At 42.1% G+C, this 71,448-nt stretch overlaps 5 protein-coding genes across 15 annotated transcripts in view; 2 read left to right on the top strand and 3 right to left on the bottom strand.

Moving 5' to 3' along the window:
• LOC110523577 (paired box protein Pax-8) overlaps positions 1–3,244 on the top strand; it is a 13,235-nt gene extending 9,991 nt beyond the window's left edge. For all 6 annotated transcript variants that reach the window (XM_036977226.1, XM_021602384.2, XM_021602386.2 and 3 more), the window contains 2 exons: positions 1,098–1,184; positions 2,120–3,244. In XM_036977226.1, coding sequence (XP_036833121.1) covers positions 1,098–1,184; positions 2,120–2,190 — 158 coding nt within the window. In that variant the 3' untranslated portion in view covers positions 2,191–3,244. The remainder of the gene's footprint in view (positions 1–1,097; positions 1,185–2,119) is intronic.
• Positions 3,245–17,025: 13,781 nt separating this feature from the next.
• On the bottom strand, positions 17,026–30,675 carry LOC110523576 (PH and SEC7 domain-containing protein 4). Of its 5 annotated transcripts, none has more exons than XM_036977220.1 (17): positions 30,604–30,675; positions 29,890–30,030; positions 29,649–29,797; positions 28,401–28,495; positions 25,867–26,558; positions 25,466–25,544; positions 20,873–22,115; positions 20,614–20,694; positions 20,313–20,484; positions 20,090–20,179; positions 19,922–19,965; positions 19,542–19,714; positions 19,273–19,343; positions 18,975–19,120; positions 18,511–18,655; positions 18,104–18,250; positions 17,026–17,988 (listed from the first exon to the last, which is right to left on the bottom strand). In XM_036977220.1, exons 5-17 carry the CDS (start codon positions 26,401–26,403, stop codon positions 17,704–17,706), a joined length of 3,213 nt encoding a protein of 1,070 aa, XP_036833115.1. In that variant the 5' UTR covers positions 26,404–26,558; positions 28,401–28,495; positions 29,649–29,797; positions 29,890–30,030; positions 30,604–30,675; the 3' UTR covers positions 17,026–17,703. The 5 variants fall into 5 exon arrangements, with proteins under 5 accessions (XP_036833115.1, XP_036833116.1, XP_036833117.1 ...); XM_036977221.1 differs by having other exon boundaries at positions 25,867–26,424; XM_036977222.1 differs by lacking the exons at positions 28,401–28,495; positions 29,649–29,797; positions 29,890–30,030; positions 30,604–30,675 and adding an exon at positions 27,802–28,376 and having other exon boundaries at positions 25,867–26,424.
• A 63-nt stretch (positions 30,676–30,738) lies between these two features.
• Positions 30,739–33,575, top strand: LOC110523575 (zinc finger protein 260). Its single transcript, XM_021602382.2, has 2 exons — positions 30,739–31,068; positions 31,324–33,575. Exons 1-2 carry the CDS (start codon positions 30,870–30,872, stop codon positions 32,916–32,918), a joined length of 1,794 nt encoding a protein of 597 aa, XP_021458057.2. The 5' UTR covers positions 30,739–30,869; the 3' UTR covers positions 32,919–33,575.
• Positions 33,576–38,483: 4,908 nt separating this feature from the next.
• On the bottom strand, positions 38,484–64,161 carry LOC110523574 (suppressor APC domain-containing protein 2). 2 transcript variants are annotated; one of them, XM_021602380.2, is made up of 6 exons: positions 62,880–64,161; positions 47,893–48,023; positions 43,139–43,285; positions 42,305–42,409; positions 41,836–41,955; positions 38,484–41,569 (listed from the first exon to the last, which is right to left on the bottom strand). In XM_021602380.2, exons 1-6 carry the CDS (start codon positions 63,688–63,690, stop codon positions 41,441–41,443), a joined length of 1,443 nt encoding a protein of 480 aa, XP_021458055.1. In that variant the 5' UTR covers positions 63,691–64,161; the 3' UTR covers positions 38,484–41,440. The 2 variants fall into 2 exon arrangements, with proteins under 2 accessions (XP_021458055.1, XP_021458056.1); XM_021602381.2 differs by having other exon boundaries at positions 41,836–41,952.
• A 5,349-nt stretch (positions 64,162–69,510) lies between these two features.
• Positions 69,511–71,150, bottom strand: tmem141 (transmembrane protein 141). Its single transcript, XM_021602378.2, has 5 exons — positions 70,963–71,150; positions 70,624–70,690; positions 70,423–70,506; positions 70,163–70,270; positions 69,511–70,003 (listed from the first exon to the last, which is right to left on the bottom strand). The coding sequence occupies exons 1-5, from the start codon at positions 71,014–71,016 to the stop codon at positions 69,936–69,938; spliced, it is 381 nt and encodes a 126-aa protein (XP_021458053.1). The 5' UTR covers positions 71,017–71,150; the 3' UTR covers positions 69,511–69,935.
• Positions 71,151–71,448: the final 298 nt, after the last annotated feature.

The following is a 71,448-nucleotide window of genomic DNA, read 5'->3' as shown; positions in this document are numbered from 1 at the left end:
CAACGTTAAAAAAGCAAGGATGGGAGTGAGAGAGGGAGAGATAAGTGCTGGGAGGGAGGATTGGAGATTAACAGGAAGGCATGGTGGTTAATAAGTAGCCTGCTCGGCTGGTGAACTGCACGGCGGTGCAGCCAGGGCCCAGGGGGTACAGGGAACAGGCTGGGGGTTCCGCCCTGCTGCCCGCACCCCCACGCCGCCCCTCTGACCACACATCGCCATGGGAACCAGGGGCCCCACCAGACGGGGAGAGGGTGGGGGGCCACAGGGTGGCAGAGTGGGCCCGGGTGAGAGGGAGAGAGAGAGGGGGAGAGAGAGCACTGTGGTGTGTGTGTGTGTGTGTGTGTGTGTGTGTGTGTGTGTGTGTGTGTGTGTGTGTGTGTGTGTGTGTGTGTGTGTGTGTGTGTGTGTGTGTGTGTGTGTGTGTGTGTGTGTGTGATGTGCCTTTTTTATTTGAAGTCTGCCCTCCGAAGCGCGAAATGAGAGGGTCTGATTTATTATTTTTCTGGTGGGCTCGCTGTGAGGAAGCGTTCATACACAATTACTCACAGAAAGGGGGGGTCTGGGGGGGAGCGGAGGGATTCAATCCAGCCAACATAATTACCAATTAGATATTGGAATGTAAAAAAAAAGACGAAGAAAAGAGGACAGAGAGAAAGGTAGAAAGGCTAAAGCAGGAAGTGAGGGATAGAGAGGAGAGGAGGCCATTTTGGAGGGACAGGGAGGGGAGGGTTAAATGCTATAGAGAGGATGTGGAGACTAGCCACACGCATCAATGAGTCGAGGGATTTTACCCCCAGCCATTCACCTGGCTCATAGATTAATGGTTTACAAGCTACCCTAACCGTTGGTGAATTATGAGCTAAGTCTCAGCAGATGCTGGCAAGAGGACAAACACCCTCAAATGAAGGCAAAATAAAACTTTGAGGAAGTCGTGTCTTTTTAAGAAATATAATGCATAATACTGTCTAGACTGTAATTTAATTTTGTCTATAGGCTACACATACGTGTGAATTTCTTACTGAATGATGTTGGTTACTGTATATATGTCTCAATGTACATCTGATGCATATGTTGTTTTTTTGTTCCCTGTCCTACAGGTGCAGACTACTCTGGCCAGACCTACACTCACTCCCCCTACACCTCCTACAGTGAAGCTTGGAGATTCACCAACTCCAGCATTTTGGGTGAGTCACAGTCAGTCCGGCACAGTGGTGTTCACCTTTCATAAGTATTAGAAGCATGTACTGTAGTCAGTGTTGTTTGTGTACTGGAACGATGTATGATTCCACACAGGACTGTACTGTTTATAAAGCTGATGTTATGATTGGATCGAACGTGATCTTCATGAACAAATACAAAATGAAGGTCTTCAGAATATAACTCACGGATCAGACTGAATTGTTGTAGATAAAAGTTCCAGCCTCCAATTAAAATGTTTGTTTAAAGCTTCCCTTTGAAATGTTGAATACAAACCATTCATGTCATGTCAAGTTTATACTTTAAACCTTATTCTACTGCTTTGAACCTAAGATACAATTAATGAACCCTGAGTATCAATGGGAAATCCGCAAATACATATCCTCACTCCAATCCAGGAAATCATGTACAGCCAAATGTTTGGTTTCAGTCACGTCACATGTATCATGATTTCCCCTAGTCCCCATGGAAACTAGTCACCCAATTACCAGGAGGTCGGCTTCAAACCACTGCCGCCCATTGGTGTACAGTAACTCTCTTGGAGCTGACTAGCCTGAGAACTCGTGTCACCTTGACCCAGCTGATTTCACCAGTTATTAACGACACAGGGGAAAATAAACAGTATTAATGCTTGTGTGTTGTAAATGCTTAATTCTATGCATAACGCAAAACATTCTTTGATATTTCTTCCATCAAGTAGCAGACCCATCCTTTAAAGAGAGATTGCAAAACAGGCAGCTTTATTCATGGGACAAACTATCCAAGCAGGGCAGATTTCCATCTGAACCATCTGCTATTGTCATGTAGTGGATGGGATAAAGAAAGCCTGCTTTACATTGCATTGTCCCTCCTAACACCATCAAAGCCAAGCTAAAGAACAAAACACAATAGTAAACTCCTTTATCTCTGTCGCCCCCTGCAGGTTCACCCTATTACTATAGCTCGGCCTCCCGCACTGCTCCACCATCCACTGCAGCCTACGACCATCTCTAGCTCCCATGGACCAACCCTCATCAAGAGGACTGGTAATGGGGACCAATAGGCAAATGCAGCAAGGGATAGGAAGCTATGATGAGAATTGGACTGTCTCCCAATAATGGACAGGGAAGTGAAAACATGGAGACTTTGGAGACTTTTAATGGTAACACTGGACCAGCAGTGCTTGAGCATGAACTCATGGACAATACCTTCTCATGGCTAACTAATGAATTATTTATTTGTTTTTAATGACAGCCTCATCCAGGATGACTTTACACGTTTACACATGACATTCTAAACACTGTAATACATTTGGGCAACTGATTTCTATGACTTTTTCAGTGGCAACGCCCTGAATCCTGCATCCTGTATACATCACTCTAAAGCTGTTTCACCAAAGACTTTATTTTTAGCACATTTTACAACTCTGACATGCATTTTTGACTTCATGGTGACATCATAGGATGAATTGTGGTGTCACAGTGCGGTAACTGCTTTTATGTGAAGTTAGGCCTGAATTTGCATCAAGTTTACAACAGTTTTATACAATACACATGTCCCTTTCGCATTCTAGGGTATGTTTTTCAGGATTCTCTGTGTTGAATTCAAAATTCAGCCTATTTGAGCTCATCACCCTGCAAAACCTTCCAGATCTTAAATGTAACACAGTGCCAATAGTCTAAATGAGGAATACAGTCACACATGGTATCATTAACATAGCAAAATGTCCTCATGTCTTTGTCAAAGAAAATGTGCTACCTGAATTGAACTGTCTGGGTTACGCTACTCTTGTTTGGCAATATGTATATATAGTAAATTGCAAACTGCTCTTAAGAAAAAAATGCAACTTTATCATGAGGATGATTTGGGGTGAATATTGTGGGGATTAATGACACATGAAAGATTTGGGGGGTTTTCTTCAATGATATTTCGAGTTTGTTGTAATGCTGATGTTTCGTAAGAACTGTGACTAAACACGTTTTTTCTTATACTGTTATTAATATTATTGAAGATGTAAATACGGAATTTCTAAAGAATTATTTTAATAAAATAAAGCATGACAAAGTGATTCTCTGCCTTACATATTTTTTTGGACATCTTACTAAATCAAGTCAAAACTCCTATTGTGTAATAATCACAAAACTGGAATAGTATGTAGGCTTGTGTCACACAAGCAGAATTTAAAACTTTGGTCCAATTCTGTGGGGTCTAATATCAGTGAAAATCTATAGGTGTAAAATAGTTGAAGGCAGTTTAGCCTACAGTTAAAATAGTTGTTCTGCTATTTTAAAATGATCAACACATTATCCGACCATATCTTACTGCTTCACAGTCACACTGCTGTACTGTGTCCTATTTGTGCTGTTTAATTCTCCACAAAGACAGTAGGCCTACTTTGTTGCCATGGATGTAGGACGTAGGGTTCCCATTGTGCACAATAAATACTGTACATAGTGAATTAAATAGTTATAACAGAATAACTTATCATTGTCATCATCATTATTATTAGTATTAGTTGTAGTAGTAGTAGAAGTAGGGCCTATATGGTTCTACTGCAAAACTCTCAAATGTTACCTATTTTCTGCGACTCAGCAATTTACTGGAAACGTAAGAGGACAAAAGCAATGATCCTGAACACACGCACATCTGTTTAATTTATTATTTTATTTTCTGCATCATGTAGTTTTATTTGCAATTATTTCTCCCCTCTTTGCGGCCTCATTATTATACCGCGGTAACGAGGCCATGGTTCGGCAGTGCCACAGCCCACCTGGACCCACCGTCACAGCAAAGGCCGCAGGACTTGACGGATTGCCTCTCCGCCGTGGATACAGCCAATACGAAATACCAAACCACACCCCACGATGCTGGAGAGTAGACCTATACATAAAGGCTATCTCTGGAAAAAAAATGTATTTTGGTTTCGAAAGGGACCCAATCCCGTTTTGTCTCGAATTGTATTATTTTAATGTTAGACTAGGGATCAATTCGTTACTGGCTTGATTTTCCCCTAGTCCTACTGTTTCATATTCAACTTCATCAATGAGTTTCCGCGCAATTAAGCCTTGAATGTGAGCTGTCGAATGTAATAGGTTACATGCCACATACAGTGCCTTCAGAAGGTATTCATACCTTTTGACTTATTCCACATTTTGTTGTATTACAACCTGAATTCAAAATTGATTAAACATGTATTTTTCCTCACCCACCTACACACATTACCCACAAGCATTTCGCTATACCGGCAATAACATCTGCTAATCATGTGTATGTGACCAATAAAATGTGATTTGATTTGAATGACAAAGTGAAAACATGTTTTATGAAATGTTTGCAATTTTTTGTATTCACACACGAGTCAATAACTTGTAGAAGCACCTTTGGCTGCAATTACAGCTGTGAGTCTTTCCTGGGTAAGTCCACATCTGGATTGTGCAACATTTCGCTTTTATTATTTTTAAAATGTTCAAGCTCTGTCAAATTGGTTGTTGATCATTGCTACACAACCATTTTCAGGTCTTGCCATTGTATTTGAAGTAGAATTAAGTTTAAACTGTAGCTCGGCCACTCAGCAACATTCACTGTCTTCTTGGTAAAAAAAAAAACTCCAGTGTAGATTTAGCCTTGTGTTTTAGGTTATTGTCCTGCTGAAAGGTGAATTCATCTCGGTGTCTGGTGGAAAGAAGACTGAACCAGGTTTTCCTCTGGGGTTTTGCATGTGCTTATCTCCATACGTTTCTTTTTTATTCTGGAAAAATGGAGAGTTGTATTGGATTTGACCCAAACAAAACACTTTGCATCCAGGACTAAAAGTGAATTAGTTTGATTACTTTAGTGCCTTGTTGCAGACAGGATGCATGTTTTGGAATATTTGTATTCTGTACAGGCTTTCTTCTTTCACTATGTCAATTAGGTCAGTATTGTGGAGTAACTACAATGTTGTTGATCCATCCTCAGTTTTCTCCTATCACAGCCATTAAACTACGTAACTTTTAAAGTCACCATTGGCCTCTTTCCTTCCACTCTGGCAACTGAATTAAGAAGGACGCCTGTATCTTTGTAGAGACTAGGTGTATTGATACATCATCCAAAGTGTAACTAATAACTTGCCCAAAGGGATCACATGCTCAAAGGGATCATCAATGTCCGTTTTTTTTTACCCATCTACCAAGAGGTGCCCTTCTTTGCAAAGCATTGGAAACCCTCCCTGGTCTTAGTGGTTGAATCTGTGTTTGAAATGCACTGCTCAACTGAGGGTGGTAGCCTACTTCAGAATAAAGATTCATACATTATAGAATTACAGGCTGAAATAGCATTTTGTTTAGTTTACTGTAGTGTTACCATAGCACATTTTTTGTTATGTAGGCCTAGTGTTGTTTTTTTCTTTTACTATATTAATTTATTTCAATAAATGTGTTGTTTTTCTTATGAACATAGGCCTAGGCTACTGTACGCCCTTCAAAGACTGAGTGTATCATGGCCTTAATTTACCACGAAAAGAACCATCAAAAATCTAATACAACTAAGGCTAAGCTGCCTTTTGAAAAAATGGTTTTAAGCACACAATATCAATGATAACTGGCAAGCAATACAATGTAATCAGGGCAGTACTCAGCAACTGACGAAGATGAGTCATGACATCTCTTTATTTACTGTATACTGTGTCTCTCTCACTCCCCTCTCTCTCCCGCCCTCCCTCACCCCTCCCTCCCTCATTGTATTTACAATGGTGTTTGTTCTTCACTGGTTGCAATTTTTTTGTGTGGCAACAGGTCACAAATCTGGCTGCTGTGATTGCACACTGTGGTATTTCCCCCAATAGATATGGGAGTTTATCGAAATTGGGTTTGTTTTTTAATTCTTTGTGGATCTGTGTAATCTGAGGGAAATACAGTGCCTTGCGAAAGTATTCGGCCCCCTTGAACTTTGCGACCTTTTGCCACATTTCAGGCTTCAAACATAAAGATATAAAACTGTATTTTTTTGTGAAGAATCAACAACAAGTGGGACACAATCATGAAGTGGAACAACATTTATTGGATATTTCAAACTTTTGTAACAAATCAAAAACTGAAAAATTGGGCGTGCAAAATTATTCAGCCCCTTTACTTTCAGTGCAGCAAACTCTCTCCAGAAGTTCAGTGAGGATCTCTGAATGATCCAATGTTGACCTAAATGACTAATGATGATAAATACAATCCACCTGTGTGTAATCAAGTCTCCGTATAAATGCACCTGCACTGTGATAGTCTCAGAGGTCCGTTAAAAGCGCAGAGAGCATCATGAAGAACAAGGAACACACCAGGCAGGTCCGAGATACTGTTGTGAAGAAGTTTAAAGCCGGATTTGGATACAAAATGATTTCCCAAGCTTTAAACATCCCAAGGAGCACTGTGCAAGCAATAATATTGAAATGGAAGGAGTATCAGACCACTGCAAATCTACCAAGACCTGGCCGTCCGTCTAAACTTTCAGCTCATACAAGGAGAAGACTGATCAGAGATGCAGCCAAGAGGCCCATGATCACTCTGGATGAACTGCAGAAATCTACAGCTGAGGTGGGAGACTCTGTCCATAGGACAACAATCAGTTGTATATTGCACAAATCTGGCCTTTATGGAAGAGTGGCAAGAAGAAAGCCATTTCTTAAAGATATCCATAAAAAGTGTCATGTAAAGTTTGCCACAAGCCACCTGGGAGACACACCAAACATGTGGAAGATGGTGGTCTGGTCAGATGAAACCAAAATTGAACTTTTTAGCAACAATGCAAAACATTATGTTTGGCGTAAAAGCAACACAGCTGAACACACCATCCCCACTGTCAAACATGGTGGTGGCAGCATCATGGTTTGGGCCTGCTTTTCTTCAGCAGGGACAAGCATTTCGCTACACTCGCATTAACATCTGCTAACCATGTGTATGTGACAAATAAAATTTGATTTGATTTGACAGGGAAGATGGTTAAAATTGATGGGAAGTTGGATGGAGCCAAATACAGGACCATTCTGGAAGAATGGTGGACCAAGCAAGTTGGTCCTGGGGCTCTGTGGGGTCTGTTTGTGTTTGTGAACAGAGCCCCAGGACCAACTTGCTTAGGGGACTCTTCTCCAAGTTCATCTCTCTGTAGGTGATGGCTTTGTTGTGGAAGGTTTGGGTATCACTTCCTTTTAGGTGGTTGTAGAATTGAATGTCTCTTTTCTGGATTTTGATCATTAGCGAGTATCGGCCTGCATTCTTGGTGTTTTACAATGTACACGGAGGATATTTTTGCAGAATTCTGCATGCTATCTCAATTTGGTGTTTGTCCCATTTTGTGAATTCTTGGTTGGTGATCGGACCTCAGACCTCACAACCACAAAGGGCAATGGGTTCTATAACTGATTCAAGTATTTTTTGCCAGATCCTAATTGGTAAATTGAATTTTATGTTCCTTTTGATGGCATAGAAGGCCCTTCTTGCCTTGTCTCTCAGATCATTCACAGCTTTGTGGAAGTTACCTGTGGCGCTGATGTTAAGGCCGAAGCATGTATAGTTTTTTGTGTGCTCTAGGGCAAAGGTGTCTAGATGGAATTTGTATTTGTGGTTCTGGCAACTGGACCTTTTTTGGAACACCATTGTTTTTGGCTTACTGAGATTAACTGTCAGGGCCCAGGTCTGACAGAACCTGTGCAGAATATCTAAGTGCTGCTGTAGTCCCTCCTTGGTTGGGGACAGAAGCACCAGATCATCAGCAAACAGTATACATTTTACTTCAAATTCTAGTAGGGTGAGGCTGGGTGCTGCAGACTGTTCTAGTGCCCTCACCAATTTGTTGATATATATGTTGAAGAGGGTGGGGCTTAAGCTGCATTCCTGTCTCACCCCATGGCCCTGTGGAAAGAAATGTGTGTTTTTTGCCAATTTTAACTTCGCACTTGTTGTTTGTGTACATGGATTTTATCATGTCCTATGTTTTTTCCCCAACACCACTTTCCATCAATTTGTATAGCAGACCATCATGCCAAATTGAGTCAAAAGCTTTTTTGAAATCAACATAGCATAAGAAGACTTTGCCTTTGTTTTGGTTTGTTTGTCAATTATGGTGTGCAGGGTCTGTCGTATTGTAATTTGGTCAAAAGCCAATTTGACATTTTCTCAGTACATTGTTTTCACTGAGGAAATGTACGTGTCTGCTGTTAATGATAATGTAGAGGATTTTTCCAATGTTGCTGTTGACGCATATCTCATGGTGGTTATTGGGGTCAAATTTGTCTCCACTTTTGTGGATTGGGGTGATCAGTTCTTGGTTCCAAATGTTGGGGAAGATGCCAGAGCTAAGGATCATGTTTAAGTATAGCCAATTGGAATTTGTGGTCTGTATATTTTATAATTTCATTGAGGATACCATCAACACCCCAGGCCTTTTGGATTGGAGGGTTTTTATTTTTTCCTTTAGTAAATTCAATGTAATTGGAAGAATCCAGTGGGTCTAAGATTCTAAGATTTGTATTTGATCATGTATATGTTTTTGCCTTTTGTGTTTTGTTGTAAGGCCAAAAAGATTGGAGAAGTGGTTTACCCATACCCTTCGTTTTTGGATAGATAACCCTTTGTGTTGTTGTTTGTTTAGTGTTTTCCAATTTTCCCAGAAGTGGTTAGAGTCTATGAATTCTTCAATTACATTCAGCTGATTTCTGACGTGCTGTTCCTTCTTTTTCCGTAGTGTATTTCTGTATTGTTTTAGTGATTCACCATGGCTAAGGCGTAGGCTCAGGTTTTCTGTGTCTTTGTGTTTTTGGTTGGAAAGGTTTCTCAATATCTTTCTTAGGTTTTTGTATTCTTCATCAAAACATTTGTCATTGTTGTAAAAAAAAACGGGTTTTCTGTTTGACATTTTTAGACTTGATAGGGAAGCTGAGAGGTCAAATATACTGTTTAGGTTTTCTACTGCCAAGTTTACACTATTACAGTCAAACGTCAAATGTTTTGTCCAGAAAGTAGTCTAAAAGGGATTGAATTTGTTGTTGCCTAATTGTTTTTTGGTAGGTTTTCACACTACTTTCCTTCTATCTATAGCCTTTCTTAATATTATTCAGTCCTTTGGCTTTGATGCCTCATGATTGAGTATTGCTCTGTTCATGTAGACTGTGATTTTGCTGTGATCTGATAGAGGTGTCAGTGGCCTGACTGTGAACGCTCTGAGAGACTCTGGGTAGAGGTCAGTGATAAAGTTGTCTACAGTACTACTACCAAGACATGAGCTAACGTAGGAGTCCCTTCGAAGCCTACCATTGACGATGTACATACCCAGCGTGCAGTTTCTCTCTCTCTCTCTCTCTCTCTCTCTCTCTTCACACCTCTCTATCCTATGTCCAAGCTGCAACCCTCATGCTCACTCCCTTCCTCTACAGTCTGTCCTGTCCTATCCTGTCCTGTCCTGTCCTGTCTTGTCCTGTCTACTTTTGACAATGCTCCCTTCTCCATTGTTGTTGAAGTGGGATGCCACTCTAACAGAACACAGTTTTTCAGTTTCCTTCGCAGGCACACAGAAACACACATCACATCCAGAGACACAGAGGAGCTTTAAAGTATATGTCCCCTCTGTTTTTTTAACAGCAGCAAAATGAGGCAATCCCCCCAAAGCATCAAATTCAAATTCCAAAGCCTCCACATACAGAGCCAGCTGATGGACTGCCAGGGAAATAATAACAGCAACTGTTAAACATTAACAATCCTGCAGCCAAAGAGTCGAAAACAACATAATGCTGCCACAAACAACTACAACACAAATACTTAATCTCTCTCTCTCTCTCTCTCCCTCACACACACACATCCTCCCCATCCCAATCCTGGTTCTGGGCGACAGTGGGCCTATTAGTATTGAGGTTTTGGGCCACAGTGCTTCTAGTAATGAGCCCGGCAGCACAATACAGGCACCCGGCCGGAACAGCTGAGGGGAGACAAAGCCAGCAGGATGGGGAGAGCGCTGGGGGCTTGGGGTAACTACATTTAACACAGAGAGGGACAGAGTGGTGTGTGTGTGTGTGTTTGTGTGGTGCGTGCAGTGCATGTGTGTGGTGCGTGTGTGTGTAGCCATTACTGGGACAAACTAAGAGACAGATAGGGGCCCCTGGAGGAGCTGCTGACAAAAAGGCAGTGCAGAGCGGAGTGTGTGGCAATCAGTGGAATGACGGGTCAGAGTTGTCCCGCGCCAGTCAACTGGAAACTTCACCACTTATCTCTGGGCCTGAGACACTGGTGAACCAACTCAGACTCGCAAATAAGCATTGTGCACAAGACAATATTTGTCTGCCTAAATGAAACACAGGCTGCTGTTGTTTTAAACTGTGAATGGCGAGGCTGCAAGGTTGCGCTGAGGGTCTCTTGTCTGCCGGACGCCTTTGTGAGGACAGGCTTTGTGGCTTGGAGAAAAGCACTTAACCCAGACTGTGTGAGTGAACACATCACCTTAATTTATTGATTTGGATGGCGCTGCGTTCATTAATGTGAGCCCTGTTGGTCTGTTACATAAAGGTTCCCCCTCTTTCAAACCAACGTGAATAATTGGAACTATTTAAAATGAGCTCATTGTCCTGGAATGACATTTTTATACCAATTCTGAATGGTCTTTATGACGTCACCATATTTCCTCTTTGTCAGAATCAACCTAAGAAAAGCTTATGTGATTACCAATCAACATATTTGAATATGAGTTCTACTTTCAATTGTACAGATGTAAACAGTTCTGCTCCCTCAAACATTTATAATAAACACCCTCAGCAACTTTAAGGATCTCATCGGTCCATTAAACCATAGAAGGACATAAAACAATTGCAGTGGTCAAACAGGAAAGAAGTGGCCAAACAGACAGTCTCTGTGAGCCTGTGGTAGGATCGGAGGTGAAAGACAGGTGCCCTCTGTTTGACTGGCCTATTAGCACACAGCCCTGAGGGCAGGAAGCACTATTGACTGGAGACATCAAGAGAAACGCACCTTTCAAAGCACACACCTTCCGGACCCAAACACACACGCACCTATATACACCCACCTGGATAAAATCTGCCAGGTATCAGGTACTGCCCCGAGGGAGAGTCCTGAACTCTGGACATGGGGACAGAGTCAACCAAGACCAACACTGGTATCTCCATCAGACTCTTCAAAACATACTTTCCTCACACTCAACATGTCATTTGCTATAAAGTACTATTGTAGATCTATCATGAATAACACCAAGATTAAACTCCATCACAACTACTGATTAAAGATCAGTCAAGCTTAGATTGAAAAGAAAAACACAGTCAACATATATTCAGTGTTGGTCCTGCCTTCCCAGATGAAGAGCTCTAACGGCAGCATCCTGCTGCCTTTAAACGCTATGTATCGTTATGTTTGTCTGCAGCTAGTGTGTCTGAGAAGCACTGAATCCCTGCCCAGGGAGTGTTGTCACAGGCAGGAGTGTGTGGAAGTGGAGAGGGCAAAGTTAGGTCATGCATTGAAATGCCCTTAAGCCAGGCACTTTACCTTAGCTGTTCCAGTGAGAGACTCCACGGGTACAAAGGCCTTCATTCTAAAGGGTATGGAGGAAAGAGTAGAACATCGAAGTGTTATTCATGTTCGGCCTGGGTCTGCTTAGCATGTAAAATAAATATGTCGGGTCTGTGAGTCTAAAAGGGGAAAAACAACATATAGAGTGTTGTCCAGGAATAAGAAAAGGATAGATGTAGCCAGTACTATTTCTGTACTTCCAGCCTCTGTGCCCTCTCATCTGGTCACCTATGACAGAGACAAAAGAAAACAGGAGGAGAGCAATAGGAAATACGATGGTGAACATGAATCTACTGAAATGAAACAATAAAATGGATCAACAATAGAGTTACTTAAGGAAACAGCATAACTATGAAATTGAGCACCTTTTCTCTTGCTCCTTGTGTGTGTGTGTGTGTTCCAGTCCAGGGGTCGAGACGCGCACTAGAGACTCTCTACCTCAAGTGGAATAGAGGGAGCTGACAGAGTGGTTCAGTGAAGGGGGGACCAGGTTCCAAGTGGAAAAGAGACTCCTGAAAAGATCACAAGGAGAAAGAGAGAATTCAAGAGCTGGACCACAGAGAAAGCCACGCCACGACGCCAGCAGTCAAGAGTGGAGCGACTGAAAGACCAAGAATATAAAAGAGGAGGGGGCGAGGTAGAGGGAGTTAAAAGCTAAATCGAATACAGAGGGGTGCGAGAGCGGGAAATAAAGGGTTAGTGTGGATAAAAGATAAAAAGTAACAAGTAGAGCGTGGGAGGCGTCAGCACCAGATGGACAATGTGTGTCGGGAGGGACATAGTGCAGAGGCAGGAGACAGACGGAGAAAGGGAAGCAAAGGGACACATACAGTGTGTGTGTGTCTATATTAGAGCTTTTGGAATGTTATATGGCGTTCAGAACAGGACGAGTGTTTGTGTGCATGTGTCACACCTTATGCATGGAGGGGCTTATTTTGAGCCTGCTGCCCAATGCAACCGTTGGACAAGCCCCTAATGATCACAACTCTGGCTTGGCCTTTTTAATTACCCAACCAGCCCTGACAGAGCGCCACAAAGCTCTCCAGTCCACAGAATGGGGGAGTAGAAGGCGGAACAAAAACAGGACCTTTCCATCTGAAGTATGGCCCTAACCTCTGCTAATGCAAGCCTGAGTCCTGCCTGCCTCACTGCCATGGCCACTCTTTGTGTGGAGCGGAGCAAGATGGCACTCCAACCCAGCACCACTGCTGCTGTCATGGTCCAGAGGCCATGCATAAAGCCTGGGTCAAGACCCATCCATTGATGAAAGCCAAAGTATGCACTGCAATTTCTTCCCTGCATGCATTAAGAAGAAACCATATGTGAATGTATTAAAGTCCATGGGCCTCATTTATCAATATTGCATAGAAACGATTCTACTTAGAACTGAATTTAGAATGGTCATATGCCTCAAAAGTGTGATTTATCAAACAATCCTACCAGCGTCATATGCACACCAGTAGGAGATAACTATTGATAAATTCCAATTTGTTCTCAGCCTCAGTGCTCTTGCAGTACCTTGGATGTTTGTATTTCGAAACCCTCCTAATTAACCATATATGGTCAAAAGCATCCCTTTAAAGCCTGTAGAGTATATACAATGCCGTACCATGAAATACAATGGCACAACCATGGGGGGGGGGGGGGGGGGGGGGGGGGGGGGGGGATGAAATAGAGGTGCAAGTGTCCGAAATTGAGTGTAACCAAAAGGTGTTATTTGGCTCGCTCAGTTGTGGCTTGACCAGTGAAAATAAAAACATAGCTACAAAGAGAGGACCATCAGGACAAATTAATAGGCAAATGAGTAGCAACACTCCACAGCCATCCATCCTCAACAGCCCCCTCCTTTAGGCCAGCCTGGTCTCATAGACTAGACTTAACATAGTAAATGTAAATCCAGGACACTCAAATTAGTAAAATATGTTATGTTTGGTATGATTACGTAAGACAGATTGTTACTTAAGGCAAAAACTAAAGTATGGTGGTTGGGTGGACATATGACGCAAACGTCTAGCAACCCAAAGGTTGCGAGTTCAAATCTCATAACGTACAACTTTCAAATTGTAGCTAAATAACAACTTTTTAGCTACTTTGCAACTACTTAGCATGTTAGCTAACCCTTCCCCTAACCTTAACCCTTTTAACTAACCCTTCCCATAACCCTGACTCTTTTAGCTAACCTTAACCATAACAGTACCCCTTTAACCTAATTCCAAAAATTAACCATAACCTTAATCTTACCTCTAACCCTAACCCCTAGCCTAGCTAACGCTAGCCAGCTACCTAACGTTACCCACCTAGCTAGAATTCTTAACATATAGCACATTTTGCAAATTCGTAACAATTGTATGTTTTGCAAATTCGTAACATTATACTAATAGTAATTCGTAACATATCACATGAAATGGGTGATCGACATCCACAAATGAATACATACCATATGAAACGTAACATATCGTTCTAAATGGAGAGTATTGGATTTATGTACAGAATAATATGAAATGCTCTAAGACCAGGTTGCAGCTGTAGGTGTATAGGCCAACATTGCTGTTCTGCAGAATGAACGAGTTGTGCGTTCCACCTGGCCACCACATTCAGCAGCAGCTTTTCCGCATCAAATCTTTCTATCACCTGCACATAAAGAGTGGAAGCCTTTCCTTTTCACATAGTTGAAATTGTTTTGGGATGGTGATTTCATGGCGATGTGAGTGCCGTCTATTGCTCTGTTTGTATTTGGGAACCAATTGATGGCATCATGGCAAAGAAACGCATCTTGACTTCAACATGTTGTGTGATTCTGTATGGAAATTGTATGTGTTACTGTTAGTTTTGCTGATGATTGCATCCAAAACATTGGCTCCGAGGGCTGTGAGATGCCAATCGGAAAGCTCCCACTGAAAGCTCTTGCCAAAAACACGAGGGTGGATTTTATTTCTTTAACCTTTATTTAACTAGTCAAGTCAGTTAAGAATAAATTCTTATTTACAATGACGGCCTACCAAAAGGCAAAAGGCCTCCTGCGGGGACGGTGCTGGGGTTAAAAATAAAATAATAGGCCAAAACACATATCACAACAAGAGAGACACTACAACACTACATAAAGAGAGACCTAAGACAACAACATAGCATGGCAGCAACACATGACAACAACATGGTAGCAACACGACATGACAGCGGCACAACATGGTAGCAGCGCAAAACATGGTGTAAACATTATTGGGCAAAGACAACAACATAAAGGGCAAGAAGGTAGACACCAATACATCAGGTGAAGCAGCCACAACTGTCAGTAAGAGTGTCCATGATTGAGTCTTTGAATGAAAAGATGGAGATAAAACTGTCCAGTTTGAGTGTTTTTGCAGCTCGTTCCAGTCATTAGCTGAAGCAAACTGAAAAGAGGAGCGACCCAGGGATGTGTGTGCTCTGGGGACCTTTAACAGAATGTGACTGGCAGAACGAGTGTTGTATGTGGAGGATGAGGGCTGCAGTAGATATCTCAGATAGGGGGGAGTGAGGCCTAAGAGGGTTTTATAAATAAGCACCAACCAGTGGGTCTTGCGACGGCTATACAGAGATGACCAGTTTACAGAGGAGTATAGAGTGCAGTGATGTGTCCTATAAGGAGCTTTGGTGGCAAATCTGATGGCCGAATGGTAAAGGATATCTAGCCGCTTGAGAGCACCCTTACCTGCCGACCTATAAATTACGTCTCCTAGCATGGATAGGGTGGTCATCTGAATCAGGGTTAGTTTGGCAGAAAAGACTTGGATGTGAACCGGAATAGCATGTGTTTGTCTTTTTAAAGTAGGTCTTAAATCCTCAAAAATCCTATAACATTGGTTTTGAGACATGATATCGGATGATCCAATCTGTACTTTCTGCAGAAAAAGTCCCACCTGTCTCTAAAAACGTGCTCTCGGAGAAATGCAGCGTGGGCCAAATCTTCAAACGGAGCAAGCCATTCCTCATTCCATTTCCCATTATCTGTCTTCTATAGTATTTCAACAATAACTTCACTTTCACACGTACCTCTAATTTAACAAATGACTACTTTATATGGATTATCGTAATAAATGCACTGATGTGGTCAAATTATAGGCTACCGCATGTCAAGATATTTTGCATGAATTCACAATGGAAATACTATGAAATCGAACATTTATTTAATTATTACTCTCACAATTTCACACATTTTCAACATACATTTTCCCAATTCTACTCTTGACAAGGAGTTCCCTTATTCCCACCACTGGCCCTGTGCGTATGCATGGTCATGGCTGTGTGTAAATCTACGCACACTCTCAATCAACCAGTCATATTGATAAATCTCACTCTTTGCGTCGAAATAATCCCACCCATGATTTACACCTAGATTTGTGCCTATGCATGATTGATAAATGAGGTCTCATGTGTTTAACAGGTTAACATTGTCCCAGAACAGCAGGATTTTGGATTTCTCCTACTGTTACAATTCATGTACAACAGACCAATAACATGAAGGTTTTCCAAGATGGCGTCTTTTCAGTTTATCAGGCAGACACACCTGGAGCATTGCCATGGCCTGATGCTCCTGCCAATCATTTGCTCAATCAATCATCCACATCTTTAGAGTCTGACTTCATCTTAATAGTCTGTTGTTATTAAAATAAAGGAATAGGAACTATTGTCACAGAAAATACATACACATAAGCATTATCACATTAACCCAGGTCCTGTATCAGCAATATCATAAAATGACATATTTGATGAACCCATGTCTCATAAGAAGGGTCCCTCCTTTATCCTTACCAAGTGACCTGAACAAGAAAAACTCTGGGCCCTAGTAGTTGGTTCCCAATAAAATGATGAATGTATCATTTATTTATGAATGATAAATGTTCCTGTATGTTCCTGTTAAAGCTACCAATCTTGATCCTGAAGAGACCAGCCCAGTGAGACAAGGTTAGCCCCATCTGTATTGTCTGTACCCCTAACTGTGTTCCTTACTGTCACATCACATTCCTGTGTGTCATCCACAACAGTGACATTAAGGAGCAATGTGGGGGTCTTCTGAAACATCCTGTTCTTTATTGAGACACTCCAGGTTGACCGCGGCTGAAGATGTCACTCTGAAAGAGAACAAAACGGCCCAGAACTCCTCCATGTGCCACCAAGAGAGATCAAAAAGTTGTCTTTGTCTGCTATTAATTCCCTTTATGCCATTCCTATTACCACAAGGGGATATGTGACTGGCCGGCTCAATGAATCGGGATGGATAATTGAACTAAACTCAAAAAGGCTAATTGGGATTGAAATAAATTAACTGTCATAATCTTCTCTGTTCTCAGAAAATAATTGTGATACTTATAGTGTAATATTATGGTAGTGTTAGTCTTTCATGGAGATGCAATCCAAATATGTTTATATGAAATGACATAAAAGATACAAGAACTAAAATGAGCATATTGACATAATTTTGATGATTTTTCAAACTGTACATGCCTTCATGTGTAATATGTTGTTGTATAGCACCCTCTTGAGGTTACAATTGCACACTGCATACATAGACCATATGGCGCAGACAAGTAACATTTTGTAACTGCAGAGACACATTTCTAATAGAAATAAACACGAATCTCAACATATCACAGGAAATTCAGAGGGGTAGGTATGTTCATGTGCATTTTAAAGGGAATTAAATCATTCAGAGACAAACATGATCACTCTTCTTGACCTGTCTCAGCAGGGAGCATTGACTTCTGAGGTTTAATTCATTTTGTTCAATAGAAAGTGCACAAATATTAATTAAATACTTTTATGTAAAGCAAATATAACAAAGAAAATGACACAAGCAAGATCCCTGAGATTGATTAATTCTGTTTTGATGACTTTTGCTTTCTTGCTGAAAATGAAAACGAAAAGGACAGTGCTTAGAAGTAACACATTGTGTCTATGTCCTCAAAGGAGCCCTTTAAAAACTCATGGTAAGAGTCATATTTTAATCCCTTTTGGGCACCTTTTCTCATATGTCCCGGTTGCGTCGAGGTATGACGATCTTGCGATAGGTCCGTCTTTCCGAGATGTTGCGTTTGACTTTGACCACGTGGGGCAAGGCCATCTCCACATCCAGGGAGGGGCTGGAGTGGGACTTCTTCAGGGTTCCCTCCTCTCCCTCTTCATCCACTGTGTCCTTACACACAGCTCTGTCAAACAGGCTGAGCTCGCTGGTTCCCACCTCAGTGTCGACTGACTGATTCAAACCCTTCCAGACCTCCAGCATCTGGATGTAGGCCTCGTAGCGACATTTCTGTAGGGAGAGGTGGGGTGAGAGGGACTGTGAGTTAAAGACCAAACAAGAACATACTCACACACACACAAACCCATACCCACACACCACGCAGACTCATCGTCCTCTCACACACCTCATGCTGCAGGTACTCCTCTCTGACACGGTGTTCCTCCAGCTCCTTGGCCTTGGCCCTGCGGCTCTCAGGGAGACTCTGCTGCAGGTAGGCCAGGTCCTCCTGGAAGGACAGCAGCATGCGAGCATGGGACTGCAGCTGTCTCTCCTGCAGGGGGCAGCAGAGAGCCAGGCTCAGTGAACAGGCTCACAACACACTAGGTACAAGGTGTCCCTAACCACAGATATAGGATCAGATGAACCGACTTGCCTCAGCACAACTATAGTACATAACAGTCACAACGTACTACTAGACCACTAAATATCACAATTTACAAAGATGAAAACAATGCATTAGATTGGAAAACAAAGAGACAGGGACTATGGGGAGTAAACCAAGAGTGTGAAAGTGTGTGGTGAGTACAGTACCAGTGTGTGAGCAGACTGGGAGGCAGGCAGGATGGGTCTGCAGAACCTCCTCTGAGAGCCCACGGCAGCAGGGAAGGGAGGAGAAGAGTGCAGGGCTGACACCAGGTTAATACGGCTGATCCATGAACTCATCTCTGCTGTGGAGCTGAAGGACGACAATGGGTCCATGTACATAGAATATACATATGAACATAAACATATGTCTAATTAGTTTTATATACCGTATAAGAACATATCATGTGAATTAAAGGCAAAGTCATGCGATTACCGGACTGTTGCATCCTGATTCATTTGTTTGTTCCTTCACACCATCAAACACATTAGTCTCATGTATAACAAACGTACATTCACAATTCCAATACTACATAGATATAGTTCTTGTCTCTCTTTGACACTACCACACACACACACACACACACACACACACACACACACACACACATACACACACACACTAGACTCACGAGGCCTGGAAGAGGAAGACCCTCCAGTCGGCAGTCTGCAGACGGAAGACATGTGGTCTCTTAGTGTAGTCTGCTGCCTGCTCTGCCAGGGCATGGTGCACACTGACCACCTCCTCTGTACTCTGCCACTCCATATTATACTCATCCTGGGGAGGGGGGGGGGGGGGGGGGGGGGGGGGGTGGACAAGGTAACTAGCAGTGAGGGGTTAGTGTGAAAGGCATCCTGGACATTATCAAGAGGCTGTTCAATGGTAAGTATGGAAAAGGAGGAGTTGACAAGAAAGAGGAGGAGACTAACCTTCTGTAAGTAGAGGACCATTCCCTTCAGCACTCCATAGAAGGTCTTCCAGCTTCTCTTCCCCCAAGGAGCTGTCACACACAGTTACATTACATCACTCCTGAGGTCAAAGGATGCTTCTCAAACACACTCACACACTAAATCATTTAGTCAGACTGATGAATCATCAAAAGATTAATCAAAACACTATGATGCTCTTGTACATGGTTTATTGCCCTGACATTTTAGTTCCTATGTTTTTGTGCAAACAGTGTCACAATCTAACTCACTGCGTTTGCCATCGATGTCAGCGTGGGCCTTGCGTTTGAGAAAGCCCTGTTTGAACACTGTGGCCTTCTTGTCATGAGGCACATCTTGGAACGGGTTGCTCTTGGAGCGCAAGGGTGCGTCCTCTTTAGCGTCCTCCACCAACAGCATGGAGCTCTTCAGTTCCTTCTCATCACTGCACAGGGCATATAGAGAGATGAGGGGAGAAATGAAGAAGCAATGGGGATTAAATAAAATAAGAATTAAAATATGAAAGGTGAGAAGTGAAACAAAATCAAAATCTATTGGGGAAAGTAACAGAATACTGTGATACTGAACAGCTGGTGGTAAATAATTTAGAATAATGATACCCATTTCCTTGTTCTTAAGTCAGACTACTTACACTGCCCATTCCAGAGGCTCATTCTTAATGGTGTTGTAGAGAGCCTGAGAAAGAGACAAGAGGACACTGAAAGAAGGACACTGGAAGGACACTTAAGTCTTACATAAGGACACTTAACAGTCTCTACTGAAATATTGAGTAGGTGTAGAATGAGGAGTGTAATCTTACCTTTAACAGCTCCTTGCTGAAGTTCTCACCCTCATTCATCCCATCCAGGTTGGACACGAAGCTGGACACAGACATGGCTTTACCCACATTCTGAGGACAGACACAAAAACATTATGTTTAAATGTGTACATATCCCACAACCCACACAACCATTTCCTTACAGTGAAAGGCCTAAATATCTACATGTTTGCCACAGTATTTCATCACTGCAGTGGGGACTCACCTGTCCATGCAGATCAGAGTTCAGAAGCATCACAGCACAGGTGAGTGTGAGTACTTCTCCTGAAGAGGAGAAGGTGTGAGGGTTGCACTGCTGGAAGCGGCAGGAGAAATGCTGCAGTACTCGCTCTCTCTCCTGGGTCTCACCGATCAGCACCACCACCCTCAGGAAAGACCTGGGAGAGGAGGGCAAAATAGAGGAAGTAGAGAATGATTTATCAACGGAATATGATAATTTAAGAGCATTACTTGTTACTATTATAGTGAACTAGGAGAAATCTCATTAGGACGTGTGAAGGACTTACCTCAGGCCTTGGTCTAGACTCTGACCGGTGAAGTCAAAGAACTTGAGGTACTCCTGCCCAACAGCTTGGCTAAAGCCATTGCTGAATTAGAGAGGAGCAGGGAAACAAGGACAGGTCAAGTGCATGATTCAAGGTGACATCTTCTGCGAAAGAAACTCTGAACGTACTTACTAGATCATTACCCTGATAGTTACTACTGCATAAGAACCATGTAATGTAATGTTTGGTCACTCCATGTTTTGCAGCCTTTAGTTCTTACTCTTTGTCTAGGTGTTTGACCACATCTGTCTTGTGGATCCCATCCAGCCTGTAGAGTCTTTCAGCCAGCCTGCAGGCCTTCTCCCTGTCCAAAACTCCACCATTCATATGGACCACCACTGGTTCTGAGGCCTCTGTTTGCTGTACCTGAGACTCCAGTTGCTCTAAACTTCCTTCCCTGGGCGGCAAACATGAATCCTCTTTATACTCTTTTGGTTCCAATTCTTCTACCTGCTTGGAATGCTCTGTTTGCGCATCCTCTTCTGTCAACTCAGTCAGTTCAGTCTGCGCTGGCTGTTCAATCTCTGACTGTTTCTGTTCTTCTGTATGGTCTGACTGTTCAAGTTCCTCTGTGCAATGGAAACATAGATCTAACTGCTTTGAATGTACTGGTTTGTTATCTGTCTGATCTGACTGTTCCGTCTGCTCTGACTGTTCCGTCTCCCCTGATTGTTTTGACTGGTCAGAATCTTCTGAGTGTTCCATCTCCCGCGATGGTTCTGTCTGTGGTTCCGTCTGCACTGAAAATTCTGTCTGCTCTGAGTGCACTGTTTGTTGAGAATGTTGTGTCTGTTGCAATTGTTTTGATTCTAAACATTCTGTCTGCTCTGACTCTGACTGGTCTATCTTGTCTGATTGTTCTGCCTGTTGTAAACGGGTCTCTTCAGTTTGCTGTTCTTCCTCCCCTAACTGATTTGAATGCTCTACCTGGTCGGACTCTACAAGTTGCTCAGACTCTTCTGGCTGCTCTGTTGTCTTGGTGTTGTCTTTGTATTCACTCTGTTTTGTGTGGTTAGGCTCTGACTGCCAACTGTGTTCAGACTTCTCTGTGAGTTCTGACTGTTCTTTCAGTTCAGCTGGCTCAAACAGGTGCTCTACGAGTTCTATAGTCTCGGATTCCAGCTCCCTATCTGACTGTTCCCTCCCCTCTGACTGCTCGGTCTGTTCTGTCTGCTCGTCACAATCTCCATTATAAACTAAATTAGTTACAGCCTGTTCCTTCTCCTCATAGTTCGCAGAACTTGATCCTTGCTCTGAATTGATCGTTATTGTTAGCACTATGCTAGTCTGTTCCTGTTCCTCTCCCAGTACAGAGTCTAGACTCTCACTATCCTGCCCAGTCTCTGACTCTCCTGTCTGTACAGGGCTAGGAGCTCTGTCAGAGGGTGGGATAGTATCTTCTGTCACAGGCTGTCCCATCTCTTTCTCTGTCTCCTGCCGCCGAGAGCTTTCTGAAAGAGAGTCTGAACACAGAGATACCCATATTAACATTGACCAAGTCACTCGGTACTTTATGATGTAAAAGTGGCACGAGAAGTCAAAAGCATTTGAAATGGTAGCATCTATCAGAATATGTCAAAAATTGTTCAATAAACTGTACAACATTCAAATTGGGTTGGAATGATCAGTGTTTGGAAAAATGCAAGCTGTGTGCTAATATAAGTGGCAACGCACATGCCCTGCCCACCTAAGGATCTCTCCTTTTCAGCCATATATTTCCTGTGTTTAGGGGGTGCAAAATCCACTTGTCACTTAACTCATCTCGCTGGATTGATTGCTTTCATTTTACTCAGTTGACTCTTTCCTACTCTTGCTTGTGCCATTGTTTTTTTCTCTTAACGTAACGACTGCGGAAACTTTGGTAATTACCCATCAAACACACTCTGGTAATGGCTGAAATGAGCTCAATGGATTACATTGGCTTTCCACTGTATCTGAAACAATGCTTCATCTGAGACTTAACACACCGTCTCACACACCGTCTCGTCACAGGACAGAGGAAAAAAATAACTTGATTTTGATGGGGTGTTGATTTTTTCAAATTAAATGCTCTGAAATGAAAGCAATTTCCAAAAATGAACACTTGGATTATTACATTTTGTCTGATTTCGCAAATAATGTAAAGTATGTATTGATAGGTGTAATCTAGAGCCAGGAGTTTTTTTATTTTAAATTGCATAGTATCCTTCTCTTGACACACTTGTTGAATTAGGCAAGGTTACATGACAACAACAGTAATGAATAATTCATGAGGCAGTCTAGCCACAGGTATAAGCCTAGTAACAGGAATAAGTCTAGTGACAGGTATAAGACTAGTGACAGGTATAAGTCTAGTGACAGGTATAAGTCTAGTGACAAGTATAAGACTAGTGACAGGTATAAGTCTAGTGACAGGTATAAGTCTAGTGACAGGTACAGTATACGTCTAGTGACAGGTATAAGACTAGTGACAGGTATAAGTCTAGTGACAGGTATAAGACTAGTGACAGGTATAAGACTAGTGACAGGTATAAGACTAGTGACAGGTATAAGTCTAGTGACAGGTATAAGACTAGTGACAGGTATAAGACTTGTAACAGGTATAAGTCTAGTGACAGGTATAAGACTAGTAACAGGTATAAGTCTAGTGACCGGTATATGACTAGTGACAGGTATAAGACTAGTGACAGGTATAAGTCTAGTGACCGGTATATGACTAGTGACAGGTATAAGACTAGTGACAGGGCAAGTTTTTAGTGGTTGCAGCCCTGTTCCACCCCTTTATATTCATTTAGTAATTTATGCAAATAGTGGATACAGTGCATTCGGAAAGTATTCAGACGCTTCACTTTTTCCACACTTGTTATTTTTTTTAATTGAATTAACCAGATAAGTTGACGGAGAACACATTCTCATTTACAGCAACAACCTGGGGAATAGTTACAGGGGAGAGGATGAATGAGCCAATTGTAAGCTGGGTATGATTAGGTTACCATGATGGCATGAGGGCCAGATTGGGAATTTAGCCAGGACACCAGGGTTAACACTCCTACTCTTACGATAAGTGCCATGGGAACTTTAGTGGCCACAGAGAGTCAGGACACCCGTAAAATATCCCATCCGAAAGACAGCACCCTACACAGAGCATTGGGATATTTTCTGTAGACCAGAGGAAAGAGTGGATCCTATTGGAGTTCCAACACCACTTCCAGCAAGATTTGGTCTCCCATCCAGGGACCGACCAGGACCAACCCTGCTTAGCTTCAGAAGCAAGCCAGCAGTGAGATGCAGGCTGGTATTCTGCTGGCACAATGTTATGTTAAAGCCTTATTTTAAAATGGAATAATGTTGGCAGCATTGAAGGTCCCCAAGAACACAGTGGCCTCCATCATTCTTAAATGGAAGAAATTTGGAACCACCAAGACTCTTCCTAGAGCTGGCCGCCTGCCCAAACTGAGCAATCGGGGGAGAAGGGCCTTGGTCAGGGAGGTGACCAAGAACCCGATGGTCACTCTGACAGAGCTCCATAGTTGCTCTGTGGAGATGGGAGAACCTTCCAGAAGAACAATCATCTCTGCAGAACTCCACCAATCAGGCCTTTATGGTAGAGTGGCTAGACGGAAGCCATTCCTCAGTAAAAGGCACATGACAGCCCACTTGGAGTTTGCCAAAAGGCACCTAAAGACTCTCAGACCATGAGAAACAAACTTCTCTAGTCTGATGAAACCAAGATTTAGCCTGAATGCCAAGCATCATGTCTGGAGAAAACCTGGCACCATCCTACGGTGAAGCATGGTGGTGGCAGCATCATGCTGTGGGGATGTTTTTCAGCGGCGGGGATTGGTAGACTAGTCAGGATTGAGGAAAAGATGAACGGAGCAAAGTACAGAGAGACCATTGATGGAAACCTGCTGCAGAACACTCAGTACCTCAGACTAGGGAGAAGGTTCACCTTCCAACAGGACAACAACCCTAAGCACCCAGCCAAGACAACACAGGAGTGGCTTCGGGGACAAGTTTCTGAATTTCCTTGAGTGGCCCAGCCAGAGCCCGGACTTGAACCCGATCGAACATCTCTGGTGAGACCTGAAAATAGCAGTGCAGCGAGATGCTCCCCATCCAACCTGACAGAGCTCTTCGAGGATCTGCAGAAAAGAATGGGAGAAACTCCCCGAATACAAGTGTGCCAAGCTTGTAGCGCAATACCCAAGAAGACTCAAGGCTGTAATCGCTGCCAAAGGTGCTTCAACTAAGCACTGAGTATAAGGTCTGAATACTTATGTAAATGTGATATTTCAGTTTTTTATTTTTAATACATTTGCAAAAATGTCTAAAAACTTGTTTTTGCTTTGTCATTATGGGGTATAGTGTGTAGATTGATGAGGAAAATCTATTTTTAAATAAGGATGTAACGTAACAAAATGTTTTTAAAAAGTAAAGTGGTCTGAATACTTTCCGAATGTACTGTATATGCAAATGAGGCACATATAGTTTTCTTTATTTTATCACAATGCATTTTTTTAAACTGATATAAGAAAACATTTCTATATATGAGTGCATAAAAAAAGTTAAATTCTACTCTAAATTGAATACCTGAATTCCCACCAAAATGCCTAAACTTCTTTCATTCTTTGTCAGTGCCAGTACAATGTTATATAAGCTAGGATTTTTTTAATTCTATAAGTTTGGAGCATCCTCATCTATTGTCCAACTCATGCATTTAATAGAATCCATTTTTTTTTTTTTTTTACCTTTTAACAATTTCGATGACCGTTGCTAACATAAGAGTTAGCCTGTGATTTGCTTGTGAACAATGACTAGGGCCTGCACTCACCATGTTCCTCAAATAGCTGTTGTGCTGAAGCCTCCACATCTGGGCTCGGTGTGTCACATGCCTGGAATTGCAACAGCAGCTGTCAACAATAAACATCGGGCCGGGGAGAACTTGTGATTAAGTAAGACGTGGGATGATCAGCACTCAGACAGAGGGGACCTGGGTCTCAGATGACTGATACGTATAACGGTATATATTCCATCCACCTCTTCTCCGCCTATGACTGAAACTTAAATACTGGTATCTATGAACACAGAAGTATTGGTATTTATCACTCTAAATATGATCTTCCTCTTGCACTCTCGCAGACAGACAAACACACACACGCACACACATTGTACCCAATGCTATCATCTCAAACAGACACAAAACCACAGTCCCTCCCTGTTGGGCTGACGTACCGGATGGGAGTTTTTACTGTCCAGAGGCAACTGCTGTTCCGGTCTATTGTGCTTCTCTGTCTTCTCCTGGACAGACAGCTCTATGTTTATCCCTGTCACACAGGATTGATGCTGCTGCTGTTGGTGGTGGTGGTGAAGGGACAGCGGGTTCACAGTCCAGTCCAGACTGGCTGCTCCACTGGAATCCAGCTCATCGGCCAAGCTATTGTCAGTCATGGGGAAGGGTGTGTCAGGGGAAAGGTCAGGCATGTCCCACTGCACTGTGGCAAAGGACAGAAGGACACTGGGACAGGTAATGGGGTACACGGGTAAAGTCATGGAGTCCCAATGCTCCTCTGGCTCCTCAGAGATCCTTCCAGTTTGAGGAGAGTTGTCCTCTTTCTCCCTGTCGGCCTCATTCACCTGCTTCTCCATCTCTCCCCACCGAATAGCCTCCTCCAGGGGCCTGCTCGGTGGTAGGAGCTCCAAGGAGGTGCATGTCTGGCTGTTTGGCTGCTTGAGGTCTGGGAGAGGAGAGCACACCATAGCCTCCTCCATAACCTCTCTCTTCACTCAGTCCTAAGCAGAGAGATACGGTTCAGCTTAGTTCAGTCTCATTACTCTGTGCAGGGCAGGTTATCCATCTCGGAATTAGGTCACAATGATGCTGTCATGGTAGACTCCTGTGGTTGGTTACAGCTTTGGGTGCTGCCCTAGTAAGCAAGAACATTAATGTACAACAAAATGACTACCGGTACACAACACACATGAATCCAAACCCCAGAGTAACTACTGACTCCTTGTTCATAAATTCCCAAAGTAGTGTTTATAGAGTAGGGTGACCAGACGTCCCCAATTTCCAGGGAGAGTACCTGATTTTGGTGGCCTGTCCCTGTCTAGAGCTGTCCCCAGAATTGTCCCATATTAGCCTTCAGAAAGAAAAAAGCAACTCTAGAAGTTGAGGCTGATATTTCAATTATCAAACGCTGTATACAAAAACAATTTGCATGAAAAAAGGTCTGTCCCTGTAACAAAATCTTTGAGAACCTCATGAGAACATTTGATCAGTGATATATTGTGACCACCGCATGAACAACCATGGCCATGGCCAGAAAGTGTTGCCTCAAACAGCATAGGCTACCAAACTTGGGTGATTATGAAATTACTAGATAGACTAATACTAAGAAAACTGTTGAGAGGTAAGGGCTATTTGACCAAGAAGGAGAGTGATGGAGTGCTGCATCAGATGACCTGGCCTCCACAATCACCCGACCTCAACCCAATTGAGATGGTTAGGAATGAGTTGGACCACAGAGTGAAAGAAAAGCAACTCTTTCAAGACTGTTGGAAAAGCATTCCTCATGAAACTAGTTGAGAGAATGGCAAGAGTTTGCAAAGCTGTCATCAAGTCAAAGGGTGGCTACTTTGAAATATCTCAAATATAAAATATATTTTGATTTGTTTAACACCTTTTTGGTTACGACATGATTCCATATGTGTTATTTCATAGTTTTGATGTCTTCACTATTATTCTACAATGTAGAAAATAGTAAAAATAAAGAAAAACCCTTGAATGAGTAGGTGTGTCCAAACTTTTGACTGGTACGGTATATATATTATGCGCAGCTATGAAAGGAAAGCCTATCTAAACAGGTGCAGTACATCCAAGAGAAAATACCAGTCTGCTGCCTCATGTCTAAAATCTACTCACCAATACTGTCTACCTGACTAATATATTGAGACTCTTACAGTAAGACATTTAAATTAGTAAATTGTATACAATTTCTAAAACTGGACTATGGTGTGAGATTAACATTCTTTAAATTGACAGAAAGACAAAATCCCTAAATGTAGACCTGTTGCGGTTCATGTCACTCTCACACACAAACAGCCATGGTTCAGTGACAAACAAACCAAGAGCCTCTAAAACATATTAAAACGTAAGCCAACACTCACCATTCACTTCTGTATACCCAACACTGTTCATTTATTTTATTAACCCTGTTTACTGCACTCTCTTTTGGCGTGGCATGGCGGACGCGCCTTGCAATGACTTTTGTTGAAACATTAAAGAGGCGCATTTACTTCCTGACCACAGAAGAGTATTCTCTCCGAATGAGAGAGAGGGAGAGAGAGAAAAGGTGGAGAGCAAAGATAGAGAGAGAGATTGAGAGCCAGAGGGTTGGGGTGTGAACAGATGCCATGAATATTCATGTCTACTGCTAACCATGAACCTGAGCTATCGCAATGTACATTCATGTCATGTACGTAAATGTATGTCACTGTCCATGGACAGACCCTGAAAATATCAGTGAAGATATACAGTAGTATGTTGTTGATCCATACCAAGGACACTATCTGATTTAAACACAGCATTTTGGTAACGATTCATGTGAAGCCTCATTTTAAGCCTCAAGTCTTCAGAATTGCACTGTCATAAAAAGTAGGTTCATGTGGAAATTTTTCAAATACTGGACACCTATTCCCTCCATTTTAAACTTTCACTCCATTTCTCTCTGTCACTCTCTCAGTCTTTTCTTCAATAGTCTACTCACGTCACACAACCGACATCCGGGACAATGCTTGGCCACACTTCCTGTTTGGGTGCTCATTTCTCATTTCCTGTCAGGCTGCTGGGCTGGCGCTGCATCTACCAATACCAAAGAGTGGAAGAAAGTTAGAATGATCAATGGACACGTTCTTTCTGCACCTCATAGTTCCTCATTGAATTTTTGCGATTGAGATTTTCAGATCATTGAGATTGTATAAAGACCCACACGTATTGTACCAACTCTTTTACTCTTACATTGGAGTCTGGAGAAAACACTTTACAGTAATCAACTTTCCTTAGGTATAATATTTGAAGCTATTCAGGAGGTCATGGGTTCCACTTGAAATCTAATTAGTCCCTTGCAGGCACAATATAGGCCTATCTATTGTTTGGTGTAATAACAACACTAATCTGTGTACTTAGATTTGAATGATGCTGGCGATTAAGATTTCAGATTTTTAAAGTTGAGGAATAAACGTGCATTGATAAAACAGAGATTTTAGCCAAATTAGGGAATGAAAGTATAAGGAATAGCGACAAGAAGACAATGGCAAAGGTTTAGCACAGCTGATGAACCATTACATGAACTTGTGGATGTCCCAGTAATTATGTGGATCTGTTGGTATCCCCTACCAGTGGACTGTTGTATTAGCATACACTTTGCATGAAACTCTAGTCTAGAGGTGTTGAAGCAGCCCACAGGCTATCAGAGTGAGATTCCAAACTGATTGTAACCACATTGACTCTTAAACAACACAACCAAAGCCGCTACATGACACATAAAAATATGCAGAAATCAAACCACAAACTTGAATGAAAACATATATACCAACAGACTAACATGGTTAAAATACAGTATATTACTCATGCGTGGAAAAACTCTAGATAATAAGCACTACTGTTGTCTGGAAACTAGACATAGCAGAACATGGCTAAGATCATTAAAAACTAAAATACATTAAATGCACAGTTAGAGCTACAAAGTAAAAATAAATATATATTTTACCTTTATTTAACTAGGCAAGTCAGTTAAGAATGACAGCCTAGGAACAGTGGGTTAACTGCCTGTTCAGGGGCAGAACAACAGATTTGTACCTTGTCGGCTCGGGGATTTGAACTTGCAACCTTCTGGTTACTAGTCCAACGCTCTAACCACTAGGCTACCCTGCCGCCCCAGAGTGTCCCTAAAAACGACCAAGGTTTCACAGAGTAACACTTGCCAATTTCATAGTAAACTTGCATATCGACTTACCCTTTCAAGTTTTCTCAAGGGGTATCATATGATCAGTTAGCTAGTAGGGCTTTAAGTCAGTCTGGGGGGGAAAAAACTCTTTATTGCCATGTAGATAGACGGCTTACAGCACACGGCGTAATCCCTCCAGTGACTTGTCAATCTGGGTGCTGCAACACAGACCCACAACAAACAAGTCTTACAGCCTCTCTCAGACAGCGCTAGCCTGGGGTGTCACAGAGAGAGGACGCATGCAACTCACAAGTCCTGATCCACTCCTCTGTGACAGATACCTCTCATCTCCAGGCAACAGATCCCAGACTTCCGCCACTCTCTGCTCATCTGCAACACGGATATGCCTGGGAAAGACAGGGGAAGGGGAAGGAGGAGTGGAATGAGAGAGCTGAAAGAGGCAACAAAAAGGAAGAAAAGGCACATTGTGATTGGCAGTCAGAGAAAGCGCACAAAGACACCTGAGAGCATTGGGCCTCTGCCCACAGCCTAAAGGCACCCACACAGGTTAGGGGAGTGTCTGAACTTCATTCCTGAAACTCAGACTGACACAAGGGAGTGAACTCGTAGAGCCTCAGAACACAGCAGGTATTCTTTTAAGCAAATAACGATGTAAGCCATTGGACCCTATTCCCAATGTCTACTTACAGAGGAAGAAGACAAGACAACATTCCCTCTGTTTTTTCATAAGGATTGTTCCATGTAAACCTCAAAATAACAATAAAGGTAAACAAGCACTTTACATGTGTTGACTTCCTAAATGATGTTGTTTTGTAGCACTACATACAGTAGGACACCACATGAAGAGCTAGTTGTTGTGACAAGTAGTATAACTTGGATCTATGCTTCTTGAACACTAGCTACTTGAACAGTAAACACGTGTCAAATCACCAAACAACCCCCTACAAGCTCCCCTCGACAGAATGCACTAAATGCATGTCATATTAACGAACATTAAACCTACCTTTACCTGCCTGCCAGGTGGCTACTACGCTTGAATAGACGGCCAACACACATGCTATGCGTACTCCTAAACTGCGGAGGCGGTAAAAAGGCACTACGGAAAGAGAACAACGAAACGAAGGAAAGGGACGTCACTTTCACGCGACGTTTACTGGTTCGCTTTGTTCCGTACACGGCAGCAACATCATACACACCCATCTTGTAAGATAGTTTAGAAGGTTTTAAAATATGTTTATCGTTTATTTGTATGCTATTTATTAGCAAACTATGGCCAAGTCAAAAGATTTAAAAGTATTCTTGGAGTCGTCTCTGAATGCGATTTTTAAAGCCACAGTGAGTGACATATTGGAGTCAGTGGACCAGACATTGTCTGAGTACAAGGGTAAATTACAAAGAATTGAAACTGAGAATGAAGATCTTAGACAAAGGTTGCACGATCAAGACAACAAGGATTCGATAGTTAAGGGTATGTACATAATGCACAGTTGTTTTAAAAATGTGTGCATCTATCGATGCACACCTGGTTGCATAATGACGAGGTAGGCCTAACTGTCCTTTGTTGTCCAAACTTGAGGTACAAGCCGCCCTCAATATGGCCACCGAGCCAAGCTGACCCTCACTCTGTTGCATGTTTACATGTCCTTTTCCAGGCACCCATTGAAACCATGGATAACAGTTTACTTTAAAAAAAAAACTTAAACATGTGTTTTGTTTTGCACAGACCCTGGAAGTAACCAGGATGCTGTTCACCTCCCTGACTTGTCAAGGAAGACCTGTTCCAGCCATTCAGTTGTTGGCCAATCCCAGAAGCCAATCAAAACACAGGGTGATGAGCGAAGGAGCTCCAGGAGACAGCAGAAGGACAAAATGCCTCAGAGCAGAGGGTCTGTCTCTTTTACAGATGCAGCAACTCAGCAGGAACCAGAATGCCTCCAAAACGTTTCTGCCTTAATGTTCAAAAACATAAAGACAGAACCTGATATGGAGGATGACTACGCCATAGACCTCTCAAAGCCCCCGTCTCCTCTCAACCTGGCTTCTAAGCAAATTAAGACAGAGAGTGCTGAGGTGAATTACATCATTCCTGAAGAGTATGATGAACACCTTCAGTCACCACTGGACACAGATGTGGACTCTAGAGACAGCGACAGTGAAGTCAAAGTCACCATAGTGTCTGACAGTCACATGGAGATGGGAGACGAGTGCGGCCATTTTGTTGAGTCAGAGGGAAGGCTGTGTCACAATGTAACTGGAGAGGCTGAACCAGAAGAAGACCCCTTCCTGACATACTACCCTGACATGGCATCTAACCCTGCTGGGATGAGTGGGGAGGATATTTTACCCACTTTGAACTCTGCAGAGTCCTCTAAAAACGCACAAGGCTTCTACAACTGCACCCAGTGTGAGAAGACATTTAGTCGAGTGCAATCCCTCAACATCCACCTGAGGACTCATAGTGGCGAGAAGGCCCACTGCTGCAACTACTGCGGCAAACGCTTTGGCCGAGCAGACCTGCTCAAGTCCCACAAACGCACTCACACGGGAGAGAGACCGTTCAGCTGCGACCTCTGTGGTAAGAACTACGGTCACCCGGGCCAGCTCAGGATACACAAGCGTGTTCATACGGGAGAGAGACCGTACTGCTGCCCACACTGTGGGAAACGCTTCAGTGAACACAACCAGCTTAAAGTCCATTTACGAACTCACACAGGAGAGAGGCCATACAGTTGCACTGTGTGCGCCAAAACCTTCAGCAACGCAGGTAACCTGAGGATACACCAAAGAATCCACACTGGTGAGAAGCCTTACTGCTGTGTACAGTGTGGCAAGAGGTTCAATGGTATGGGGGACTTGAAAACACATTACAGGATTCATACAGGGGAGAGGCCGTACCATTGTGACCTGTGTGAGAAGACCTTCAGCCAGGCAGGCCACCTCACCATACACAAGCGGATGCACACAGGAGAGAAACCGTACACATGCTCAGAGTGTGGTAAGAGGTTCAGTGTGGCGAGCAGCCTCAAGCTGCACCTGAGGACTCATACAGGGGAGAAACTCTTCAGCTGCTCTTACTGTGGGAAGAGCTTCAGTAGGTCTGGCCATCTGAAGAGACACGAACAGGTCCACACCAAGGAGAAGGTCTACCCTTGTGACCAGTGTGGGAAGACCTACACCGACCAGTCATCCCTCAAAAAGCACCAGAAGACTCATGGAGCTGAGGAGCTGAGGACCGAGGAGCTGAGGACTGAGGAGAATGAGAGCAGTACCAGTGGGACTGATGTTCCCCATAACCTGGAAATAAAGACTGAAGACTAAGACTGTTATGTCATGTTACTGTATGTGTTACAGTGCACTCTATATGACTATTTATGGTTGATGTATCAGTACGTTGTAGAAACACTGCTGAATTTCACAAGAACTCAAGCTTAGATATCCGCAAGTAGTAGGACAGGAAACAGCTTTGAGTGTATGTAGCCTAAGAGCCATTCTTGCCAGTAATGAAGTATGGTAATGATTGTCATTTGTGTTAGACTTTCTATGTATAAAGCGGTAATGTTATTTTCTAACACTGTACATAGCTTTTAAGGCATATTCTCGATCAACAAAATGTTGATTTTCTTTAAAAGAGTGTCATGCATTTTAGGCTGTGCAAGGTGTAAATAATGATTGGTTGCAATGGCTTTTACCTAGAGACGAACCATTTTATTTAATCTATGAACATGTCACTAATTTTCACAGTTAATGGTTTTAGAAGCCATACTTTTAAGACATGAATGTTATGGTAGAATATTGGATTATTTTGGTAAGAATGATGCCAAACTTTCGAAATTATTTATTATTCAAAGTGTAATTAATTGGCCGATGTATTGTGGTAAATGATACATAAAAATTGACTTGTTACTGAGGATCTATCCTTAATATGGAATATATTCTGCTGTTAGTCGAAATTAAAAATAATTTATCAAAACCAAATACCTCCATTCCTAAGTTTCTATCTACAGTGTTGTATATATTTCTACAATTAATTTTTTACCTTTTATCAATCTGACACCAGCATTCAAATCAGTTGGTATACAGACAACCAAATGCATAATCCTCGAAGACATGATAGAGTATGTGTTAATATTTGTGTTACTAATTCATTACACACCTTTGATACAACAGAAGTAACATGAAATGACATCGGCATACAAACACATGTTAAAAGAACTGAGTATGCTCAACATTTTATTGCATTTACTTTCTAGATAGGCTTATTTTCTCGAAGGCATTTCCATCCCCATATATGCAGCATGAAGTAAGTAAAAACAAAGATATAAAGGAAGTTACAAAAAAAACATTTTGCCCATATGCTAATTTAGTTTCACCTTAAATCTGAGAATAGTTGTCTACTAGTAGTCTACCAACATCTTGTGTCCTCACATTTTCCGTTTTGGACCAAAACTACTTCCCACCATAATAACCAGACTTCTACCAGTACAGTATGTGTGTTGAGGGATCATCCTGAGTTGGCTGTATTTCTGATAGAGCAGCAGCCAGGTTTCTGTGGTAGTATTTTCTCTTTTGACAGGTAAAGCACAGGTTGGATACTGCTGCTAATGTCCATGAAGCCAAAGGCAATGTAGTGGATGTAGCACTGGAATACATCTGGGGAGAAGTATTGCTGGAAGGGGAACAGAGCCACGGGAGGGAAGTAGTTCAAAACAATGATTGCCAATATGATGAGGACCATTTTAAAGGCTCTCTTCTTGACAGGGTGCATCTCGTCACGGCCCGGCCCAGACTGCCTCAGGGCCCATAGGATGGCGACATTACAGAATACCATGAAGGCGAATGATGCCAGGATCATGACTGTGAAGACCTTGTCAAAGTTCACGATGTTGCCCACGCACTTGGCGGTGGAGTAGGCCAGCGTGACAATCCACACGACGACGGCAAGCACGGGCCGGTGGCTGCGGTCCTTGAGCTCTGTGAATGTGATTGGGTGGAGCACGGCCATGTAGCGGTCCAGGCAGATGCAGGACAGGAAGAGTGGAGAGGAGTCCTTGACGCCGTAGAAGAAGCGCAGCACGTACCAGGTGCTGCTGGTGGTCAGGTAGACTATGTTGGCCAGCTCCAGAGGGGGGATGAGGCAGAAGAAGGTGTCCAGGATGGCCAGGTGCAGAATGAAGATGTCCGAGGTGGTGGAGTCACTCTTGTTCTTGTGCAGGAGCCACAGCACCATGACATTGGCTGGGATCCCCAAGAACATGTTGATGAACTGCAGCACCAGGTAGAAGAGAAGAACGGCTGGCATGCCGTCACACTGCTCATATACAGTCTTGTCCCCTATGCTGGAGTTGAATGGTTTGTGTGAGATGAAGAGCAAAGACGAGTTGAAGAACACCTCCATGATGACTGGACTAGTGGGAGACTCAGTGGACACCGAACAAGAACTCTATATCTGGACAAACAAATAATACAAACTTGTCAGATTTAGCACAACTTCTTTAACAGCTAGTTTGACACTTAAAACAACCTTTCCTGTAGCATCTTCATTTTTCTCTTTACCCACTGAATAACATCAACATGACTTAATATCTGTCTTAAAAAAGAAATCATGTTGCCTAATTCCAGAATCTAGTTGTCTGATATATTCCCCTTGCCACATGTTTGTAATATGTACCACTGTTTAAACGTAAACTGTGAGTACATCCCGTTTTAGTTTCTAGGCACGTAATAAAGACTGAGACTTGCCGTATGTACTCTGTTTCCTAGGAGATATTCCTATGTACGGTAGCTAAAGCCCAGACTCATATACTATGCTTGACAATATAAATTAAAACTTTGGTTCTTCTGTTCTGTTCTAATAATAGTCTACATTCTGGACACCTGACCTGGAGCTCGACTGATAAGAAGCCCATTGATGGTTTCTGAAAATATTTGAATGGACAGAAACTCCCAGTATATACAAAACAAAGAGACAGACTTTCTGGTAGGTTACAGGGCTTTTGGTAATAAAACATTTGAATGGAGAGAACCTCCCAGTATATACAAAACAAGGAGACAGACTTACTGGTTACAGGGCTTTTGGTAATAAAACATTTGAATGGAGAGAACCTCCCAGTCTATGCAAAATAAAGAGACAGACTTACTGGTTACAGGGCTTTTGGTAATAAAACATTTGAATGGAGAGAACCTCCCAGTCTATGCAAAATAAAGAGACAGACTTACTGGTTACAGGGCTTTTGGTTTGAAGGAACCGTATGTCTTCAGCTGGTTCAGCTCTGTGTTGCAGTGAATGGTGTCTGCTCTGTGGTGTCTCCACTGTATGGTGTCTGCACTGTGGTGTCTCCACTGTTGCTCATCCTCCTTAATTCTTCATCTGTGTTCATCTGTGAGTGTGTGAGTATGGACTGAGCCCTCACCTCAAAATAAGGTGTAGAGAACACCCCCTCACCGATGACCCAACACTACGGGGATCCTGACGCTCCAATCACCACATGAAGATAAGGGTGTGGAAACCTGGAAAATGTTTCCCCTGGCATCCATAGCACGCTTGGCCGTTAACTCACTGTACACACATCACTAAGCCATTTGCATGGCTAAGACACTATGTAACAGTACTGTTTTGTCATTTATTAAACAGTTATAGTATAATAAATATAGTAATAATCATACATTTAAAAAGAGGTATGGGTACAATGGTTCCATTGGTTTGTTTGGAGAACGTGTCGTGAGAAGCCATTGCCATTCACACTGATTGGCAATGATGCAACACGCCATTGGAGCCTGACGGAAATTTGGTGGTAAACAACTGATGTAACAATCCAAAAGATCACTTCTGAAATTCAGTGTAACAAAGGGTAATCTGTTACATGGGCATGACATGCATTATTTTGTGATCCGTGAGCCGTGATGACTGTCAGTGGTGTACACAGTACATTGGCAGTGAGGATTTTGTGTTTGGCTTCATTGGCGAAAAAGGCTCCTTGATGCATAGCCTGCATGTGCTGTTTGGCATGTTATCTGTGCAGATATATAGAATAGCTCCTAATAGCCTACTCTTAATGTCAGAAACGGATCTCATAAAGAGTTCGTTTGACCTTTCAGATGATCTCTCAAATTACAGAGCACAGATTGTTCTTTCTTCATTTTCATACAATTATGGAAGAACCGTAACTTGAACGTGACTGAATCCAAGGTTGTGTCTACATTAGTTCTATGTTCATACAGGACATATTTTGCTCATATAAGGGAAGACTCCCAGACACGTGTCACTTTCAGCCCGGGGCTCTGAGCTCCACCTGCAGCCACAAGACCAGGTTCTGTTTTTATCAGCAGACAAAAGATCTAACCAAAGTTCATTTAAACGTCCCCACATTCAAATGTCATATACATTTGAATTATTCCATTCTGATTTTGTTTCATGTAATTTCCTTGTAATTTCAGTTTCCGTTTCAGGAAATGTCTCATTAGATTGCCAATTTTGATGAAAATGACAGCAATGAAACTGATAGGTTTAAAGGAGATACCATTTAGTTGAGTTAAATCCCTTTCTCTTGCAAGTATCTTAGAGAAAAGTGACAACCTGAAATCACATAATTGAAGAACACATAATGCCAGACATTGTTTTCATGCTTCTCCTATCCCACAGACAGTACATTGTGTAAAAGTCACGACCCCACCATGCAGCAGTCAGTCATGCAGACGACATGATGCCCCTGGGATGCCATTGCCATTCTGTTTAGTTAGTCTCTGAGAGAGAGATGAACAGCAGAGGAAAACTGCCCTTGGAGTCTCTGACTCAATATGCTTAGTTGTTGCTGCTTTGGGTGCCATTTTAATTAGTGGGAATTCATGCTTCAAGTGGAATCAGTGGACTCTAAGATAATCGTAATTAATTAGGAATGTTCATGGTTGTTGTTGTTGTATTTCAAGCTGGTGAAATGTAGAGCAATACAAAATGTGAATGTCATATGTTCATTGTTAATTTGCTCTATAGTTACTACATATATAATATATTTTAAACTCATGTCTCTAATGAATAAACCCCGCTGTCTCACCATTTCTAAAACTTTGGCAAGACATTCCACCAATTCCAATCAAGTTTTTCCTGAGAATTATATGCCCAGGACAAACAGAATTATATTCATTATTAAAATCTCCTCCACTGGATCTGACCTAATAAAATCCAAGGGTACAAAATGAATATTGGATGAATTATGTCACACAGTGAGAACGTAGTAGGGCATTTCCTAATCGGATGGTTATCTGTGAGGCAAGAGCCCCCTACTCAACTTCAATGGGTGTCATTGATCTGTCAGAGAAGCCACATGTATTATTTCTCAACAGAGAAGATACAAAGATCTCTATCTGAGAGTTGACTATATAGCTTCTAGCAATCTGGAAGTGGTGCCTAATATTCTCAATGATATTCTTATTGATAGACAGATCATTAAGCATGGCAGATCTTCTGGTTAGTTACACTGTGTGTCTGTCCATCCCTCCTGTTACAATAACACACAATCAAAGGTTATTCATCTCAACCTGTCTATCAACTTGGCACTGGTGACTTTTATATTTGATGAGAATGGACAATTTGGAAACAAAATCAGTCATAACCTTTCAGTGCTAGTGTATATGTGTGTGATTATGTAATAGTGCTATTAACAAGCAACAACAGACATAAGGAGTTATACAATAGAAGGGGAACAAAGTGTATCAGATGAGGATGTATCAGTCAATCTCTCTCTAGACAGACCTCTCTCCACCATGCAGGAGAAACACATCACATCTCATGGAATACCTGTTCTCTTCCTCACTGACATACTTACATCCAGACATTTGTGTACCAGCAGTTTTAAGATTCTAGATTTTCCTTAGACACCCCGCACTGGCAAACATTGTTTGAGACTACGTTGTTCCCATAATGTAAACATTGTTTGAGACTACGTTGTTCCCATAATGTAAACATTGTTTGAGACTACGTTGTTCCCATAATGTAAACATTGTTTGAGACTACGTTGTTCCCATAATGTAAACATTGTTTGAGACTACGTTGTTCCCATAATGTAAACATTGTTTGAGACTACGTTGTTCCAATAATGTAAACATTGCATCGACATGGCTCTTTGATAGATGTTTCCGATTTCTAAATTTAACCCAGGTTCCAACTACAAAATCAACAACAAGGTTTGGTTGATTTCGATTTGAATTCATGTTTTCTGACAACTCAATCAAATATTAATACAAATGTGTCATTTTTTCCCAGTGTGCTGTCCATATAAACATTTGTTTAACCAAAGTAAGTCTTTTTTCAATTTTACTTCATTTTCTAAATGTTTGCCGTGCTGGAGAAGAGGTTGGAATATTAATTGAGGAGTAATATGAAAGGTCTAGGCTCCCAACTGTGCCATGTAAAACATGACTTGGAGACATCTGCACCCAACAGCTTTTCAGTCAACATCCTATAACACCCCCCTGAATAGAGGTGACCTCTTTCTAAATCAAGTAAACTTTGTGCAACAAGAGGCAATATATCAAATCTTCAAAACCCTCTACCACTGATGACTGCCATCTGGATTGACCCTGTAATTACAAAGGAATAGAAGAGTGAAGTCAAAGTGATCCCAAGGTGAAACACGACACGATAAATAAAAAGGGGGCCTGATTATAGCACCTTATGGTCAAGTTCATTTTACTGTTAAGTGGGAATACTTAAATAGAAAGAGGAAAGGATAGCGAGGCATTCACTAACATGCAATGTGAAGCAAGATAATCACAAGACCAAAGACATAAAATCAAACAGGGGAGACAGCTAGGCAGTCAGTCACAGCAGAGAGTATTTATATGCAGACATCACAACAGTACCTAATAAGAGTTGCATTGCAAAATCATTACATAGTTGCGTTAAATAGCAATTACTGCCACTAAAAAACATCTTGTCAATTAGAAATGTAAGAGGATTCAAGATTGAATGGGCCCAGTTGACTATGTGGTTTATGAGGCCACTGGTTTAGATTCTGGTTCGGTGGGACCATTATGAGCACAGCATTGAAAGAGCAGCAGTACCTATGCTTGGTTTTAACCTCTCAGCGAACCAGGTCTCACAAAGCACATTCTGTTCATCCTGTACTAACATGGCATTACTCATTTTTGACACAAAGACTCTGAGACACCTCTGTAGGAAGGCAGCGAGGAAGTGGCACTATAAAGCCAGTCTCGCATGAATCATTACAGCACATTACATTACATTTGAAGTCTATCAACCAAGGAGGACTCGTTTTTTTCCCACTAGCCAATCCAACATTACTCTTCTCTGAACCCTGTCCCGTTCCAGTGGTCCCTCTGCCACCAGGGACCAGGGCTCAAACACATTCAGAAAATACCAATCCTTCTCATCTTCAAGTCTCTTCTACGTGCAAACTTCTCTCCTACCCTCTCCTCTACTAGGTCTCCTTGGCTTGTAGGACGTGTTACTTTTCTAGTGCTCTCAATACATTCCCTTCAAGGGAAACAAAACAACAGTTACATGCTCCGCTTCTGTTATACTCTTAAGATGATGGGTAATTAAGCAATAAGGCCCAAGGGGGTGTGGTATATGGACAATATACCACGGCTAAGGGCTGTTCTTACGCACGACGCAAAGCGTGCCTGGATATAGCCCTTAGCCTTGGTATATTGGCCATTTACCACCAACTCCCCACCAACCCCCAAGGTGTCTTATTGCTATTATAAACTGGTTAACAACGTAATTAGAGCAGTACAAATAAATGTTTTGTCATACCCGTGATAATCGGTTTGATATACCATAGCTGTCAGCCAATCAGCATTCAGGGTTTAAACCACCCAGTTTATAATAGACTATATATACTAGTGCTTCACATCATGTGTATTTGGCTCACTTAAGGGTACAAAGAGTGACAATCAGTAAATGAGATACTATATAGTCATGTTGTCATCCTTAGGGAAAGGGGGATACCTAGTCAGTTGTCCAACTGAATGTATTCAACTGAAATGTGTCTTCCGCATTTAACCCAACCCCTCTGAATCAGAGAGGTGCGGGGGCTGCCTTAATCGACATCCACGTCTTCGGCGCCCAGGGATGGGAAAAGCTCTATAGAAACCAGTAAGCTCCTCCAGGTCAGGAGAGCCCAGCTTCTCATCATACCAACCATTTCAATTAGGTTTGAGATACACAAGTGGATATATTGGAATACAAGGGGAGAAATATCTACCAAAGTATGACTGAGATCAAAGTATCTGGAATAAATGTTTCATAAAAGAAATACATTTTGTGTGGTGTGTGTCCAATGGAACCCCTCCAACTAATGCATTTGTACAGGAGCTGTTGTCATGGTGATTGTCAGGGATCCAGTAGCTCCATGTAGGGGTTTGAGATTTAGTTCATGATGTCCAATCAAATAGCTTATACTGTGATGGGAGGGAAGTCTGGAAAGTCTGGTAAAGTCTGGTCCAATAAGGTAGGATCCTAGTGGATCACAATAGATCCTTGGAGTATTTCGAGGGGGAGTAGAATCCTGGGTAGGTCCCAGTTAGGAATGGTTAGACTATGGTGTTCCAGGCTTTCTGCCCAGTGGGTGAGGTATCAGAGGACGGTGGACTTGGGAGTCTCTTTCCTCTGGGAGAGGTCGGCCCAGATTAGTGTACAGGCCATTTATTGGAGTTGTCAGTTGGGGAGATCCAGAGGGTGTGGTCAAGTGGGGGGGTCAAAGTTCAAGGTGCTTTCATCATGCCAGGAGTGGTGAGTTGAGTCTGATACAGTTGTCTTGTTGTGAGTGGAGGGGGGTCAGATAGAGCTGGAGACCACTACAGTTGTATTATGGTGTCTGTATTCAGATGAAGGTGGAGTCCATGGTACTGCTGTCATGCGTGCTCCGGGCGCGAGCCTCAAACAGCTGTTTGATCAGAGCAGACTTCTCCTGCTCCAGCTGAGTGATGCGCTCACTCTTATCAGTCACCTCCTGCACCAGGGTAGAGAGGGATGGAGGGATGGAGAGAGGAGGAGTGGTAGAGGAGGAAATGAGGAGGGGAGACATGGACCGGGGAGAAGAGAGTTTAAACAAGCTTTTATTGTGCATTTAAGGAGTGTACATACAGAGCTTCGATGCAGCAGAGAGAAGAGAAGAGATAGGTAGAGGTTAGACGATCATAGAGGGACAGTGGGGACGGATACAAATACAGTATATACAGTACATTTAATTGACATCTAACAGTATCTTCAGTTTACCTGGGTGAGAAGGCGGTTCTGGTCCTTCAGTCTCTGAATGGCTTGTGGTGGGGCAGTGGCAGGAGGCTGGGAGCTGGAGGAGATTGCTGTGGGCTGGGTGCCAGAGAATGGGAAAGACTGCTAAGAGGGAGAGAGAGAAATACATTATTCACCATTATTTACCATGTTTCAGTAAAGACTCCAGTGTTTAGGGTTGACTATACTCTCTGTCTAAAACATAGAAAGAACTTTCAACATATAATTGCCACTGAGAGGATTTCAGTAAGAGTTTTCCTCTTACTGGAACTTGAACTTAGAAACTGAACTTAGAAATTGAACTTAGAAATTGAACTTAGAAATTGAACTTAGAAATTGAACTTAGAAATTGCACAATTATATGAGACAACCATTCCTCATAGGGCAGTGAGGAGGCTGAGTTACACACAGTCAGGTAATATGTCTTCTTTCAAGGTGAATCATCAATATTCACCATTCCAGAGCAGGAAATGAGGTCATTAAGGCAGCGGTTAGCTTCCTGCAGCTTGGGAAGCAGAACATCCATGCGACTTTGATTCTGGGATTCTGTGAAGAAATCCTGGTGGGAGAGAGAAAGAGAGACAGTAAGAACTAGACAGTTTCAGATCATTTATATATTATCCATACCTATTGTACTGCATTATACTGTACATGACCTGGGTCATCTTCATTAGGACATATTCATATTTTTTTACTTGTAATTTAAAAAAAAATATATATATATACAGTATATATATATATATATATATTTTTACTCCCTTTTCCCCGCACAATTTAGATCTTGTCTCATCGCTGCAACTCCCCAACGGGCTCAGGAGGCAAAGGTTGAGGCATGAATCCTCTGAAACTTGACCCGCTAAACCACAATTCATGACACCCACACGCTTAACCCGGAAGCCAGCCACACCAATGTGTCAGAGGAAACACCGTCCAACTGACAACCGAGGTCAGCCTGCAGGCGCCCGGCCCGCCACAAGGAGTCACTAGAGCACGATGAGCCAAGTATAGCCCCCCCAGCCAAACCCTCCCCTAACCCGGACAATGCTGGGCCAATTGTGCGTCATCCTATGGGACTCCCGATCACGGCCGGTTGTGATACAACCTGGGATGGAACCCAGGTCTGTAGTGACACCTCTAGCACTGTGATGTAGTGCATTAGACCGCTGTGCCTCTTCGGAGGCCCTTGGGACATATTCATTTTTAAAATGAAAATGGACAAGTCCAGGAGGTAGTCCCTCCCTGTTTCAGTTTGTTTTCTTCTGTTTGCTGCCTAATGAACAGTCCTTACCGTGCAGTGGTTGCTCTGGCCCACGTGTCTCTGTCTCTCTGTGACATTGTGGATCTGGTTCTGGTACCACTCTCTAGCCCGCTCCACCACCTCCAGACCAGCCAGCAGAGAGTCCTTCTCCTGTTCCAACTCCTTCATCTGCTTCAGCTGGAGCAAGAGGGAGTCAACATCTATCTCACTATGATCATCAACTTGGGTCACTAACCTGAAGTCATTTGGCGACTCTGTGTGCTTGCTGCTTGCTCCTCAAGCTTAGACTCATCCTGAGTCTAAAAAAAGGGGTCCCTAATTTACAATTATCCCAGGGTAAATGTTGTGTAATAGCTAAGGTGCATGTCACATTTATGATGGTCAAAAATCTACATCTCTACATGTTGTCCTGAGACAATGGCCCAGGGCCAATTGTGCCAGCATTGTACCCTGACCTCAAAAGGAAGAGCAATATTCATAGGAGCAATCAGCCCAGCGCCATGGCAACCGTGCATAGACCTAAGAATGGGTAAACAGTAGCCACTCCAACAGGCCGTCCTGTCCCAGTGGCAGGCAGACAGCATTGAGTTCTGCTGACCATCTTATCCTCCAGTGCCACAGCACAGCACAGGCCCCATTCCTGGCATTCAGCCACCTGATGTGTCATCCACTCTCTCTATACACTATCACTGTTGGGAAAACCATGTCTGTACAAAGGCCTATTTCCCAATGACATAAACCAACCAGCATTGTCAAAGTGTGCTGATACTGTTGTTGTTATCTGATCTGGACTATAACCAGCCAGGATAAACCTCTTGTGCCATCACTGCATACTAAACACATTTCCCCTTTCAGCTCTGGCCCTGCTGGGTTGAATGGGACCTGCAAAAAGAGGACAGAGGAGAGGAGAAAGAGAGATGAAAGAGAGAGAGAGCACGGAAAGACGGAGAGGGGTGGCGGGGGATTGTGGCTGGAATTAGGCGTGACCCAGTGTCAGGCTGTGTGTTTGTGTGGTGGGCCACAGGCAGGGCAGCTCTGTAGAGAGAGGGGGGAGGTGCAAGGGGAATGATAGAAAAGTTAGAGAGGGGAGAGGGGGTACATGTCCCAGCTAGCTGACAAGGCTAACATCACCCGTGTTAAAATGACAAAGTATACAACACCAAGAATGGCATGACACTGATGATGTTGTCATATCTAAAATCACTTTTTAAATTTTTTTTTACCTATAATTAACTAGGAAAGTCAGTTAAGAACAAATTCTTATTTACAATGACGGCCTACCAGGGAACAGCGGGTTAACTGCCTTATTCAGGGACAGAACGACATATTTTTACCTTGTCAGTTCGGGGATTCAATCCAGCAACCTTTCAGTTACTGGCCCAACGCTCAAACCACTAGGCTACCTTCCGCCCCAGAGTTTCCTGCAGTCATATGTTCTGGTGCCACTCAGGCAGTTAAATGATTGATTGGGGACCTCTATGTAGTTGAATGTGATTGCTTTTATTAAATATGTTTATTTTAATTGTGTACACACACATATGTATGTTTTATTATGATGTTTTTATTGGAATGTAAACAGGGCTCTCTTGTAAAATATATATTTAATCTCAATGTGACTCCCTGTTCAAATAAAGGTTAAAAAAATAAAACTCAGCAGATCGTTCCACAAAAATCTGTGGAGACTGAAAGGATCTCTAGTGTTATCCACTCCTGAGACTGGGTTTGGTAACTTGTGATTTTAATGAAGTTACATATGAAGGGAGTTTCTGGAACATTGCTTTTTCTCTTACAGACAGAGAGGTCCATCCCACATTTTTATACAGACTACAATGATGAGTCCTAAAATTGTCCCCTGTGATAAAACGGATTGCAGGGGTTGCCACATGCATACAGTGCCTTGCGAAAGTATTCGGCCCCCTTGAACTTTGCAACCTTTTGCCACATTTCAGGCTTCAAACATAAAGATATAAAACTGTATTTTTTTGTGAAGAATCAACAACAAGTGGGACACAATCATGAAGTGGAACGACATTTATTGGATATTTCAAACTTTTTTAACAAATCAAAAACTGAAAAATTGGGCGTGCAAAATTATTCAGCCCCCTTAAGTTAATACTTTGTAGCGCCACCTTTTGCTGCGATTACAGCTGTAAGTCGCTTGGGGTATGTCTCTATCAGTTTTGCACATCGAGAGACTGACATTTTTTCCCATTCCTCCTTGCAAAACAGCTCGAGCTCAGTGAGGTTGGATGGAGAGCATTTGTGAACAGCAGTTTTCAATTCTTTCCACAGATTCTCGATTGGATTCAGGTCTGGACTTTGACTTGGCCATTCTAACACCTGGATATGTTTATTTTTGAACCATTCCATTGTAGATTTTGCTTTATCTTTTGGATCATTGTCTTGTTGGAAGACAAATCTCCGTCCCAGTCTCAGGTATTTTGCAGATTCCATCAGGTTTTCTTCCAGAATGGTCCTGTATTTGGCTCCATCCATCTTCCCATCAATTTTAACCATCTTCCCTGTCCCTACTGAAGAAAAGCAGGCCCAAACCATGATGCTGCCACCACCATGTTTGACAGTGGGGATGGTGTGTTCAGGGTGATGAGCTGTGTTGCTTTTACGCCAAACATAACGTCTTGCATTGTTGCCAAAAAGTTCAATTTTGGTTTCATCTGATCAGAGCACCTTCTTCCACATGTTTGGTGTGTCTCCCAGGTGGCTTGTGGCAAACTTTAAACGACACTTTTTATGGATATCTTTAAGAAATGGCTTTCTTCTTGCCACTCTTCCATAAAGGCCAGATTTGTGCAAAATACGACTGATTGTTGTCCTATGAACAGAGTCTCCCACCTCAGCTGTAGATCTCTGCAGTTCATCCAGAGTGATCATGGGCCTCTTGGCTGCATCTCTGATCAGTCTTCTCCTTGTATGAGCTGAAAGTTTAGACGGACGGCCAGGTCTTGGTAGATTTGCAGTGGTCTGATACTCCTTCCATTTCAATATTATTGCTTGCACAGTGCTCCTTGGGATGTTTAAAGCTTGGGAAATCTTTTTGTATCCAAATCCGGCTTTAAACTTCTTCACAACAGTATCTCGGACCTGCCTGGTGTGTTCCTTGTTCTTCATGATGCTCTCTGCGCTTTTAACGGACCTCTGAGACTATCACAGTGCAGGTGCATTTATACGGAGACTTGATTACACACAGGTGGATTGTATTTATCATCATTAGTCATTTAGGTCAACATTGGATCATTCAGAGATCCTCACTGAACTTCTGGAGAGAGTTTGCTGCACTGGAAGTAAAGGGGCTGAATAATTTTGCACGCCCAATTTTTCAGTTTTTGATTTGTTAAAAAAGTTTGAAATATCCAATAAATGTCATTCCACTTCATGATTGTGTGCCACTTGTTGTTGATTCTTCACAAAAAAATACAGTTTTATATCTTTATGTTTGAAGCCTGAAATGTGCAAAAGGTCGCAAAGTTCAAGGGGGCTGAATACTTTCGCAATGCACTGTATAAACAATATCACCTAAATCCAATACAGGGAGAAGCATATAAACAATATCACCAAAATCCAATACAGGGAGAATACAGGGAGAAGATTTCTCCTATTTTCAATACTGAGGCATGATTTATTTCTATATAATGTGCATGGGGCTAGTCTACACAGCAGCTCCAAACAGTACAAACTACCATACAACTGCTAGAGCATTAACATGACAACTAGGGGTTTACATGTTATCAACAAGACACAACCTGATACAAACCCACACTAGCACTATCCACTGGCACTGTTCACTAGCTTCAACAACTCATTAACCACAGACACACAACAGAACTGTCAAACATTCAGCTAGTTGACAACTTGTTATCTCTCTCTGACTCTGCTCATAACTCCATAGTTAAATATTGACACAGCTTGACATGCATCTGGAGTGGGTAGTAGACATATATATACATGGAAACTCCTCAATGGCCAGTCTAAATATCCTTCCTTCTCTTCGTCTCTCCTGTAATTGTTCTCACTCACCCAAAGGAAAAAGTGCAGCGCCTTGCTGCTGTACAGACTGCTGCTGAGAGGGATGAAGACAGTGGTGTAGGCTGCCCAAACTGCTGTCCAGGTTGGGCCGGGTGGACCAAGCGAGTCCCCTGCTTCCAGGCCCCTGGGTCCGACCCGGCTCATTACCATGTGGACAGGCAATCAGAGGGTGGAGGAGGGAGGGGGAGGGGGAGCAGCTCCCTCTACAACTCAACACAGAGAAAGAGTGGAAGGAGAAAGGAAAAGACAGAGAGAGAGGGAGAGAGAGTAGGGTTCAGAGAAATGAGAGGCAGGGGGAGAGAGAAAGAGAGAGAGGGAGAGAGGAAGAGAGAGAGAGAGAGAGAGAGAGAGAGAGAGAGAGAGAGAGAGAGAGAGAGAGAGAGAGAGAGAGAGAGGAGGCATGGAAGGGGGGCAGGAGATTGGGAGGGCAACAGTAGGGGAGGGGTTGGACTGAGAAAAAATGGGGAGGGAAGTAGGGAGAGGGGTGGAATGGTGGGTGTTGGCCAACAGAAACAAAGTGCCAGAGAGCAGTAGAAGTCTGCACAGAGCAGAAAGGCCTGTTTATATATGGAACTGTTCCTCAGCTCTCAGCTCCACCCTCTAGAACATCACCAGCGTTGAGAACATGGTTGTTTGACTGCCTCTCTTAAATCTGTGCAACAGTGTGTGTGTGTGTGTGTGTGTGTGTGTGTGTGTGTGTGTGTGTGTGTGTGTGTGTGAGTGTGCACGCGTGTACGTACCATTCCGTAACCCACTCCGTTGGTGATGGTGTGGCGTCTCTGCTCATCCCGGCTCCGCCCATGGCGTCTGGAGGCAGTGAATCCTGTGGCTGATTCACTCTGGGACCTCGGCAAACCAGCCTCCACAATACCTGGACCAGAGAGAGGGCAGGAAGGGGTGGTCACCAACTGACTTCCAGATCTTGTCTGGAACACAGGTATCAACTGTCTGGTTAGTACATTGTACAGTGAGCTCCAAAACTATAGGGACAGTGAAAATTCTGTTGTTTTGTCTCTGTACTCCAGCACTTTGGATACAATGACTATGAGGTTAAAGTGCAGACTGTCAGCTTTAATTTGATGGTAATTTCATCCATATTGGGTGAAATGTTTAGAAATTACAACACTTTTTGTACATAGTCCTCCCATTTTAGGGGACCAAAAGTATTGAGACAAATTCACTTATATGTGTATTAAAATAGTAAAAGGTTAAGCATTTAGTTTCATATTCATAGCACACAATGACTACATCAAGCTTGTGACTTGGCTGTTTTTTGGGGGGGAGGTGGATCAGCTTTAATATTGCGGGTAGATTGTTGCTTCCATCAATGTTAATTGTCTGCATCATTTCCAATCTCCCATATATATTTTTGGTATATATATATATATTCCACCCAATATATATATATTTATATATACATACAGTACATACATACATATACATAACCACACATATATATATATATGTGTGGTTATATATATATATATATATATATATATATATATATATATATATATATATATATATATATATATATAAAAGCATTCATACATATACACATATATATATGCATACATACACATACATTTATACATACAGTTGAACTCGGAAGTTTACATACACTTATGTTGGAGTCATTAAAACTCATTTTTCAACATTGTTTTTTCAAAATTTTTCAACATTCAATATTGTTAACAAACTATAGTTATGGCATGTCAGTTAGGACATCTACTTTGTGCATGACACAAGTCATTTTTCCTACAATTGTTTACAGACAGATTATTTCACTTATAACTCACTGTAGAAGTTTACATACACTAAGTTGACTGTGCCTTTAAACAGCTTGGAAAATTCCAGAAAAGTATTGAATGGCTTTAGAAGCTTCTGATAGGATAATTGACATCAATTGAGTCAATTGGAGGTGTACCTGTTGATGTATTTCAAGGCCTACCTTCAAACTCAGTGCCTCTTTGTTTGACATCATGGGAAAATCCAAATAAATCAGCCAAGACCTCAGAAAATAAATTCTAGACCTCCACAAGTATGGTTCATAGTTGGGAGCAATTTCCAAACGCCTGAAGGTACCACGTTTTGTCTCCTAGAGATTAATGTACTTTGGTGTGAAAAGCGCAAATCAATCCCAGAACAACAGCAAAGGACCTTGTGAAGCTGCTGGAGGAAACAGGTACAAAAATATCTATATCCACAGTACGAGTCCTATACCGACGAGTCCTATACCGACATAACCTGAAAGGCCGCTCAGCAAGGAAGAAGCCACTGCTCCAAAACCGCCATAAAAAAGCCAGACTACGGTTTGCAACTGCACATGGGGACAAAGATCGTACTTTTTAGAGAAATGTCCTCTGGTCTGATGAAACAAAAATATAACTGTTTGGCCATAATGACCATGTTTGGAGGAAAAATGGGGAGGCTTGCAAGCCGAAGAACACCATCCCAACAGTGAAGTATGGGGGTGGCAGCATCATGTTGTGGGAGTGCTTTGCTGCAGGAGGGACTGGTGAACTTCACAAAATAGATAGCATCATCAGGAAGGAAGATTATGTGGATATATTGAAGCAACATTCAAGACATCAGTCAGGAAGTTAAAGCTTGGTCGCAAATGGGTCTTCCAAATGGACAATGACCCCAAGCATACTTCCAAAGTTGTGGCAAAATGGCTTAAGGACAACAAAGTAAAGGTATTGGAGTGGCCATCACAAAGCCCTGACCTAAATCCTATAGAAAATTTGTGGGCAGAACTGAAAAAACGTGTGCGAGCAAGGAGGCCTACAAACTTGACTCAGTTACACCAGCTCTGTCAGGCGGAATGGGCCAAAATTCACCCAACTTTTTGTAGGAAGCTTGTGGAAGGCTACCCGAAACGTTTGACCCAAGTTAAACAATTTAAAGGCTACGCTACCAAATACTAATTGGGTGTATGTAAACTTCTGACCCACTGGGAACGTGATGAAAGAAATAAAAGCTGAAAGAAATAATTCTCTCAACTATTATTCTGACATTTCACATTCTTAAAATAAAGTGGTGATCCTAACTGACCTAAGACAGGGAATTTTTCCTAGGATTAGATGTCAGGAATTGTGAAAAACTGAGTTTACATGTATTTGGCTAAGGTGTATGTAAACTTGTATATATACATACACACACACTTTTTTAAAAGAATATACCTTCCTTTATTATTTCCAAACCCTACCCCCCTCCCGCAATTGGAGTAAACTAATAAACAATAACACTTCCAGCTTATGCATACTAATCACATTTTACAGACACAATCTATTTTACAATAGTTATATTTTGTTTGTTTTTGGTCCTGGCCTCTATTTCTGATGTCCATCCAGTTTGATTTCTATTTGCCATATATTTGTAACTGTGCTATTTCACAAAAGTTCTGAACCTATATACATTTTACAGACCCCGTATGTTTTTACATTGGTTATCTTGTTGTTATTAGTCTCATCATTCAGCTCCATTCAACCCCTCCCATCTATCTCTTAACACCATCAATATTGGATTTCTATTTGCCATACATTTTTCAACTGTGCTGTGATGCTTCACAAAAGTACTGAACCTTTTATTCTCATAGTTTCTACAGATTGTAAATTAAAGAAAAATTTTTGCTAAAATAAATATTATTTTAATAATCCATTGACTATGACTTTTCAAATCACCCAGTATTGCTATCTGTAGTGTTAGTTCTAGGTAAATGTTGCAATTCTTCATCCATTCCTGGACCTGGACACGCTACATATGGACAGTACCAAAATACATGATCTAATGACTCTGCCTCCTCACAGCAAAATCTGCAGAGCTGGGAAGATTGTATCCCCCATATATATAACATTCTATTGGTTTCAAGAATTTTGTATAATCATTTAAATAGAAAATTCTAAGTTTTGAATCCGGCGTCGTTTAGCGTGTCAATTCATAAACCATGTGCCATGGAATTGGTACATCAAAAATTTGTTCCCAACTATTTTGCAATTTATATGGCACAGCTGTCAATTTTTTGGTCCTTAAATGGAACTGGTATATATTTTTATTTATCACAGTTTTCTTTAACAAATGATGGTCTTTAATGCAGGGCGGCAGGGTAGCCTAGTGGTGTTGGGCTAGTAACCGAAAGGTTGCAAGTTCAAATCCCCGAGCCGACAAGGTACAAATCTGTCGTTCTGCCCCTGAACAGGCAGTTAACCCACTGTTCCTAGGCCGTCATTGAACATAAGAATTTGTTCTTAACTGACTTGCCTAGTTAAATAAAGGTAAAATAATAAATAAATAAAAAATGCAGGGCCCCCTTCTACCTGCCTCCTCCCTTTTTTGTGGTAATGCTGCAACTAGTTGGTTGTAATTTTGGATAGAGCAGACATTTCCTTGCTCGTTTTGTTTGTGTTTCAGATTATTTTGTGCCCAATAGAAATGAATGGTAAATAATGTATTGTGTCATTTTAGATTCACTTTTATTGTAAATAAGAATAGAATATGTTTCTAAACACTTCTACATTCATGTCGATGCTACCATGATTACGGATAATCCTGAATGAATCATGAATAATGATGAGTGACAAAGTTACAGATGCACAAATATCATACTCCTCCAAATAATTCTAACCTCCCCTGTTATTGTAATGGTGAGAGGTTAGCATGTCTTGGGGGTTTGATACTTGTGCATCTGTAACTTTATCACTCGTCATTATTCACGATTCGTTCAAATTACAGCTGACAGTCTGCACTTTAACTTCATAGTCATTGTATCATTTCAAACCCAAAGAGCTGGAGTACAGAGCCAAAACAACAAGAAAAATGTGTCACTGTCCCAATACTGTTGGAACTCTGTATATGCTTCTGGGTACCCATCACCTAACACATTAAATGAAAACATAACCATTTGTAAGGAATAACATAAACTTTAGGTACATGTTAGTGTTTGGGTATCTTTGCTCTTATATAATGTTAGTATCAAATACATAGAGCTAGGTGGACATGAAAGCCAGGGACGAGAGAAGTTCTGACTCGCTCTGTTGTGTTCAGTGGATGAAGGTTTTTATCTACAGTGGCAAGAAAAAGTATGAGAATCCTTTGTTTATACATGGATTTCTGCATAAATTGGTCATAAAATTTGATCTGATCTTCCTCTAGGTCACAACAATAGACAAACACAGTCTGCTTAAACTAATAACACACAAACAATTATAGGTTTTCATGTCTTTATTGAACACACCGTGTAAACATTCACAGTGCAAGGTGGAAAAAGTATGTGAACCCTTGAATTTAATAACTGGTTGATCCTCCTTTGGCAGCAATAACCTCAACCAAACGTTTTCTGTAGTTGCGGATCAGACCTTCACAACGGTCAGGAGGAATTTTGGACCATTGCTCTTTACAAAACTGTTTCAGTTCAGCAATATTCTTGGGATGTCTGGTGTGAACTGCTCTCTTGAGGTCATGCCACATCATCTCCATTGGGTTGAGATCAGGACTCTGACTGGGCCACTCCAGAAGGCATATTTTCTTCTGTTGAAGCCATTCTGTTGTTGATTTACATCTGTATTTTGGGTCGTTGTTGCATCACCCAACTTCTGTTGAGCTTCAATTGGCGGACAGATAGCCTAACATTCTCCTGCAAAATGTAATGGCGCCAGAAAGGATGGCTACCGTTTCATGGGCTCTTAACCAACCATGCTATTTTGTTTGTTTTTTCACATTTTTTGTAACTTATTTTGTACATAATGTTGCTGCTACCATTGTTTTTGCCCGAAAAGAGCCTCTGGAAATCAGAACAGTGATTATTCACCTTGATCTGCTGACGCGTGGCTAATCTGTCCTTGCCATCCGTACTACTGGCCAACGCACAATCGCTGGAAAATAAATTGGACGAGCTAAATGCATGTATATTCTTCCAACAGGACATTAAAAACTGTAATATCTTATGTTTCACTGAGTTGTGGCTGAACAACGACATGATTAACATACAGATGGCGGGTTACACACTGCATAGGTATGATAGAACAGCAGCCTCTGGTAAGACAAGGGGTGGCAGTCTATGCATATTTGTAAACAAAAGCTGGTGCACGATATCTAAGAAAGTCTCAAGGTTTTGCTCGCCTGAGGTAGAGTATCTCATGATAAGCTGTAGACCACACTATCTACCTAGAAAGTTTTCATCTGTATTTTTCATAGCTTTCTACATACCACCACAGACTGGCACTGGCACTAAAACCGCACTCAACGAGCTGTATACCGCAATAAGCAAACAGAAAAATGCTCATCCAGAGGCGGCGCTCCTAGCGGCTGGGGACATTAATACAGGGAAACTTAAATCTGTTTTACCTGATTTCTATCAGCATGTTAAATGTGCAACCAGAGGGGAAAAAACTCTAAACCACATTTACTCCACACACAGAGACGCGTACAAAGCTCCCCTTCGCCCTCCATTTGGCAAATCTGACCATAATTCTATCCTCCTAATTCCTGCTTACAAGCAAAAATTAAAGCAGGGTGCATCGGTGACTCAGTCAATAAAAAAGTGGTCAGATGATGCAGATGCTAAGCTACAGGACTGTTTTCCTAGCACAGACTGGAATATGTTCCGGAAGCTTATAAGAAATCCTGATTTGCCTGATCTGATGAACAATCAAACAGGCAAAGTTTCAACACAGGACTAAGATCGAATCATACTACACCGGCTCCGACACTCATCGGATGTGTTAGTATCACCATTACAGACTACAAAGGGAAGCACAGCTGAGAGCTGCCCAGTGACACGAGCCTACCAGACAAGCTAAATAACTTCTATGCTCGCTTCGAGGCAAGTAACACTGAAACATGCATGAGAGCATTAGCTGTTCTGGATGACTGTGATCACGCTCTCCGCAGCTGATGTGAGTAAGACCTTTAAACGGGTCAAGATTCACAAGGCCGCAGGGCCAGAAGGATTACCAGGACGTGTACTCTGAGCATGCGATGACCAATTGGCAAGTGTCTTCACTGACTTTTTCAACCTCTCCCTGTCTGAGTCTGTAATACCAACATGTTTCAAGCAGACCACCATAGTCCCTGTGTCCAAGAACACTAAGGTAACCTGCCTAAATGACTATCGACCCTTAGCACACACATCTGTAGCCATGAAGTGCTTTGAAAGGCTGGTCATGGCTCACATCAACACCATTATCCCAGAAAACCTAGACCCACTCCAATTTGCATACCGCCGCAACCGATCCACAGATGATGTAATCTATTGCTCTCCACACTGCCCTTTCACACCAGGACAAAAGGAACATCTATGTGAGAATGCTATTCATTGACCGCAGCTCAGCATTCAACAACATAGTGCCCTCAAAGCTCATCACTAAGCTAAGGACCCTGGGACTAAACACCTCCCTCTGCAACTGGATCCTGGACTTCCTGCATGCTCAGTCCCCTCCTGTACTCCCTGTTCACTCATGACGGCACGGCCAGGCACGACTCCAACACCATCATTAAGTTTGCCGATGCCATAACAGTGGTTTGCCTGATCACCAACAATGATGACACAGCCTATATAGAGGAGGTCAGAGACCTGGCAGTGTGGTGCCAGGACAACAACCTCATCCTCAATGTGATCAAGAATAAGGAGATGATTGTGGACTACAGGAAAAGGAGGACAGAGCACGCCCCCATTCTCATCGATGGGGCTGTAGTGGAGCAGATTGAGAGCTTCACGTTCCTTGGTGTCCACATCACCAACAAACTAACATGGTCCAAGCACACCAAGACAGTCGTGAAGAGGGCACAACAACTCCTATTCCCCCTCAGGAGACTGAAAAGATTTGGCATGGGTCCTCAGATCCTCAAAAGGTTCTACAGCTGCACCACCGAGAGCATCCTGACTGGTTGCATCACTGCCTGTTATGGCAACTGCTTGGCCTCCGACCGCAAGGCACTTGGGCCAAGCTTCCTGCCACCCAGGACCTCTATATTAGGAGTTGTCAGAGGAAGCACCAAAAAATTGTCAAAGTCTCCAGCCACCCTAGCCATAGACTGTTCTCTCTGCTACCGCACGGCATGCTGTACCGGAGTGCCAAGTCTAGGTCCAAGAAGCTTCTAAACAGCTTCAACCCCCAAGCCATAAGTCTCCTGAACATCCAATCAAATGACTACCCAGACCATTTGCACCCCCCCCCCTATTTTATGCTGCTGCTACTCTGTTATTATCTATGCATTAGTCACTTTAATAACTCTACGCACATGTATATATTACGTCAATTACCTCGACTAACCGGTGCCCTCGCACATTGACTCTATACCGGTGCCCCCTGTATATAGCCTCACTATTGTTATTTTACTGCTGCTCCTCAATTACTTTTTACTTCTTAAGACTGCATTGATGATTAAGGGCTAAGGGCTTGTGAGTAAGCATTTTACTGTAAGGTCTACTACACCTGTTGCATTCGGCGCATGTGACAAATACAATTTTATTGTATTAGAAAATGTCTTGATAAACTTGGGAATTCCTTTTTCCGTCAATGGTAGCAAGCTGTCCAGGCCCTAAGACAGCAAAGCAGCCCCAAACCATGATGCTCCCTCCACCATATTTTACAGTTGAGATGAGGTTTTGATGTTGGTGTGCTGTGCCTTTTTTTTCCACACATAGTGTTGTGTTCCTTCCAAACAACTCAACTTTCATCTGTCCACAAAATATTCTACTGTAGTGCTGTGGAACATCCAGGTGACTATTGCAAATTTCAGACGTGCAGCAATGGGTTTTTTTGGACAGCAGTGGCTTCTTCCGTGGTGTCCTCCCATGAACACCATTCTTGTTTAGTGTTTTACGTATCGTAGACTCGTCAACAGAGATGTTAGCATGTTCCAGAGATTTCTGTACATCTTTAGCTGACACTCTAGGATTCTTCTTAACCTCATTGAGCATTCTGCGCTGTGCTCTTGCAGTCATTTTTGCAGGACGGCCACTCCTAGGGAGAGTAGCAACAGTGCTGAACTTTCTCTATTTATATACAATTTGTCTTACCGTGGACTGATGAACATCAAGGCATTTAGAGATACTTTTGTAACCCTTTCCAGCTTTATGTACTTCTACACCTGCATTGCTTGCTGCTTGGGGTTTTAGACTGGGTTTCTGTACAGCACTTTGAGATATCAGCTGATGTAAGAAGGGCTTTATAAATACATTTGATTTGATTATACAAGTGAACAATTCTCTTTTGTTTGAAGCATGGTTCACATCAGGCAAATTTGAGTTTGAATCACCAGAGATAACATCAGACTAACACATTATCACCACAAACCCACCCCAAATCTTGTGAGTGTGTGTGTGTCTCACTGACAATGATGAGACAGCCTATAGGGAGGAGGTTAGAGACCTGGCAGTGTGGTGCCAGGATAACAAGCTCTCCCTCAACGTAATCAAGACAAAGTAGATGATTGTGGACTACAGGTAAAGGAGGTCTGAGCACGCCCCTATTCTCATTGACGGGGCTGTAGTGGAGCAGGTTGAGAGCTTCAAGTTCCTTGGTGTCCACATCACCAACAAACTATTATGGTTCAAACATGCCAAGACAGTCGTTAAGAGGGCACAACAACTCCTTTTCCCCCTGGCATGGGTCCTCAGATCCTCAAAAAGTTATACAGCTGCACCACTGGTTGCATCACCAACTGGTATGGCAACTGCTCGGCCTCCGACCGCAAGGCACTACAGAGGGTAGTGTATACGGCCCAGTACATCACTGTGGCCAAGCTTCCTGCCATCCAGGAACTCTATACCAGGCGGTGTTAGAGGAACCCCATAAAATTTGCCAAAGTCCTCAGCAAGCGGTACCGGATTGCCAAGTCTAGGTCCAAAAGGCTCCTTAAAAGCTTCTACCCCCAAGCCATAAGACTCCTGAACAGCTAATCAAATGGCTACCTGGACTATTTTCATTGTCGTCCCATATTTCCATTACGCTGCTGCTACTCTGTTTAATATCTATGCATAGTTACTTTACCTCTACCTACATGTACATATTACCTCAATTAAACTGTGCCACCGCTCAATGACTCTGTACCGGTACCCCCTGTATATAGCTTCGTTACTGATATTTTATTGTTGCTCTTTAATTATTTGTTATTTTTCTATTTTCTTCTTTTTATTTATTTTCAGTTTATTTGAGTAAATACTTTCTTTTTTTTTAACTGCATTGTTGGTTAAGGGCTTGCAAGTAAGCATTTCACTGTAAGGTCTACACCTATTGTATTTGGCACATGTGACAAATAGAATTTGATTTGATATTGTGTGAGACATCCTGCAGTGCCTATGGTGGCCACACGAGGAAGCTAACCTCCCTGCTAACCAATATCAACTGAGAGACAAGAGGTTTCCCTCTGGTTGTTTTGAATGTGGACAATTTACATTTCTGAGGGGGGAGATGAGAAGAAAATGCAAGTTCAGGTGATAACAGAGCAGGAAAAACATGATACTCTTCCATGTTGTGTCATGACTCCCAGAAATCCTGTTAATCGGTAACTGGATATAATTCCTTGAGGGCAGAAGTATGTGGGGTTCAGAGTGGCCAAATATGTAAGGAGAAATATGTAAAGCTCCTAGTTTAGTGTTTCTATATAGTCTTCAAGTTGGACTCTGGCACCCGAAGAGGATATTGTTTACCAGTGTATGTAAGCCTCATTTGCACACCTTATAACAGCATTGCTAATTGAAATGGTTTCCTCTGTCGATGTGCCATTTCCCATTTGGTCTAAACACATAAACACAACATGTATTGTTTTTCCATTCTAGCAGCAAGAAATTGTGATGAAAAACTTTTTTGATTGTACAGCAGTGGAGAGGTTAGTTTGAGGGAGCATGTGAGAAAGAGCCAGTCAGTGAGAGAGAGTATAGAGAAGAGAAAGAGCGAGACAGTGGGAGAGACAGCAAGAAAGATAGTTAGTTAGTATTGAAATCATCATATCAGGGTCAGAATCTGCCCTACAGAGTATGAATGCTGCTCAGCTGAAGATAAGATGGTGACCCACAGGGGAACCTGTAGGCTTATTCTATCACACTCAACTGATCTAGACTCAGCTCATTTTATTTGCACTCATTATAGAGTCTCTTTAACACTTGGATAGAAGGCTAACAATAGTTTAACATTTACCGTAGCATTGTCTATTATTAACTCAGTGTTGATGGAAATATTGACATTATCAAATATGGCACTGACTTTGCCTGTGCTACATTCCTAACTCTGTTGTGCTGTGAATGAATAACATTCCAGGCAGTTGAGGGACGTCTTTATAGTAGTTTCTATTGCTCCATGCATCCACAGGTTGTCTTGAGCAGTAACGGCTGACAAAGAATGTCCCTCCTGTACTCTGCGCCTCTCTCTCTCTCTCTCTCTCTCGCTCTCTCTCTATCTCGCTCTCTCTCGCTCTCTCTCTCTCCAGAGCCAGTTTTTCCTGAGGTGAGTTGTTCCTCACACCTCACAGCTAATCTGCAGTCAGACAGGTCAGGAAGGCAAGCTCTGACAGGCTCTCTCTCTCTCTCTGTCCAACCACTTCCACACAGCCTCCTCCGCCTGTCTGGCTGCCTACAGCTCACTGCTCAGATACACAAAGATAGAACAGCAGGATCTGCAGCCATGAAAAATGTTAAATCTTTCCTAATGTTTAGAGCATCATATAGCATGGATGTCATTTCACCCACACAGTGATGCTGTCCAGAAGCTGCCTTTAAAAGCGTGGGAATTATTTTCCAGTGCTCCAGAGGAATGATAATTGTTATTATGCCTTTAATTCAGCATAACCTTGGCAGGACACTAAAGCATTGGGGTCAGTAGCTCTGTAAACCATAGCCCACAATCCAGCACCAGCCACTGGCCCATTACCCTGCTCCAATACCACATCAGCCTCTTCACTGAGTACCACAGGGGCAGCCGTGACCTCTATCCATGGTTGTGGACATCCCCCAAGAAGAGACAGCATCCCAAATGTCACTCTATTCCCTATATAGTGCACTATGTATATAATAGGGTGCCAGAGAGAGAGGGAGTGCAGGGTAATGGCCGCTTCTTCAGGGGTGGGCAGGATTTCACAGCTGCCGTGCCTCAATTACCCTGCGTGTGGTAATCTGCTCTAATCCAGCGGGTTTGCTGGGGGAGTTAACATCACCATTCACCACACTTTCCAATCCCATGTACAGGCTCCTCTAGAGTGGCTATGTGGCACTGACGTAAGTAGCTATCCAGGGCCTCCAGGCTGCTTCTTCACGGACATGTCACAGTTATAGCTTCAGACATTCCCAGTTATACAGACAGACAGGCTTGGATTCAGCAAGGCCATTAGAGAGAGAGAGAGAGAGAGAGAGTGTGTGTGAGAGAGTGAGTGAGAAAGTGTGTGTGTGTGTGTGTGTGTGTGTGTGTGTGTGTGTGTGTGTGTGTGTGTGTGTGTGTGTGTGTGTGTGTGTGTGTGATGCATGTGACAAAGCAGGATTTTCTCCATGGCTTTCCCGACCTCGGTGAACACAGGCCAGTCTAATGAGGGCACCGGGAAAGGACCAGTAACGGTTGGGCTGATGATCCCGTTAGCAGCAGTCCAAACCCCAGTCTAAACTCTGGCTAAGCATCCTGAGGAATTTGAGACATGATCTGTGACTCACGCTGGACAAGTTGGAGGCCAATTACTCAATTACACACTTTTCACTGGAGCGGAGAGATTTAAAAGGCATACCAGGGCTTTGAAATAATGGTGGTTAGTTAGCTGAGCTCACCCATTAGTAAAATACCAGCGAGTGTGGAAGGATTGACCCCTAGCTGTGGTCCCTAGCTGTGGGCTCTGGTTCTCTGTTCTAATGTGGCAATTTGGCAGTGGTTCCAGTGGTTCAATGGCTAGAAAATGTACAGCAGCGGTGTGGCTGGTCTTATCATCTTCACATAGAGGGAGAGAACAAACAGCTAAGTTATTGAAGAGAGCTGTCCATAAACACTGACACTAGCAGTATGTGTGTAGTGTAGGGTAAGGTTTGGTGTTAGCATGTGTGTAGGTGAGGTCAAATTAGAAGTTACAAGGCTGTGATGACAAGCTCAGAGTAGGCACCTTCACACTAAAAGAAAGGATGTGATCAAAAGATCTGGGAATCAGTTAGCTGACTGAAAATGGAGCCTATTGCACAGTACTTGTCCTGCACTGTAAAAAGTAGGACGGCACAGTTCTTCATCTGAAGTGTTTTTTCTGATTGGTATGATCCAAAATTACGCTTTGGTTCTTTCAACTTATTCAATTAGTCTGAAATCAAATAACGACTTTGACAGATCAATGTGATTTTGGAGGCTTGGCCCTATTGGGGCTGTGGCTTTCAGTTTGTTATTTTTGGCCACCTGTGAGAGTGAATGTCATTCCAGGTAATGTGTTCTGTTTTTTATTATTTTATTATTATATGTTGACTGCCAGCACTGAATCTTAAATGGAAAATCCACTCAAAAACTAACTTTTGGTATCTTTTTCATTAGTCCACTATTGATACAGTCCCAAAATGTTTTGCATGTCAGCAGTCAAGATTTTAAGATATTGGACTTTCAAGAAAAGTGGATTGGTCACTATTGTCTAGACATGTACAGTACACAGCTATCTAGCTAACATTAACAGTTTTACCTACCTGCAGATTCATACTCTATCATTTCATGCATAGTGGCTAGCTATGACAATCCATTTGTACTGTAGCTATGGGCTGGGATTATGGTTCATTGTTTAGCTAGCTAGCTGGCTACATGTCTAAACAAAAGACTCTACTTCGCAATAGAATGATTACATGACCCATCAAGTTAGCCAGGTATGTCTGGGGGTGGTTACGGACATCTATTGTATATCATGAACATGTGTACTGTACATGTCTAGACAATAGTGACCCATCCACTTTTCTAGATGTGGTTGGGGGTGATTATAGCGTTTCTTTCACATGACCTATCAACTTCGACAAGTGTCTGGGTAAGCATCATCTAATAGGCTAATTATAGAATATAAATAAAATATTTTTATCTGGACACTTTCAAAGTCAGATTAGGATATAGGCCAAGTACTAGATGAAGTGTATTTTTACCTGGAGTTTTGTAAAGAGATAGGTGGGGCTAAGGCTTAAGGGTGTGTGAACGATGCTGAATAGGTGTAGACAAAGACGAGCTCTCCAGTAGGTGTACCAAAACATTCAAGGGACATTTTCTCAAAAGTGGGGTTACAAGTTTGTCAACTTTCAAAGCAGAATTGCTTTCTCATTGTTTCTCAACTGCAGTGTATGATGTACCATTTTGTAGCTCTGAATCTCTACTTTTATTCAATGTAAAAAATGTTAAAAAAAATATTTAAAAAAGCCATTTCAAATGTTACTAGTCTACATAAGGCTAGTGGAGGCGGTGGATCACACATAGGGGCGGCAGGGTAGCCTAGTGGTTAGAGCGTTGGACTAGTAACCAGAAGGTTGCGAGTTCAAACCCCCGAGCTGACAAGGTACAAATCTGTCGTTCTGCCCCTGAACAGGCCGTCATTGAAAATAAGAATTTGTTCTTAACTGACTTGCCTGGTTAAATAAAGGTAAAATAAAAAAATAAAAAAAATAGCCAATATTGACTTTGCAGCTGGCCCATCTAGAGGAAATCGCTCAGTTCTGCCTCCAGGGCAAGATTCATGACAATAAACGTCAACCTGCGAGACTGCATGCATCAAGAGCTCAGAGGGCAGCTGACAAAAAAAAAGTGGAAAAAGTACCCAATTTTCCTACTTGTGTAAAAGTAAAGATACATTAATATAAAATGACTCAAGTAAAAGTGAAAGTCACCCAGTATAATACTACTTGAATAAAAGTCTAAAAGTATTTGGTTTTAAAAATACTTAAATATCAAAAGTAAATGTATTTGCTAAAATATTCTTAAGTATCAAAATTAAAAGTAAAGGTATAAATAATTTAAAATTCCTTATATTAAGCAAACCAGACGGCACCATTTTAGTGTTTTTAAAATGTACAAATAGCTAGGGGCACACTCCAACACACAGACATCATTTACAAACGAAGCATTTGTCTTTAGTGTGCCCAGAGGATCAGAGGCAGTAGGGATGACCAGGGATGTTCTCTTGATAATCATTCAAAATGTAATGACTACTTTTGGTGTCAGGGAAATGTATGGAGTAAAAAGTACATTATTTTCTTAAGAAATGTAGTTCAGTAAAAGTAGTCAAAAATATAAATCGTAAAGTACAGATACCCCAAAAAAGCAATTTAAGTAGATATTTAATGTATTTTTACTTAAGTACTTTACACCACTGATTTAGTTTGATGATAAACATTTTGTAACCTGGAACTTAACCTGTTGTGCTGCAGCGGTTTAGTGAGAGGATGTCTGTGTGTCTGGTATAGCGATGATAAGTGCTCGTGTGTGTGTTTCATACTCCTCTATGTCCACACCTGGGTCAATGAGACTGAGACAGCAGAATAGCCCTGGCCGGTTTACAACCCACTTGATCTCATTACTGAGTGACGATCAATGAGCTTTACATCATTGAGTCTTTCCCGATCGCTTACCCTAGTGAGAAACAAAATACACCCATGGAGAGAGACAGCGAGAGAGAGAGAGAGAGGTGGATGACTGGTCCTGATCTTAGATAATTAATCTGTCCTGCAGACCCACTCAATACTCATTCAGATATGTATTTAATTTATCACAATGTGAAATCAATCAAGAGTGACATTCAAACTTACTTGGTTTTTGGAGGCTTGGTGACTCGAGCGCAAGGGACTCTATGGACCTCACCCGACTCTGCTGTGGATGCGCTTGCTTCACCATTCGAACCGAATCTTCTCGATACGAACCGCTTTCGAGCACAATGGGAATCCGTTCCAAACTTCTGCCTGATCTCTCATAACCCGCATTGGTGTACCGCACGGGGCCACCTGCGGCAGAGGTGACTGGGTATCCAGTGTTCCCCTCCTCATGTCTGGACCGACTCTGAAGTGAGGACGCGCGGTTGTGATGCGTTTTGTTGGTCCCGTTGCTCGGATCCAGTGGAATAACTTTGTTTTCAATCCGAGTTCCGACAGAGCAGGCAGAAAGCGGGGCTGGTTTTTGCGCTGGCAGATGGTGCTGTTTAGAGTGCGGGTGTTCCGGGTGCACGGCAGACGGGCCCTTCATTTGGTTGTTGTTGTCCGGGTTCAGCATGGAGTATCGCAGCCCCGCCACGAAGCGCTCAAATGTCAGGCAACCATGCGGTGGGGCCACCCGCCTCAGGCACTCCAGCACCCCGCCGGGCAAATCATGAGTATCTGCCCCTTGCCATCGACTCTCAATCTCCGATATGTGCACATACCCTCTCTTCCCGTCATCAAGGATGTCAAAGAGTGTCCTCAAACTGTGTAAAAATGCTTTGGGTAACCCATCTGTTGAATATTCCGTGTCTTTAGGCTGCATTTTACCGGTTCTGCTTGTCTTGCCTTCTCTTCTTGTGCCAATCCTACCGTAAATTGTCGATGACCCGTTCAATTTGCACCTCCGATCAGTCACTATCAGAGCCATTCATTTGTCAATCGTTGAACTGAATAATGGCAAACTCAAACCTCACCAAGATATATCTTATAACGTGGTTATAAAGTCGTATTACTTTGCGCGTGATACAACAACTATTCGTTTGTAATAAGTAGCCTAGCCTACTATATTTATTCAAAATTAATTATAAATTCTACCCATTTCTCTTTATGCCTTCCATTGACGAAACACTGCTTTCCTTTGCAGCTCCAGGATACTTTTTTTCAACTGGACAGTCCTTCAAACGTCTGCGCAGATTTGTCTAGGGACACAGCCATTGGTCATCGTCAGAATTGCCGTGCGCTTATTGGTAGGAACTTGTGGAAGGTAGAAGTTTGAGTTGTGCTTTTGTTATTCATTGAGCCGGACGTTATTCGCCCAAGGATTCATACCCTACCCACTTAATGAGTCAGGAAATATGTGTGTTTACCCTACATCTGGGTCTAATTGTAAAAAAAAAAAAAAAAAGGCAGTCTTTATCCAAGATGTTTACAATAATGGTTATACATAGTAATAGGCGTATGATACATTGTAGCCTATGAGTGATACATTGTAGATTAGAGCATTGTATCACCACTATATTCCATAAATAAAACACTTTCAACTGACTAAGCCACTAATATTTCACATTGTTTAACATATAGGGCTTTGTAAGCTTTATAGGACCAAACATATCGTAATGTATCTTTAGAAAAAATGTTCTTATAGCTAACACAAGTCACAGCTATCTCGTCTTTCCTCCATGTAGATACATCATTAGAGAAGAGCAGTCACTTCCATTTCATCCTCAAGCCTCGCTTGCTCAGACTTGAATTCTTCTCTCATCCCTTGAGGACAACTTTTAATTTGATGTAATTTAAGTTTCACTCTGTCACAGGGAATGCTGCAACTTATATAGGCTACATTTATGATGTATCCCTGTTTCTCTCCTCTCCTCTCACTGTAAACCAACCAACACAGTACTAGTCATTATTGATAACATATTGATTTTTGGAACAGAATCACTGAATGCCTGAGGGTGAGATCAAATTGATTGTCATAGTAAAGGATCTGACAATTGCATACAGTAGAAAGTCCTACACACAGTGGCTTTGGTCATTAATGGAGGGAATTATCCTAACAGTAAACCCACTTTGGCTACTCCACCGGGGTCAGCTAGTGCACGCTCCTATGTAGTAGCATAGCCAGAGAAAAAGATGGTGTGTGTGCGTGCGTGTGCATGCTCATGTGTGTGTGTGCACGTGACAGAGAGAGATAGACTGCACTGCCAATGTGAGTGGTGTTCTTTTACTGATCGGCAGGTTCAGAGTCAGACAATTTAATCCTCAATTCTCTACCAGCCTCCCTCCCCTCCTTTTCCTTTCACCCTGTCTCTCTCTCCCTGTCACGCACATTCACCGCCACAGTCACACAAACACATAAGCCTGCGTGCACATGCACATGCACGCACACACACACCCACACTACAGTGCCCACAGTTCATGAGTGGAAGCTAAACCATGAGTGCACTGAGGGAATTATCCCTGACCCTGCTATTGTTTATCTTACTTATTAGAACCATAGGTTTACCCTCACCCCACTGGCCAACTCACACGCACACACATTATATATCATTTTTACTTGTGCTTTGTATCTCTGTCTCTCCCTTCAGCAATATCACTGTGCATGTGGCAAACCATTTGAGAGCTGGGTCACTGCATTATTTTCGGGAAGTGCTTCAAATCTTAGACTTTTATCCTAAGTTGAGTCATAATGGAAGACAGAGAAGAAGTGGAAGTACATTTAAGCGATGGAGGCTGTAAGCTTTATAGTCTTTCTCTCATTTAGCCTTCAGATTAGACTGTGAATGTCTATTCCCAAATAATGAAACCAATCCAATCCTCATCTATGACAAGGATTGCCTAGTGGTTAGAGCGTTGGGTCAGTAACCCGAAAGGTTGCTGGATCAAATCCCTGAGCTGACAAGGTAAAAATCTGTCAATCTGCCCCTGAGCAAGGCAGTTAACCCACTGTTCCCTGGGTGTTTAAGATGTGGATGTCGATTAAGGCAGCCCCCCACACATCTCTGATTTAGAGGGGTTGGGTTAAATGCGGAAGACACATTTCAGTTAAAGGCATTCAGTTGTACAACTGACTAGGTATCCCCCATTTCCAAGCCTTCATTCTGTTCCTGCTTTTCTGGTGTTTCTGGGTTTATTAAGAGGGTTTATTTAAGCACTTCTCTGGGTGCCTAAGGGAATGAACTTTGGTCACCTAGTTTCTCCAGATGGTTATGTGTAAAAAGACTCTATTGTTTCACAGGCCTCCATTAAGAGAGAAAAACACATATTTGCACAAATTTGAAAAGGAAACTAGTTCAGCTATGCAAATGGTGCCACAGTAGGGTTTAAGATACAATACAATCTCATCGTGTTCTATTTACACACATACTGATTTTTACCACACATGAAGCTGATCCTATGTTTTTTATAACAATAATGATGCAAAGGACTGATATCTTAGCCAAATTCTTCAGACTCCTATAAATACATGCAGTATGTATTTATAGATTGTAATGCATGTCTTGCTCTAGTCTAAGCCATCTATCAAATTCATCATGTGACAGGCGGCTTATGAAGAATGTGTTCTTGTTCTTGGAAGCATTGTTAATCAGTGTATATACCAAACTACATAGTAATGACACACTGTGCCTCTAGTATGTATGAAGACAGAAATATCAGACCAATTCCAATATGCCTGTTAGCACTAGTTTCAAGTCTGATTTTGAATGGCCTTGAGAAAAGGAGCTTGAACCATACTGCATCTTCATGTTTTACCCAGCATCAAGATATTTTGAATCCTTACAAACTCTGCTCTAGAGAAGGCTAGTAACAGTGACTAAAGTTCAGGGCAGGGTACTGGGTGAAGGCCATCTAGTGAAACTATTTAACAGTCTGACAGCCTGGAGATAGAGAATGTTTGTCTCACAGTCCCAGCTTTGATTCACCTGTACTGTCTCCGCGTTGTAGATGGTAGCGAGATGAACAGGCTGTGGCTCGGGTGGCTGAGATCCTTGACAATCTTCAAATCAAATACAATTTTATTGGTCACTTACACGTGTTTAGCAGATGTTATTGCGGGTGTAGTAAAGTGCTTGTAAAAGTGTATACCTATAGAAAGGGAGGAGCAAAATGGTGTTGTGGCAACTACTACACCGGATCAAGCTTGGTGTTATCGTTTTTGGATTATCAGCTAATGCATTGTGTGGGACGTACACATTGTCTTGAATGTCCTGAAAAGTCATTCAGTCAATAGTCAATAGAATGAGTTAAGCTGGTCATTTGGGACAAGAGAAGATTAAGACACACATAAGACTATATGCCGTTACTGCAATGAGACAGGACATGAGGTAGAATACACTGACTTGAAGTGTCAAATGGTCATAGTTTCACGCTCTCATGCCTCTTCTTCAACCAAATGAGCAAATCAGCACGAGAGGTGTGAGTGGCTTTACATATACGTGACCCAGCTAATGGTGGCATGTCTAAATAATGGTGACCAAAGCCCCCTCTCCAGACTCACATCATTTACTATAATATATATATATATATATATATATATATATATATATATATATATATATATATATATATATATATATATATACTGTAAGTGACAAAGGCAAACATGATCTGTTTAATGGATGTTTCAGAGGGAAATCCTGTACGTCGTTAACACTAATGCTTATCACTAACAGGAAATCAACACATTGTGCTAATCTGTTTTAGCCTAATAATTTTAAACTGCTTCAGTTCAATGAACATTATGTCATGTATCATTACAGACATCTTCACATTAGCGTACCCTCGTGTGGACTTCCCTCCCCTCCGGTCATCACTTCTTTGCCATCTCTCATCAACGCAAATTCCATTGACTTTAAATTGAACAGAATTAGGCAAATCATGCAAAGTACTCACAAATGTGTTAATAAAAAAAATCCACTAAGTATTTAAAGCTATAATCATAAAACATCCTAAATAAATTGATGTAGTATTAGCCTACATAAAGTGTGAGACACATTCACCAAGTGGATGAATACAGACAGTACAGTCCTTACAATGAGAAACAAAGCATTATACCTAGTGATATACGGTATGTACTGTATGTTATGCTGCTAGTATAACCTTTCCCAAACTGTGTTAAATGCACAAGAATTCTACAAAACCTCAATGATCCATACTAACCACTAGTGGCACTTTAGGAAACTATTGGTTTGTTTCAGCCGTACAGCATGCCAACCAAGGCATAAAAAATAATACTGGATCATGAGCTTAAAATTTGAATCCCCCCAAAAAGTGAAAACAAATTTGTGGAATGCTGTCAAAATGCAACATTTGCCCTCGTATCCTGCTCCAGGGATTTTTCTGCCATTGTAATCCTTGGGCGGGCCCACCTAAGCGTTTTTTCGGGTCACCTAAGTGCAAACAGTGTAAAAAAAATAAAACTAAGTGTAAACTTAAACGACTAAAACCAGATATAAAGTATGTTGAAAAGATAATGGACCTTTTAATAATATAATCTCTGGGAACTAACAATCACCAAAATAAAAACTAGACTGCAGGGAGAAAGGAAAATTCCCAAAACAATTTAGCAGTATTCATGTCTTTATTGTTTGAGCAAAAGAAACTACCTTTAAAACTACAAAACAAATCCTCAGCTCCATGGCAGAATATGTAGAATCGTGGGAAATTAGCATTAAACCTCTTAAGGATTAGCCCCTTTTTTTCAATTTTCATCTAAAATGACATATCCAAATCTAACTACATGTAGCTCAGGCCCTGAAGCAAGGATATGCATATTATTGGTACCATTTGAAAGGAAACACTTTGAAGTTTATGGAAATGTGAAAGGAATGTAGTAGAATATAACACTATAGATCTGGTAAAAGATAATACATCATCTTTGAAATGCAAGAGAAAGGCCATAATGTATTATTCCTGCCCAGGTGCAATTTAGATTTTGGCCACTAGATGGCATCAGCGTATGTGCAACATTTTAGATGAACCATTGAATGAACTATTGAATGAACCATTGAATTTCTGTTCAAAATTTTAAATCAAAATGCCCAAATGTGCCTAATTTGTTTATTAATAACTTTTCATGTTCAAAATTGTGCACTCTCCTCAAACAATAGCATGGTATTCTTTCACTGTAATAGCTACTGAAAATTGGACAGTGCAGTTAGATTAACAAGAATTGAAGCTTTCTGACAATATCAGATATGTCTATGTCCTGGGAAATGTTGCTTACAACCTCATGCTAATCGATTTAGCCTACGTTAGCTCTACCCTCCCGTGGAAGGGACACCGAATCCGAAGAAGTTTTAAAATGCAACATTTTCTCTCAGCTGCATTACAAAAGGCACCCGGCTCACTAGAGAGTGATGAGCCAAGTAAAGCCCGCCCTGGCCAAACCCTCCCCTAACCCAGACGACGCTAAGCCAATGACACAGCCTGGGATTGAACCCGGGTCTGTAGTGATGCCTCAAGCACTGCGATGCACTGCCTTAGACCGCTGCACCACTCAGGAAGCCCTAGATAAATAGCTTTAGACTCATCTCCAAGATGGGAGCCTCTAAAATGTGTTATAAAATGTAGCCACACTCTTTGCCACACCCCCTACCAACCACCCTTTTTGATCCAGAAAAAACCCTGCGCTCCAAATCCAAATCTCACAGCCTATTGGTCTGGAAATCTGACCCTTACTCATGTGTCAACAGTGGTTAACCTTTGAGGAGATAAAAGCTTAATGATAGACATGATTTCTATTCCATTAAACCCAGTAAATCAAATCAAATTTTATTTATCACATGCGCCGAATACAACAGGAAGTATTTACAGGATGTGATCAAACGGACATTGTTTATTCAACCCTCAAGCCCACTCTATAACATATAATGTTTTTCCCTTACCTTTTCCATATATTAAATAAACTATGTACTATATAGTACTCATCTGGACACAAGTCAGGGTGGCCCAATCTGACAAAATGCCATGATCAACTTACAAGGTTCTCTGATCTATATAAAGGGTGCAATCACTGAACCCACGTGAAACTAAGTCCAGCATGGCAGAACATTGTCCAATGGTGACGCAGTTGAACCATAATACCTAAATAAATGTGTTTATTGATAGGGTTGAGTGGGTGAGATGTGAAGCAGAGGACTGGGGTTGCCTGTACATGAGTATGTCCTGTGGTCATTCCATCACATCTCCATATGGGGTCTTCTTAGGCCCAGCTGGTTCCTCAGGGGCAGGCTCTGCTACTGCAATACAGACAGACACATAGAGATGTCAGAGACCTGAGAGCTGAATAAACCGCTGACCTAATGTCTACCCCTCTTATTTCTTCACAACCGGCATTGAGATTTAGTCCACGTAGTATAGAATGGCATAGAATAGAGTAGAACCACAGCTATACTCACTGAGTGGTGTTCGGTCTGGTACTTTCCCTGTCTCTATTAGCATCCATAGGTCAGTGCACTTCATTGTCTCCCAGCGTGTCACTGCATAGCTGCCCACTGATGAAGCCGCTGAAGGGGAATAGAGAGGGCAATGAAAGGAACAAGGTGAGACAAAGAGGTAGACATGATTGACGTTTAGACAATCATTCTAAACTCTATATTACTGCAAGTTATAGCTAAACATCACATTCTGTAATTTGAGTACACAGGCACACTCTCACCTGTTGAAATCAGCAGGTTCCACTGCAAAGGATATGGAAGCCTCTTCTGAATAACTTTTTGTATGAGAAATAATCCACTTGTCCCTACAATAGAGTACAGGAAATGTTAGGATACATGAAAGAGGCTCCACGATGCATTCATGCATAAATAAATTGCTATTATATGAAGTGAAAATAAAGCATTGGGAGAGTGTCACTCACCCAATATAAAGGTCGCTGTCCCTTTCATGAAGGCATGAGACTGACAGGCAGCATACTGCTGTAAACCCTGAGAGAGAAGAAAGATCGCAAATGGGTTGAATACAAAATGCAATCATCATGAGAGATTATTTTATGTTCAATATGTGTCCCAGGTTAGGTAGCTCTGGTAAGAAATCTGAGAACACAACTAGCAAGGAAGGCTGTAAAACCTAGCAAATGTATATAATCGTGTTTAAAACGTCAAAACACAAAGCACGTGTAATCTACAGTTGAGCTACAGCAACCATTCAGCAGTGTCTTGCGTAAAAGGTTGAAGCAGTAAAAAGAGAAAGGACCAACCGGATGTTTTGCTGCAAGCGCATCGTCCACTTTTGTGAGTCCAAGGTTGACCATTTCGTAAATAAACACTTGAATTAAGTTGACGTATTTATTATACCACTAAAATATCCAACATATACAAGCCAATGTGTACATAACTGTTATGAAACTTGCAACTTCCGCATAGAGTAAAACAAATCCCGAAGGGTATACTTTTATGAAGGTTTCTGTGATACTAAAATGACTCACGACGCCTCGTGGTGTGGGGGCGTCAGTGCAGCTCTTAACTAATGAGGCATAAAGTGTGCATTACTGTATTCACTTTTATGGGTAGATAAATCATATTGGTATAGTTTGTTTTCTGCTGTGTAAAGATTTGTAATTTATATATTATGCAAAAGTTTAAGATTTAGCATACAAAAAAATGAAAAGACCCATAATCAAAACTACAATAGAACATGCTTGTCACAGTCTTGATTATTTTATTCTCTGAACATGTAAGATTTT

The sequence above is a fragment of the Oncorhynchus mykiss genome, chromosome 5 (assembly GCF_013265735.2).
Source record: "Oncorhynchus mykiss isolate Arlee chromosome 5, USDA_OmykA_1.1, whole genome shotgun sequence".
Lineage (NCBI taxonomy): Eukaryota > Metazoa > Chordata > Actinopteri > Salmoniformes > Salmonidae > Oncorhynchus > Oncorhynchus mykiss.
This window is presented reverse-complemented; position numbering and strand designations above follow the sequence as displayed.

Coding starts and splice junctions, on each gene's coding strand:
- LOC110523576 (XM_036977220.1), bottom strand. CDS start 26,403: ATGGAGGAGGCTATGGTGTGCTCTCCTCTCCCAGACCTCAAGCAGCCA. Junction 20,485..20,613: donor AGTCTAGACCAAGGCCTGAG/GTAAGTCCTTCA, acceptor CTCCTCTCCCAG/GTCTTTCCTGAGGGTGGTGG. Junction 19,121..19,272: donor TGGTCCTCTACTTACAGAAG/GTTAGTCTCCTC, acceptor CCCCCTCCCCAG/GATGAGTATAATATGGAGTG.
- LOC110523575 (XM_021602382.2), top strand. CDS start 30,870: ATGGCCAAGTCAAAAGATTTAAAAGTATTCTTGGAGTCGTCTCTGAAT. Junction 31,069..31,323: donor CAAGGATTCGATAGTTAAGG/GTATGTACATAA, acceptor TGTTTTGCACAG/ACCCTGGAAGTAACCAGGAT.
- LOC110523574 (XM_021602380.2), bottom strand. CDS start 63,690: ATGGCTCTGATAGTGACTGATCGGAGGTGCAAATTGAACGGGTCATCG. Junction 48,024..62,879: donor ACCAAGCCTCCAAAAACCAA/GTAAGTTTGAAT, acceptor TCTCTGGTCCAG/GTATTGTGGAGGCTGGTTTG. Junction 41,570..41,835: donor AGAACCGCCTTCTCACCCAG/GTAAACTGAAGA, acceptor ACCCTGGTGCAG/GAGGTGACTGATAAGAGTGA.
- tmem141 (XM_021602378.2), bottom strand. CDS start 71,016: ATGGTCAACCTTGGACTCACAAAAGTGGACGATGCGCTTGCAGCAAAA. Junction 70,271..70,422: donor GAACCTGCTGATTTCAACAG/GTGAGAGTGTGC, acceptor ATTCCCCTTCAG/CGGCTTCATCAGTGGGCAGC. Junction 70,004..70,162: donor ACCAGACCGAACACCACTCA/GTGAGTATAGCT, acceptor TCTGTATTGCAG/TAGCAGAGCCTGCCCCTGAG.